Source organism: Lytechinus pictus, chromosome 9 (genome assembly GCF_037042905.1).
Source record: "Lytechinus pictus isolate F3 Inbred chromosome 9, Lp3.0, whole genome shotgun sequence".
Taxonomy (NCBI): Eukaryota; Metazoa; Echinodermata; class Echinoidea; order Temnopleuroida; family Toxopneustidae; genus Lytechinus; species Lytechinus pictus.
In genome coordinates, this window is record NC_087253.1 from 26,795,584 (window position 1) to 26,867,672 (window position 72,089).

Consider the following 72,089-nt stretch of genomic DNA (forward strand, 5'->3'; position numbering starts at 1 on the left):
TATATGAGAAAGACTTGCAAAACGTAGAGTATGCAATATTTACATCATGGCAGTTTAATACCTCTTCCCAGTTGAAGACAGAAAGGTCTTCTTTAAACTGTTCAATATTGAATTTTCTGTAGCATCGATAGGTAATTTTCTTTTGATTTGAACATAACTTGGCCATGTTCTTGAATACTACAAACACTGGAAAATGGTCAGAGATATCAGTATGTATGACCCCTGAATGAGTTTCAACAGTATCAACATTTGAATAAATGTGATCTATTAAAGTTGAAGAGTCCTTGGTTACTCTTGTCGGTGATTTTATTAATTGTTCTAAACCCACACATTGTAGAGAAGAAGTGAAGTCATCAGCTATGTCTTCTATACTTAAAATATTCACATTAAAATCACCTAACAGTACACACTTACGTTTATCTACTTTAATTGTTTGTAGTATATCTAACAGACTATCTTGGAAGTCTTTTACATTTGTATTTGGTTTTCTATATATCACGGCTATGATTATCTTTAGCTCATCAGTAATATTAACTTGTAACCACAGAGATTCTGCATGGGCAATGTCATAACTTAAGCGAGTATATTTCAAATTTGATTTAATATAGGCTCCGACTCCTCCTCCTCTCAAATCATCCTTGCGACCATCTACTTCAAGAGTATACCCTTGTAAATTTAAAACAGAGGTATTAGACGCATTCCAGACTTCTGATAAGCCAATTATATCAAATTTAGTATTCATACTATCTTCATACAACAGTCTAAGGTTATCAATATTTTTCACTAAAGAGCGTATATTTATGTGGGTTAATTTCAAAGATAGGGATGTCTCAAAATTTAGGACTTTGTCAATATTACATGGTAATAACTCGTAAGAAATATTTGTATCATCCATTATTCATATTTATCAGACATATTTATCAGACATATGCAGGCTAGTCAAGTTATTACTCCATATAATGTAGCTTGAAGTTTTGGTAGTTGATAGTGTCCAAGCCAATATCGAAGAGATCGTCCGGAGAAGCGATCGTCTTGTAACTGTCATCCGTGAGCTTACATACAATGTTCCCGTTTTGCGTACTCACTCTCTTCACAAGAGGACTTGCTTTTGCTGTCTTTAGGACAGCAAATCTCATGGGGGTAATATCCTCATATCACATGTACAAGTCATGACCAAGAGAAGTTGTTAAGGGCAAGGTCTTTTGGTTGATTTGTGTTAATTCTAGATGAGTTTTGAAATAAATTTAGCTTAGTTGTCACCTTGGCAACCATGGGCAATTTTTTTTTAATTAGCATAATCATGTAATTAGCATTTATGCAATATGCTACAAATCTTAAACCAGAAAGACTGAAACAAAAAAGAATACCATTATTCTAAGGTTTGTGAGAGAAATTCATAATCAGAACACAAATCGACCCAAAGACCTTACCCTTAACAACTTTTCCAGGTCATGTATGGAGCTGTCTATTGGACTATAACGGTAACGGTAAACCTGGCTGGCAAAGCTTTGGATCAAAGATAACCAGCCAGACAGAAAGGAATGTTATAAAAAAAAAGAGAACGATGCAGTTTCATTTTGCTTCTGATAAATTGAATGAAAAAAATATCTGTCCTTTGATTTCTTTTTAAACGCCCTCACGGTACACCTCCACCGAATTCGTAAATAACTTGACTTTTCCAGGTGTGGAGCTTTTCATATACTGGACTAAAAAAGGAGAAAGAGTATAGGAGTAGACATGAGAGAGGTGGAGAGACAGAGAGGGTTTTGGGGGCGGGGAAAAACATAGAGACGTTAAAATTGTGACAAACGATTTTGGTTATATATTTTGTCCTTATTTTGTATGTCGTCTGTATTATTCATTTTTAAATATTTGAATGACAATAAACACGCATTCTATGCAGGGCTAGGCACTGAATTTGTAACTTATCAATATCAATAATAATCGTGTTTTGCCTGGTAAGCCAATTCGGGGTCGGTCGAGAGTCTGGTTCGGATTTTTTAAAATAAAAGAAGACCCTGGACCCTTACCACTGCATCCAATATGATATTGAATATAAACGCCTTGATGATCATAATAACCTTTGGAAGCGGGGGTGCTGTTAGGTATTTTATACACCATAAGCAGCACCCCTTGGAAATTAGGTTGACAATTTTTCTTTGACCTAAATGAACTTCATTTAGATGGAATAAATTTGTTTTGGGTCATTTTTCCCCTTTTGAACAAATGCCCTTCATTTTGGAGTGAAAACTATTTTGGGGCTTTTTAACAAACCAGCACCCCATATTTCAAAATCGTTTCCAGGGCCATAAAATGGGTTATTGTTCATTGCTATGTCCCTGGGACATTACCACTAGATCTAAGATGAATGAAATATGATATCCAATAAAGATCGCATTTAGCTGATAGACCGAGCGGCAATCCAGGGACGGGTTGCTTAACCTTAGCATGTATTATCATTTGATACAACGCGATAAAAGGGGAAGACCCTGGTTGACATTGAAGCTGTGATGCTCATTATTTTTTATTGATATCTTTATTTTTGTCTTAGTTTGTCTGCATGAATGCTACTTGTCATTTTGGAGGGAGGTAGATATATAGTTCAGTAATGATAATTAAAATGATTCCTTGGCTTGTCAGTCTAGTCAGCCACAATGTCTTTAATTACTCGGCAAAAATGGGTCATGTGGTCCAGTGGTTAGAGCATTGGACTCATAATCGCAAGGTTGTGAGTTCGAATCCCCACTCTGCCATTGTCTCCACTTTGACAAATTGGCCCGAGGGTGATAGCTGCCGTCTATATAAAGTCAGCCACTATGACTGATTAACCAAGACGTAAAATGTTTCCTAGGTAATTGGTTATATACCAGCTTGGCGTTTACCAGCAAAAAATGCTGTCCAGCCGAGTTCCTACGGGAGTTACCATAAACAGAAACAGAAGATTGAAAATAGATAAATGAATAAAAGTCATTGATCCTCCCTCAGAAAGTATATTAAAGGTGTGAACAGATTGATAGGAAGACAAGACTTGGAACTTACCCAGCTTTATTAAGATTTCTATTTCAAATCAGTTATTATCCATGAATTATTTCAAATACTTCTTGGATCACGAGAGGGCCTTCCCCAAAAGTTTAGAGGAAAACAATCATTATAATTTATATTTGGTATTTTTCGTAAAATAACCCATTATTTTTTTCTTGCACTCATAAAATGATTGGTCAAAGCTAGTATCCAGTGTTTTAGTAAATATGTGCCCGACCGATAAAAAAAACGGTCAATACCAACCAAAATTTTGGTAGATTTTAACCAATAAATAATTGGTTGATATTGACAATTTGTGTCAGTCGGAAACATACGGGGCAGCTGCTCGTATAAATATATGACGTCACAAATGAAAAATTAAAATTCTAATAATTTTCTTAATTTGTGATGGATTTTCTTCAAACCTTCAATATATTTCATTTCTGCTATTTAAAAAAAAAAATTGTCAGGGTGACACCCCCCCCCCCTCTTAAAACAGGTCAATGCGCATGCGTCCCCAGTAAAGAAACATACACATAAAGCAGTGAATTTAAATTCCTGATTCGCTCGCTACCAATTTCCACATAAGCTTGGTAAACAGTCAGCTCAACAAAGACAAGTGTGGAAACCTGACATCCACTTTAGACTATAGCTGATATGAGTTATATATTAAAATAATAATTTCTATACAACTATGCGTGTCATGTCAATATCCATTCGGTAATTATTTTGATTCATTATAATGTGAAAATTGAGAATTACTTTTATTGAAGAATCTCTTGTTATATTTTCTGTTATCCATTATCACACTGTAAAAAAATTTGAATCAGTAGTTAACACTTCATGTATGTAAGTAGAATTTATAATTTGTTATTATTTTTCAATTTTTTCAGTAGTTTTAACTTATCTTTTTAATTACTTGATTTATTTGATTTATTTGGGTTCAATATACATTTAAGAAAATTCACGTATTGCTAGCTTGCTTCGATTGAGTAAATCTAACTCAATTAGGCAAAGATGATTATTACTTATCATGTTGAATGCACTTATGTTTTTCAATTAACGCCTTATTTAGATAATGCATAAATATTCATTAGAGCAAGTAAATGTTTTTTTTATAATAACTGTCATATCTATTTGTGTTTTAAATTGTTTTGGATAAGGGTGTGCTATTTTATTCTTTTGTTGAATCAAAGAAAGAGCAACATTAAATAGTCATTTCGCAGAAAATTTCTGATTTCTTTTTAGGTTTTCGGAAAATGCTTATATTATTCTTACTGTTTTATTTGTAAGAATGAAACGATCGCGTCTAAATATCAATGTCAGTACCTAATACAGGTAAGTGACAATGCACAAAGTCTAATATTTGGATAAAAGATGTCTAAGATGAAAATGATGCCACTAAAAGTGGGACGATGGGGGAGCGGACCTTTAAATCACGAAAGTCCACTTCCCCATTTGATTTTTTTCAAATATTTTAGTGATTGTTTTACTTAATTGAATTAAGTTAACTTAATTTTCTTGAGTAAAATGGATGCAAAGAATATGAGTAAATTTTACTTAAAACTGCCAAACTCATAAATACTTGAAAAATTAAGGCAATTTTTTGCCACAATTTTATTGAGTAATTTCAACTATTTTTTTTTTACAGTGCAGTGCTTTTATCACTCACCTAATTGAAGTCTTTTTGAAAAGAAAATATTTGATGATGTATAGAAATAACAACACGAATTAAATATATTCAGCCTAAAAGAGTCCATTCAAGACTTAAGATCAATATGATATCGACGGGGAAGGCTCACTCTTTTCCTTGTATATGTAGCCTGCCATTTTTACCTGTGCCATTTTTACCTCTGCAATTTTTACCTTTGCCATTATTACCTCTGCCATTTTACCTCTGCCCTTTTTACCTGGCACGTTTAGGGTTAGGGGTTATTTTAAGCTATGAAAAAAATAAAGCTTAGCCTTGGGCTTTGCCGAGGGTGGAAGCAGGGTAGATGTGAAAATCAGCGAATGGGGGTGGGAGATGCGAAGAGTTAGAGGGGGGGGGGGGGGCTGATGGTCGGACAGTCCGGTCCCAGTTTGTGGGGGCAATAACAATTTATTTAGCACTTACAGTGCTTGTATAGTGACTGCACTACGAGTGCTGATTTACTAGTTTAAATTTAAACTAGAAAATCAGCACTCGTAGTGCAGCCGCTATACAAGCACTGTAAGTGCTAAATTAGCACTTCATTTTTTACAGTGTACCTTTACACAGAAGAGGAGAATATTATAGGGCCCTGCATTTAATGTTAAAGTAATTACACTCCATAAAAAATATATAAGTATGGTACCAAAATGGGACATGGGGTGAAACGATTGATAATAAAGGACAAGTCCACCCCAACAAAAAGTTGATTTGAATAAAAAGAGAAAAATCCAACGAGCACAACACTGAAAATTTCATCAAAATTGGATGTAAAATAAGAAAGTTATGATATTTTTAAGTTTCGCTTAATTTCACAAAAAAGTTATATGCACATCCTGCATGGTCAGTATGCAAATGAGGGGACTGATGACATCACTCACTCGATCACTATTTCTTTTGTAGTTTATTATATGAAATATAAAATATTCTAACTTTCCCCTCTTTGTCCTGTGAAACAAAGTTTTATTCCTCCCTGAACATGTGGCATTACCATTGTTATAACATTTTATGGTTCAGTTAAGTTGGTCCTTCATGTCATATTGGTAAAAATGGAAATATTGTATAATTCAAACAATAAAAAAACTAAAGAAATAGTGAGTGATGGACATCATCAACTCTCTCATTAGCATGTCACTGAGTTGTGCATATACATGTTTTGTGAAAAATAAGCGAAACTTTAAAATATCATAACTTTCTTATTTTACATCCGATTTTGATCAAATTTTCTGCATTATGCTCGTTTGATTTTTCTTTGTTTATTCAAATCAACATTTTTCTGGGGTGGACTTGACCTTTAATCAACCAACGCTCTTTTACTCACTGGTTATTGGTGAATGGAACAAGAGCTATAGGGATCATAATTACAGGGGTGACGTCACATGGACCAGGGGATGACACCCCCCTGTGATTAGTGAGAAAAGAGGTGAAAACTTCAGAGAGAAAGGGAAGAAAGAAAGAGGGAAAATGCAAGGGAATAAACAAAGATGAAAGTTAAATTAAGATCTTTTGAAAGTTTCACTTATTTCTTAAAATAATGCCAAATCTCCAAAACTTTATTTTAAAGAATATGCTCGCTCTAGATTTCTTGTCAACTCATTTGCCATGATTCATTTTCGATCACTTTTCTTTTTATTTCTGTATATGTCATGTATATATTAATGAGTGTAAATTTGACGGCTCCCTTGAAAAGCAGGCCAATAGTTGGCTTAAATAAGTTTAATACACCTATGATACATAGCCCGAGAATTCAATTGACTAAAATATATGACGTCACAATGAGGTCGTCCTGCTTACCCTTATCAAAAAGAGGGGCGCAAACCATAAAGATATATAAATATATATATATTTGAAAAAGGGGCATTTTTTCCTACCGGGATTTTTCTAGAGGGGCGGAGAGGCTATAATTATAGCGCCAATCCTTTATATGTTTTAACACAAGAGGGCGACAATTCAAAATAATCGATCTACTCGGGATCAACTAGATCAAGTTGGGTTGAAAAGTTTTGTAATTCGGTATACTTCACGGGGAGTCAACATTATTTTACCGAAATTGAAATTAAGCATATAGTTAAGTTGAAAAGTTTTAATTTTCATTCATTTATGTTTTTTTCTACCTTTCTCTGAAATCTATCTTTCTGCCTTTCCCCCTTTTTTGTGTTTCATTTTCTGCTAAAAGGACAAGTCCGCCCCAACAACAAGTTGATTTGAATAAAAAGAGAAAAATCAAAGAAGCATAGCACTGAAGATTTCATAAAAACCAGATGTAAAAGAAAAAACTTATGTCATTTTTAAGTTTTTCTTAATATCGCAAAACAGCTAAATACACATCCTACGTAAATGAGGGGACTGATGACGTCGCCCACTCACTTATTTCTTTCGTAATTTATTATATCAAATTTTTCATCATTGTCCTTAAAATTTGAGCTTACTTTTGTGTTAACATAATTATTATGGCTCAGTCAATTTGGTCTTTATTGTCAAATTTGTAAAAATTGGAATATTGTATAATTCAAACAATTTAGAATGTCATAACTTTCTTATTTTATTTGATGTAATTTTCAGTGTTATGCTTGTTTGACTTTTCTCTATTGATTCAAATCAACATCTTTCTGGAGCGGACTTGACATGTAATGAAATTATAAAAGTTCCGTAAAAAATTATTCTTTCATTTGATTATTTGCAAAAGTTTCTGTATTTTATTCATAAATCAATACAAATTTACATGGTCACATAATAACAAATATATAATGAATACAATGTGACAATCGAATAGATAAATAATACTGACAAAGACTAATGATCTTTGTAGGTTTGCATGGTGGAGTTTATAACGTGGAAAAGGTTTACTGTTCACCATGACATGAAGAAGGGAAAGGAAATACAGGCAGAAAATTGAAATGGAAAGACGAGAAAGGATGAAAAGAGGAAATTAGAGGTATTCTTTTCTTGAAAGTGAGTAAAGTTCTGGAAAGGACTCAAAACCATGTGAGCTGAATATGGTTTGAGTAGCAGGTTGAAGTAAAAAGAGATTACTCGACGTTACGGGCAGGTTGACAAAGACTGATAAATAAATTATACATAAAGCATTAATTCACTTGCTCATTCATTCATTCATTCATTCATTCATGTAGTTGATCAACTTATTCAGCACTCAGTTTCCCAATGTTTGTGTTTTTTTTCGTTGTTTGGGTTTTTAATTACTGTCGTATTATTTTCATTTAATATTTTGTTCCGACGGTTACACGTACAGACTAAATTTCAATTCAAAAGACTTCATTGTTTCAATAAGTCTTAGCTATAAATAATCGTAGAGTGATATGTAGACATGTAAAAAAATAGCTAGCAATTCTTAGACAATGATCTAAAATATTTTGTTTTACTTTATTCTGCTAGTTCAAGATGTTTAAAATACCAGCATGTTTGTTTTATCATTTTATATCTCGATATGTTTTGGACCCTGTATAATAGGCATGCAGAATAGAATGATGATAATTACTATAGTCTGAGTGGGCAATCTGACCATTCATTCGGTATCAATGTTGTATATTTTTTTACTGTAACTTATAAACTGTTATTGTTTGCATTTTGCATGTTTTTATGAATGGAGAATGCAGTACGTAATATGCTTATAGGCCGGCAATTATTCACGAGTGCATAGGAGGAACAATTCAATATTGAATTACTGACACCAAATACAAATGAATTAAAACTATCTAAATGACATATACAGTGCGTCCCAGAAAAAACGAAACCGAGATTTAGCGATGATTTATCTTAACTTAATCATAAATAAAATAGACAAATGACCTACCAATGTAAAGCTTAGAATCTCCTCTTTCATCTGATATTACTTAGATAATTCCTCATTCACGTATGAGTGAGCAAAAATAATTTGAAGAAAGGATACCAAAAACTCATTTGGCGGGGGGTATCTGAATTTCAAAGAGAAAATCACATGACTGAAAAGTTCAATATCTGCTCTTTTATTTGATACCTTAATCACAGAAAATGGTCACGAAGTAAAAAGTTATGATCCCTCGAAACAATGCTTGTAGTTCCATAATTTCATTAAATAAACATGTTTTCACCGGTTTCCCACAGAAGCTATCACACGGTAACAAAAGACTTAATGCATGGATGATCGTCAACAAAACGGAGTGTCGAGTGAGTTTGAACGCTAGCCTGTAAAACCTCTTCATTTTATGAAATTATTTAAATTCAAGCCTTATTTCAAATAACCAGAACTTTGTTATTTCTTGACCATTTTCTGTAATTGAGGTATCAAATTAAAGAGCAGATATTGAACCTTTTAGTCATGTGGTTTTCTTTTGAAAACCCAGATACGGCCCGCCAAATGAGTTTTTGGTATCCTTTCTTCAAATTGTTTTTGCTCACTCATGCGTGAATGAGGAATTATCTAAGTAATACCAGATGAAAGAGGAGATTCTAAGCTTTAAAATGGTAGGTCATTTGTCTATTGTATTTATGATTAAGTTATGATAAATCATCGATAAATCTCGGTTTCGTTTTTTGTGGGACGCACCTATTATTTTGTGTGCATCTCCCTGACTCCCGTTCTTCTGTGACCTAAAAAGTATTACCCCCGTATTACCACTTTCTAGAATATTCAGCCCGCTCTAAGCTGACGTGTACATAACCTGCAAGGGAAGGCATTATCTCCATATGCAGTGCATTTACCTTTGGGAGAGAGAACAATCTGAACAAAAATTGACCCCTCAAAAATATATTTTTTTAAAATATAAAAATGAGTGAGAATGGGTTGGGATGACCTATCAATATTAAGAGTACATTCCTTAAAATCTTATATAGATATATAAGGTAATGTAACGAAATTTCTGTCTGGCTGAACTTATAGCTGTAAGCTGACACGAAATAATACTCTAGTGAAAAGAGGCCTTTCCATTCTACTTGTCAAAACAAGTTCATTCTTACATCTACCCTGTCGAATTTATGCTCACGACATATGCTAACAGCTTAAATATTTTTATTTGAACACAATTTTGAAGGCTTAAAGGCACTAGCCCCTGCATGCCCTAAATAAATTAAACTTTATCATTACATTCAATTGGATAAGGATAAGCTATATAGGCCCTAATCTTCCACGGTGTAGCTACAGCTAACTCTATTTTGCTCTATGAATCATTATGATTAGAAATCTCCGTTGTCTTTATCGTTCTTCTTCTACAGGAAGTGTTATGTAATTGAACTTCTCCCCATATCAGTTTTTCCTTTTTTTAAAACAGGGAATAGCATCCTGATAAAAAGGCTACACCATAATAATCCCACACGTGCACATTTTTCCTGTGGAGAAGCAGCTGGCTAAGTCCACGTGTCATATACCAGCGAGTGAAAGTTGGTAAACTTGCCAAAATTTGTTGACTTGGCAGGTTATATCCAATCAACAGCCTCGTACTGAACAAAATCACTCTCTCGTCGTGCGAAGTGTCGTTTAAAAGGCGATCGGCAATTGGTCGATTTTGGCAAGCCCCTTGGAACCGCGTTTTGATTGGTCAATCAATGATCAGCTGCTTGTGCACCTGTACCCCACCAACACCAGACATTTCTACACCGCCACGTCAGCTTAGGGCCAGAGTCACCCCCCGGATGCCGACACATAAATTTGACAGTGATCTCGGTAGAATTCTTCATTTCAGAGAAATTTAACGTGGAGTTTTCCGTGCAAGAGGTAGAGAAATTTCCAACTCTCAGAAAAGCCCGTACAAAACTTTGGAAACTTTTGTGCAATAGCGTGATTTCTTTTTGTCAAGTTTTGAAAGTGTTCACCCATTCGTATCATCGCATTCACAATGAAGAAATTCTTGTTAGCTTACGTTGTTGCCCTCATCGTGTCAGCTGTTGTGTGTAAACCCAATGAGGGAAGTAGCAGAGTGAGGCAAGAGACCAAACTGAGTGAGAGATCTCATTTTGATGAACATGGCAATCACAATCCTGACTATGATCATGATGCTTTCCTTGGCGAGAAGGAGGCCAAGAAATTCGCAAACCTGACACCAGAACAGAGCAAAGAAAAATTAGGGTAAGGCACCTTTCATTTGTTCAAGTTTCAATTAATTCTATAGACTATAGTATATAATAGTGGTGGGTGAACAGATTTTCTGGTAAAAAAAATGGGTTCAAGAAATTTTCTCTTTATCCCACCGCTGCCACCAGTTAGAAAGAGACAATTAAAGAGGGTCCTTGACCATCACTCATTTTTATTTTTTTATTTACTTATTTATTTATTTATTTATTTATTTATATGTATATATATTTTTGTGGGGGGGGGGGGGGGTAAATGACTTTCTGATGTCATGACGTTGGTCAAAGTGTCAGAGAACCATAATCACACATGTCTAGGCCTAATAGGCTAATTCTAAGCATATTATGATGCATGTTAAATGCATCTGCAGCCAATTAATGACTGAAGTGTGTTTATAAATGTAACTAACCAGTCATTATTATACCCATGAATGAAAAAAAGAATTATGCTTTAGTCTTGAAAATTGAGTCATGTGGCCTGTAAACAGATCATCAGACAGATTGGTCAAGAGCCTCTGAAATGGAATATCAGGGCTTGAATACATTTCCCATGTTAAAAGAAAAATTCAGTCAATGAGATTTACCGAAATTAAATACAGGTTTTGATATGACATGTTTTTACAGGCAGCTATTTGATCGACTAGACACCAATCACAATGGATCAATCAGTGAATCAGAGCTAAGAGCTTGGATTGAAATTCAAACTGTAAGTATGTATAGGGTGCTTACTCTATAAACACAAGGAGCTAATCTGGTATCTAATCACACTCCTTTCAGAGTGAGATGAGGGACCAGTCCTGATAGAGTAAGATTTTAATCTTTAGTTTCAACTTTTCAAGAGTGGGTTTTCACCTTTTTTGGAGCGAAAGTGTGCATCCTTTTTTAACTCTCACTCAATAAGAGGTGAAACTCACTCTTGAAAGACCAAAATCTTACTCCATCTGGACTGGTGGTCCCTCATCTCACTCTTAGAGGAGTGTGATTTAGCTCCTTTGCAATTAGAGGGATTCTGGATATCATAAAGTGGGGCACAATTACTTGTATTGAAATTCAAACTGTAAGTAGCCTATAGAGGGTGCTTAGAAGGGGAGAGATTCTGGATTTCATAAGGGGGGTGCACAATTATGTTCTCTTTTTTGCTCCCCTCCCCCAAAAAAAGGAAAGCCCAAATAAGTTACCAAAATTTGATGCATTTCACCCCTCCACCAAGTTTTTATTTTTATTTTTTATACCAAGATCATTTGGGTGTGGAAACAAACAACAACAACAACATAGAAATCTGGAGTCACAGTGATACAAACAGGTTATTATCATCACGTAATGCTTATGTTAGGTATGCTAATGCTCAGATTCAAGATTTGGTTAGAGAATCAATTACTATGGTTGAATGTAAAATGAAAGTAAAAGACAGGTTCATGATAATCTTGAATCATTTTGAAGGGAATTTGCTGTTACAAAATGATCTATCATTATAGAACTGGATAAGTTTCTGTCAGGATCTGATGGCCTTTGATTAATATTTAACTGAGCTCTAGAAAACATGAAGCAAATGTATACAGTATTATTTGTGAATATTTCTTCAGTCATTCGATGAAAAATATGTTTTCTCCTTGATAGAATTCTGTACTATATGAAGAGCTCGACAGGCTATTCGGTGGACACAATCTCAATGGCGATGACCTTTTGACGTGGGAAGAATACAACGTTACTACTTACAGTGGAATGCCATGTAAGTAACATTCTGTAACAGTCTATCTGCCTGCCTGTCTGTCCACCCGTCTGTTTGTGGTGATTTTGTGTTCAGGGGTTCATGACCCTGGACAATGGCAGTGACGGGGAGGGGGACTGACCACCCCCTCCTCCCCTATGATTTTTAAAGAAGTGATAAAAGTAGGAAAGGAAAAAGAGAGAGGAGAATTAAAGAATAATAGCATAAAAATGAGTGATCTGTGGCATGTTATTCTTAATACCCCTGTAATTCAATTCAGAATATTTTCAAAAGGGAGGAGGGGCAGAAGGGGCAAGGCTACCTGTATGGATTCAACCATGTGCCTCTTGTAACTTCCTTCAGGGGATAATGGGTTTTTATGCCCCCGCAGACGAAGTCCAGAGGGGGCATTAAGCGTTACCCCTGTCCGTCCGTCCCCCCACTTGGTTTCCGCGCAATAACTCGAAAAATATTTAATGGATTTTAAACAATTTGGTGTGTAGGTAGATGACACCAAAATACAGGCTAAGTTTGAATTTGGAGTCCGCAGGTCAAAGGTCACAGCTCATTATATATGTGAGTTGGTTCAAAGGTCTAAATTTGTTCATTATATATGCATATTGGTTTCTGCACGATATTAAGTTCAATCATATTGAATTAATTTCTGATCGTGTTAAGCGGGGGCATCTGTGTCCTTTGGACACGTCAAATTTCTAATTTTAAATTGCATGTAGGCAAGGAAAAAGACACAAGCTTTTAATCTATATCTGTAATTGATTGTGCTGTATTTATAAGAAAAAATTTAATGCACTTTGTATAAACAAATTATAATTGAAATATCAATAAAAATCATAACGCCAATTAGTGAACCAATGAAGATTATTTCACCATTACTATTTTGATTGTGTTTTGTGAAACAGAAAATGAATAGATTTATCTTATCTAAGATGATGATAATGGCAAGTCTTCTTCAGTTTCCCTCATCACTTTTCATTTTAGTGGAGAAACTGATTACGATGAAAAATTTGATTACAACTGAAGCCCCACCAGTCCACAAATGAAGATGTTGATGATGAAAACTTCTTATTTGTGTTTCATTGTGACTTGTAACTTATGAAAAGGTGCTGTATGCATTATTATTAATAATTAGTGACAAGATCGCTTTTCCCTTTAAAAAAATTTTAGTGGAGAAACTGATTACAATGCAAGAAGATAAAACCCTTGACTTCCGGAAGAAAGTACGACAGGACAAAGCTCGTTGGGCTGTAGCTGACCAGAACAAAGACGAGGCTCTAGATAAGGATGAGTACATGGCATTTGAGTGGCCCCGGGAGAAACCGCATATGAAGAATATTGCTATTGATGAGACCGTGGAGGATATGGATAAGAATGGTGATGGTTTTGTGGACATTGATGAGTATATTAGTAAGTACTTCTTTCCTATCAATTTTAGTGAAGTCTTAAACGATCATAAATGTAGTAAAATAGAACTGAAAGATTGGCAGGGAGCTATGAAAGATCTCTGAGTTAGTTAAAATTTGATGAGTAAATGTGACTGAAAATTTAATGATAAGGGTCTAGCAAGGTAATTAATTACCTTGGGTATACTGATGGGAAGGGGGCTGAAAACACCATAACATGTTATAAATTTGTCTATTGAAATGTAATTTCATCGTAAATTTCACCAAATAATCTATGAATGATGCTCAGTGTGATTTAGTCACATGCCAGATATGACAGAATATAAGAAATGTTAGATTATTAGGTCACTTCCTTTGCTTGCTCAAATTTTCAATACTTTATTTCAAAGTTTTTGCTATGTTGATTACAACTTATTTTCCCACTGCCCTGGTGGGCTTCAAATCCAAAAAATAACTTCTTCTTCTTTATTCTTTTTTTTACAACTGACCCCCATTTTCACTCCCCCAATTTTTCTTCACTTTATGGACTATTCAAGCAATGATAACTTGAGCATTTGATACCTTTCTTATGAAGCGCAAAGCAGAGGCAGTTAATCCAGCATGGTCCCTCTTAAAGAGGGTCTGATATAAAACACTTCATTGAATCGCCCAATTATCTGTTTTATTTAATTCCTCATAACAAAATGAATACATATGTACATTTCAATTAATAGAATAAAGTGCTAAATACAGGTTTTGCAATCTCGAAAATGCATAAAATGGATGGAGTTAATACATCATTGCAGCACAGTCAGAGATGATCATGCACAACCATTGTTCATTCTTGACCTTTGACAGATGACCTTTGGGACGGTCAAGGCGAGATTCCTGATTTTGTAGAGGCAGAACGCAAAGGGTTCGGGGAATATAGAGACAAAGATGGCGACAACAGACTAAACCATGAGGAGGTCGGGGACTGGATCATGCCAACTCATTACGACCCCATTCTATCAGAGGCTAAACATCTTATGTACGAGTCAGATGATAATAAGGTGAGTGAGAACCAATACATATATGACCCTATGCTTTCTTATGCATGAGTTAGATGAAAATATGGTAAGAACCATTATGACCCCATTCTGTGGAAGCGTTGTGGTGTAGCGGTTCTGACTCTCGCCTTGTAATCAGAGGGTCGTGTGTTCGAATCCCACCATGGCCTAGCGTCCTTTGGCAAGGCGTTAATCCACACTTTGCCACTCTCCACCCAGGTGTTAAATGGGTACCCGGTAGGATGTGAAAGCCTATAATTATGTAGTATGCCTAGCAATTGAGTCTTGGAACTCTTGTTGGAATGCTCCCCAGGGAGTGGAGAAGGTGCATACATTGTATGCGGGCATGCAAGGATCCGATGACCGGGGTAATAATATGTCTGTAAAGCGCTTAGAGACGTCGTTCCGATGTATTAAGCGCTATATAAATGCGGAATATTATTATTATTATTATTCTGTCTGAGGCTAAACATCTTATGTATGAGTCAGATGATAACAAGGTGAGTGAGAACCAATACATATATGACCCTATGCTTTCTTATGCATGAGTTAGATGAAAATATGGTAAGAACCATTATGACCCCATTCTGTCTGAGGCTAAACATCTAATATGTATGAGTCAGATGATAACAAGGTGAGTGAGAACCAATATATATATGACCCTATGCTTTCTTATGCATGAGTTAGATGAAAATATGGTAAGAACCACTATGACCCCCATTCTATCAGAAGCTAAACATCTTATGTATGAGTCAGGTGATAGTAAGGTAAGAACCAGTTATGACCCTATGCTTATGCATGAGTCAGATGAAAATACGTTGAGAACCCATTATGACCCCCATTCTATCAGATGGTAAATATCTTATGTATGAGTCAGATGAAAGTAAGGCAAAGACCCAGTATGACTTCTTTGTATCAGATGCTTAATCTTATATATGAGTTAGATGAAATAAGGTAATAACCCATTATGACCTCCATTCTATCAGAGGTTAAACATCTTATGTATGAGTCAGATGATAAGGTGATAACCTATTACAACCCATTATGACCCTTTGCTTTCTTGTGTATGATTCAGATAAAAATATGTTACGAACCCATTATGACCACCATTCTATCAGAGGCTAAATTCTAACACATCCTTACAAATTTATTCTAAGTGTATTTTAAATAAGAATAAAAGAAAGTTGTATACTGTATAAGCTGTTATTTTTGCGAATCACAGGGTCCGACATTTTTGCGGGTTTACTTCGCGATCAGAAAATGTAACAAACATTTTCAAAGCATTTTAGAAGCAAAAATAGTGGAAAACATGTGCAAAAATTTGCTCATCAAAACCCTCATGCTGACATGTCTTTTGTACAAAAATATGTCTCTGTAAAAAACAGTTACAAAGTGTGAAAAAGTGGCTTGAATTTCACTTTTTTGTACCTTTAGATATGAAAATTCATCATGTCTTAGTTTGATCTGTACGAATAATCTTTGGAAGTTGTGTGTTGTTTAATAGGTTCATTTAAAAAAAAATTGGTTTCATTGCCAAAATGTTGAATTTTGTGAACAAAATCTTACACCTTCAATACCTTTGGTCATGTGACTTATGAATATTAATGAGTATGCAAATAGCTGCCAATACGTGTGTATAAAGTCAATCAGATCAAATTATATTATGGAAAATACATTGTATTATCATCTATATAGAGTGTTCTAGCGATGCATTAAAAACGTGTATTTTGGTCTGCGTCAATTGCTCGTGCAGTATCAGAGCGTATCCCTAAAAAAGACCGAAATCTTACGAATATCCCATAGGCTCCTGTACAAAATTTGCTTTTGAATATGAGAGCTTATTCAACAGTTTAGGGCGCGGGCGCGAATGCGTGAAATATACAACGCGTACAACAATGAAAGCAATGCGATGCGCAACATAGAGCACAACTACGCTCGATGACGTCATAATTAACTACATGCAAGTCACATGTCAACGACCATAATTGATCCTATGAAGTGATAATGGCATAATGTGATATGACTTGTTAAATCAAATTGCACCCTCTTTTTTTTAGGGGGGAGAGATGATAATAATTATATTGGATGGCTTTATTTCATGAAATACCAGAAATATTCCACTCGTTAGGGCCAATATTCCACTCATCTGCAATTCATGGAATATTTTCCAAAACTCTTGGAATATTTCTGGTATTCCATTCTGAGCCATCCAATATAATATAAATATTGCAGTGAGTGAATAAATATTGATAAACATATGTCAGGAAATACTTTAGGCTCTGATTTCATTACACAGGATGTTTGCAGTAGCAAAGATTTGCTGTTGGGGACATTGGCACCAATTACGAAATGTGTCAATATTTTTTTGTGTTGATAAATTTGCAGCCGATCGGCAGTTCGCGAAATCTGTGAAAATAAAACCCCATTTGTCATATGGTCATTTTGCCTCCGACGAAGATTCTGCTAGGATCGAAAGCTTAGGCCCCTTTTGACTTTCTAATTTACTCCATTGGCTCTCTTTTATTAGATAAGCAGTTTTCAGCAGCTTCTTTTTGCCAAAATAAAACCCCGCGAAAATAACAGCTTATACAGTATATGGCTACGAATCAGCATTTAAAGACAAGTGTGAATGTTAATGTTTACTTGAAAAATACTGATCTGGAAATTCTGGAATCAGGTATGGATTCAGTCGGATTAGACAATAGTTTTGAAAGTCTGACTATTGTGCTTGAACAGTATGGCCCATGAAACGGTTTGTATATGACTTGGCTAAATTCACAACTGTGGATCTCTTTAATGAATATTGACTTTTGAAATTTCTACTAATATATTTTCTTATTTTTTGTCACAGGACAAGGAACTTACAAAGGATGAGATGATCAAAAATTTTAAACTCTTTGTTGGAAGCAGGGTAACAAACTTTGGCGAACTTAGGCATGACGAATTCTGATGCCCTACATCGACCCTTCAAACTATTTAAATAAAGTGAACTATTTTATTACATTTGGATGAAAAGAACTATGCAAGGAATTCTTCACATTTTTGGTGCTACTATTTTTTTCTACTATGCAATATTGTCATTTTAAGTCTCATAGAATGTTTATGGAAGTGTCTCGTATTGAGAATGATTTTCATAAAATCAGTCATGTCAGAAAGAGTATTCTCTTATTTTAACAAAATTGTACCAAATATAAGCAGAAAACTACAAATAATAAACTTCTTAAAAGCATTCTGATCACCCACTCTGTCTATGTATTAGGTGAAAATGTTCTTGCATTGCCGAACTTGTGTTTTCTATGGGGAGAGGTTTGATAATTTACCAAATTATCAATTGGCGATTTTGACAATATTTTGTCTTTGCCTCCTATTGGGAATATGTTGCTTCGTATGAAATCATTGTATCTAATTTCTGAGCTGTAACGGTTGCATTCTGTAATGCAATTATGGTCGATAATACAATCAGTGACTATACTTCAATGCCATTACATTGGCTATTTTGACATTTTGAAATATAAAAGATGACTTTTTAGATTAAAACAAAATTGATTAAAAGTTTAAAGTTAGAGTAGTCCATCTTGTACTGGTAGGATGTTTGTATATTTCATTTTTCCACCTATGTCATGTTTGTTCACAGGATTGTTTGAATAGAATTTATTAGACTCAAAGCCTTGTGTAGATTTGGTGCAACAAAACTCAGTCACCATTTTCGAAGTGTTCAAACAAGTTGACACAAGTCACTTATACAAATTAATGGGTATTTTGTATACATCAATTTTCAAGTCTGTTAAAGATTGTCTAGTAATTAATAGTTGGTGACTTGAAAATGTTATTTTGAAGTCATAATCGATATGATGAGTTCATTTTTCAAAAAATTTGATTGGGCCACTATTTTCTGTATTTAGCTTCTAGAGAAAATATCTTCTCATATAGATCACAAAATGTTGCTGAACCTTCTTGATGAGTTTTGCCACAATTTGTTTTAGCAGACCCTTAGCCCGAACTGGTTTTGCTGTGACCAACTGTCACTCGAGAGTTTTCTTTAATGTGAAATGTTACCATGGTTACTGAGCCTACTATGTGATTTTAGATGTCAATCTGTAGCTTGCTTTGCCTATGTAGAGTTTGATCACAATTTCACCAATCCATTGTTTTAAATTTTATTTTGTTCATTGCCCTATTTTACATATGTTTTTTTCTTTAGTTTTATTAAGTTTTGCAGGGTGTATTGATTGTCATAGTTTTCATTGTTTTGCCATTGTTTGACTTATGAGGTACTATATTAGGTTGAAAATTCAAGATTATTGGAACAATACGCGATGTGTTCATAATTGGGAAAAAAATGCTCAAAAGAAAAAAAATTATTAAAAAAATAATTGAAACGATTTTCATTAAGATGGTAATTTACATTTTATGTCTGAATTACTAACAAGTGGTATAGTCGCCAAGCATGGCCTGTGATAGATAGATAGATAGATGGATACAAAATGAAAGGTTTACTGAAAATACCGAGGTGGATTAAAACTTCACACAAGTCAACTAAATATTATGAACCCATTTAGCATAATCACAGAGTCTTCATTTCCATCTGGGAAATTCCACAAAGTAGATCCATACATCTGACCTCTACTCTCCAGAAATGTTTTGCCTCTGTTCATATGACAAATTATAAAGCTTTCAAAATGCCACAGCTTCAGCAGTTTGTTAAATGAAGAAAAATTTGGTGAAGACATTTGAAAAGATTGATTATGGAATTACCCTTCTGGTTATGATGACTTCATATAACATAATAATTCATTTTTAAAGACCTCTAGAAAGTTACATCATTATTCTGCTTGCCAAGGTTACCATGGTATTGATTTGTGATTTTTGTACTATAAAGTCAAGAACGATACTTGCCATAAGATTTGGTAAATTGGTGTATTGCCAAAACCAACTGATTCCTGCCATTATTTTGAATAAAAAACCGGAAAGTGAATTATTGCAGCGTGTACATCCATGTCTTCCAACCAATGTAATGAATAATCTTGTGCAGTTTGGTGCTTGTGAGAGGGAAGTTAATATCCTCAAGTCTTCCAACCAATTTTATGAATAATCTAGTGCAGTTTGGTGCTTGTGAGAGGGAAGTTAATATCCTAAAAGTCTTCCAACCAATGTTATGAATAATCTTGTGCAGTTTGGTGCTTGTGAGAGGGAAGTTAATATCCTCAAAGTCTTCCAACCAATGTTATGAATAATCTAGTGCAGTTTGGTGCTTGTGAGAGGGAAGTTAATATCCTCAAAGTCTTCCAACCAATGTTATGAATAATCTAGTGCAGTTTGGTGCTTGTGAGAGGGAAGGTAATATCCTAAAAGTCTTCCAACCAATGTTATGAATAATCTAGTGCAGTTTGGTGCTTGTGAGAGGGATGTTAATATCCTAAAAGTCTTCCAACCAATGTTATGAATAATCTAGTGCAGTTTGGTGCTTGTGAGAGGGAAGTTAATATCCTCAAAGTCTTCCAACCAATGTTATGAATAATCTAGTGCAGTTTGGTGCTTGTGAGAGGGAAGTTAATATCCTCAAAGTCTTCCAACCAATGTTATGAATAATCTAGTGCAGTTTGGTGCTTGTGAGAGGGAAGTTAATATCCTCAAAGTCTTCCAACCAATGTTATGAATAATCTAGTGCAGTTTGGTGCTTGTGAGAGGGAAGTTAATATCCTAAAAGTCTTCCAACCAATGTTATGAATAATCTTGTGCAGTTTGGTGCTTGTGAGAGGGAAGTTAATATCCTCAAAGTCTTCCAACCAATGTTATGAATAATCTAGTGCAGTTTGGTGCTTGTGAGAGGGAAGTTAATATCCTCAAAGTCTTCCAACCAATGTTATGAATAATCTAGTGCAGTTTGGTGCTTGTGAGAGGGAAGTTAATATCCTCAAAGTCTTCCAACCAATGTTATGAATAATCTAGTGCAGTTTGGTGCTTGTGAGAGGGAAGTTAATATCCTAAAAGTCTTCCAACCAATGTTATGAATAATCTTGTGCAGTTTGGTGCTTGTGAGAGGGAAGTTAATATCCTCAAAGTCTTCCAACCAATGTTATGAATAATCTAGTGCAGTTTGGTGCTTGTGAGAGGGAAGTTAATATCCTCAAAGTCTTCCAACCAATGTTATGAATAATCTAGTGCAGTTTGGTGCTTGTGAGAGGGAAGTTAATATCCTCAAAGTCTTCCAACCAATGTTATTAATAATCTAGTGCAGTTTGGTGCTTGTGAGAGGGAAGTTAATATCCTCAAAGTCTTCCAACCAATGTTATGAATAATCTAGTGCAGTTTGGTGCTTGTGAGAGGGATGTTAATATCCTCAAAGTCTTCCAACCAATGTTATGAATAATCTAGTGCAGTTTGGTGCTTGTGAGAGGGAAGTTAATATCCTCAAAGTCTTCCAACCAATGTTATGAATAATCTTGTGCAGTTTGGTGCTTGTGAGAGGGAAGTTAATATCCTCAAAGTCTTCCAACCAATGTTATGAATAATCTAGTGCAGTTTGGTGCTTGTGAGAGGGAAGTTAATATCCTCAAAGTCTTCCAACCAATGTTATGAATAATCTAGTGCAGTTTGGTGCTTGTGAGAGGGAAGTTAATATCCTCAAAGTCTTCCAACCAATGTTATGAATAATCTAGTGCAGTTTGGTGCTTGTGAGAGGGAAGTTAATATCCTCAAAGTCTTTCAACCAATGTTATGAATAATCTAGTGCAGTTTGGTGATTGTGAGAGGGAAGTTAATATCCTCAAAGTCTTTCAACCAATGTTATGAATAATCTAGTGCAGTTTGGTGATTGTGAGAGGGAAGTTAATATCCTCAAAGTCTTTCAACCAATGTTATGAATAATCTAGTGCAGTTTGGTGCTTGTGAGAGGGAAGTTAATATCCTATAAGTCTTTCAACCAATGTTATGAATAATCTAGTGCAGTTTGGTGCTTGTGAGAGGGAAGTTAATATCCTCAAAGTCTTCCAACCAATGTTATGAATAATCTAGTGCAGTTTGGTGATTGTGAGAGGGAAGTTAATATCCTCAAAGTCTTTCAACCAATGTTATGAATAATCTAGTGCAGTTTGGTGCTTGTGAGAGGGAAGTTAATATCCTCAAAGTCTTCCAACCAATGTTATAAATAATCTAGTGCAGTTTGGTGCTTGTGAGAGGGAAGTTAATATCCTAAAAGTCTTCCAACCAATGTTATGAATAATCTAGTGCAGTTTGGTGCTTGTGAGAGGGAAGTTAATATCCTCAAAGTCTTTCAACCAATGTTATGAGTAATCTAGTGCAGTTTGGTGCTTGTGAGAGGGAAGTTAATATCCTCAAAGTCTTCAAACCAATGTTATGAATAATCTAGTGCAGTTTGGTGATTGTGAGAGGGAAGTTCATATCCTCAAAGTCTTCCAACCAATGTTATGAATAATCTAGTGCAGTTTGGTGATTGTGAGAGGGAAGTTAATATCCTCACAGTCTAATATAGAAGGAGACTCACTAAAGTAACATTATCACTGCCCCCCATAGTCTACTAATCACTGCGTTTGACGTGGACTATAAAGGCACGGGATGGGGGGGGGGGTAATGTTACTTTTGTGAGTATCTATCTTGAGGACGGTTGTTTCCTTCTCACAAGGGGCCACCCCATAAAGAGGAAGTGGATGAGTGAAAGAGGGAGAAAAAAATTAATAGGCCTACGGATGGATGGGAGTGAGAGAGAGCTGGACACTTAAAAACAAATTAGTTAAAATTACTATAATTAGTCAGCTGCAATTGACACATCTAGTCACATCAACGTTGTAAGGAGTGAAATAAATGGTTAAATGAATGATAAAAGAGGTGCTGAGGAAAGTATTAAAAAAAAGGGGGGGAATGATTAAATAAATTAAAGAGAAGAGAAATGGTCGTAAAGTTAATCAACTAAAATATATGTCAGAAATTCTACCCTCCTAATGATCAGCCACCCCCCCCCCCCATGAAAGTGAGAAAATAAAAAGTGACCCAGTGTAATTTGTCATTCATTCTAAACGAAGTTCAGACTGAAATTGTTTGAATGACACGTTAGAGGGGTTCTAGAGTATACGCTACCAGCATGAATAAAGAAAATGCTGTTTTCTTCATAATAAGTTTACTTTTCAAGTGAAAATTAAAAGTATACCTAGAAAAGGTCGTGAATGACATATCAAAGGAGTTCCAGTATAATTCACCATAATAATCATGAGCACAAATTCAATCGTTTGATAAGTAATAAAAAGACAAATACATCCAATAGGTATTTCTTTTTATACATCTTGCATTTCTTAATTTCTATAGTGCTTAGTCCCCCTCCCGGATCCCATGAACCCTCGATCGCATATGCTTCCACTTAGCATTTGATTTTTTTTATGAATACATAATCAATATAAAATATTCTTGAAAAATAAATGAGAAAGAAAAAAGAAAGACAAAAAATTGACAAAAGGGAGGAAATAAAGAAACAACGAACGAAAGAAAGCAAGCCGCGAAAGAAAAGAAAAAAAAGAACGAAAGAAAGGAAGGGAGCAAGAAAAAAAGAAAGAAAAAAAATAAAGAAGGAAGGAATTAAGGAAAGAAAGAAAGGAAGGAAGAAAGGAACGGAGGAAGAAAGAGAGAAAGCCAGAGAAAAGGAAAAAAGAAAGCCAAAGAAAAGAAAGAAAGGAAGGAAGGAAGAAAGAAAGAAAGATAGAAAGAAAATCATTGTAGAAAAAAAATATATTTTCACTAGCTAGGCTAAAAATGTTTTATCTTATACACATAGCGTTATGGGCTTGCTTCCAGTGCTTCAAATAATTTCATTTCATTTATTTTTAGAATCATAATACGGCTGCCCATAATACTCAGATAAAAACAAAATAAACACTGTTACCAGCAAATAAAGATGCAAGATTAACGGAACATTTTCATGCAGCCGTGCCGTGGACCGTCTTTGTAAACATATTTGGAATATCTATTCATTTCCCTGGCACGCCATGGTTTGGCAGCTGTTCTATTTTGGTATCTCGACTTCGCAGACGCTTCTGAAGTTTTTGCCAACACGGCACTTTAGATCCAATCAAAGCCGCGCTTCATGGACTCGCGCGTTTCCTTTTACCTGAATAAAACAAGGCACTTTATTGGGTGAAAAGGACACACCTCCACTTTGCAGCTCAACGATTGGTTAAACAGCAATTAACCTGTCACAGGGGGAATTACGGTCACTTCCGGTTAGGTCATGGTACACGTCACGACTGTCTGCTGCTCCACGTCAACTCTGGCGAGATCTGCAGAAATATTGACAAATAACTTCTGAAATTCACCGAGCTTGCAGCTGGACTGAAAGCCCGATTCATCACACAACTCGAGAGGATCTCCTGCTGGACAGTGGTAGTTAAAATAACTGCAATAGATTATATTTTATATCTGTTTTCGTAAATTTGTAACCGTCCAAAATGAAAAAGTCGCTGATTGTGTGCATGTACCTGGCGCTGTTGATCGCCGTAACTCTCGCCAAGCCCGCGGAGAACAACCGGGTGAAAGAAGAGGCGAAGCTGAGCGACCAAGAACATTTCGGAGGAAACGAACACAACCCAGATTATGATCATGATGCTTTCCTTGGTCATGAAGATGCAAAGACATTCGATAATCTCAGTCCAGAAGAAAGCAGAAACAGGCTCGGGTAAGAATAGATGAAAATATTAGTAGGCCTAGGCCTATTATTTATTACTTTGAAAAATAAACAGATTTTATACGGATATAAAATAGCATTTTTACTTACTTTTAACTCATTTGCATAATTAAAATTTTAGATGAAGAAAACACTCCTAACTCACTGTAAGTGCAGACTGCAGTTTCATCAACATGATTATGAATTATGTATGTTCTCTAGCTTCATTTTCTAGATTTCTGTGGAGACCAAGTGCGTGGGGTGTATCACAGACAGTACAGTGAATATATTTGTAGTCTGGAATGAAGTTTGGTTATGACTTTATGTTGTTGGTCATGTAGGTGGATACTGTGGATTCGATAACCTTTCATCCTTAAAGTTGATTGATGATGTTAAAAAAAAATCATGATTTTGAAATTAAAAGTGGACCTGATATAAGTTATTCTAATGTAAAAATCTCACCAGAGTCAAAAGGAAAGTATTTTTCCAGTAGATGCAGCTAAACATGATAAAGGCAAAAGAAGTCCAGCCTAACCCTTCCTACCAAACTAAGGCTTGCCTATGCTGCAGCTAGTGTAGTGCGCTTAATCTGAATTCAGCCTAAACTTCCTGAAGAAAAAAAAAATTGTATTTGAAATTACCTTGAAATTACCTTGATGGCCACATCTCACTGTCTTCATGACGAGGGTGTACAGATGAGTGTGGCAGGGTTAAGGAGGCTCTTAGAGCCCATTTAAAAACCCAATTTTGATAATTGTATCTTAAATTGCAGGAGTGTTGGTGCGTCAACTGTGGACTGTGGGAGTTTATTCCATTGATTGACAACCCTTTGGCTAAAGAAGTGTTTCCGTATATCCAGTCTAGATCGTTGCTTGGAAAATTTAAGAGAGTGTCCTCTTGTTCTGGCACACTCTACTCTCTGGAAATAATTGTCTGGGTTTGATTTGTCCATTTGTGTCATGATCCGGTATGTTTGAATGAGGTCTCCCCTTTCTCTCCTCCTTTCTAACGTAGTGAGGTTTAATCTGGCAAGCCTGTCTTCATAGGATAGATCATGGATATCAGGGATCATTTTTGTAGCTCTTGCTTGGACCTTCTCCAGTATTTGTTTGTCCTTTGCTAGGTATGGATTCCAAGTCTGCATTGCATAGTCCAAGTGTGGACGTACCAGCGATTTGTACAGTTTCAGGATCACTTGTCTATTTTTAAATGTAAAGTTGCGTTTGATCATCCCTAGTACCATATTGCCTCTCTTGGCCGCTGCTGCACATTGGGAAGCAACTTTTAGTGATTTATTGACAAGAATCCCGAGATCTTTTTCTTCGACCGTTTCTTTTAGTGCAGAGCCATTCAGTGAATACACTTGGTGAGGGTTGTTGGATCCAAAATGCATAACTGCACACTTGTCTATGTTGAATCTCATCAGCCATTTTGCTGCCCATCTATCGAGGTGATTGATCGACTGTTGCATACCTTGTATGTCTTCGTCAGTTTGTACGGCATGTATAAGCTTGGTATCATCTGCAAATTTGCTGATTTTTGAGTCATTGTTGATTCCAATATCCATATCATTTACATACATCAAAAAACAGAGTGGGCCCAGCACAGAGCCTTGAACAACGGAGCTGGTAACTTCCCTCCAATCAGATTCTGCTCGCTGTGTACTAACTCTTTGTTTACGATCACTGAGCCAACTTTTGATCCATTGTAGTAACTTACCACCGATCCCATGTGCTTCAATTTTCCTGATTAGTCTTTTGTGTGGTACGGTGTCAAACGCTTTTGCTAGATCGAGGTATACGACATCAACTGGCGTACCCTCGTCGACTCTCTTTGTGATGATTTCGAGATACTCCAGCAAATTCGTTGTTGTTGACCTTCCTTTGGTGAAGCCATGTTGAGTGTCATAGATAAGGTTGTGTTTCTCAACGTGCTCAGTAATCTTGTCTCTAACTATGCTTTCCATAACTTTCCCAGCTGTTGAAGTTAGGCTGATTGGTCTATAGTTGTTAGGCTTTGACCTTGATCCTTTTTTAAAGATTGGGATAACATGGGCAAGTTTCCAATCTGGAGGCACTATTCCTTCTTCTAAGGATTTGTTGAATATGTAGGCTAGGGGTGCACATAGTTGGCTTGCCATAGTCGTGAGAACGACTGGAGGTATCTCATCTGGTCCAGCAGCCTTTGTTGGATCAAGCGCTTCCAATTTCTTTCTGACACATTCATCGGTTATCGAGAAGTCTTTGAGAAACATGTCATTTGGTCCTTGAAATATTGTTTGAGGAATGGGTGCTTCATTTTTCTCATCTGCAAACACCGTCACAAAATAGTTGTTGAGGGCGTTAGCTGTATCAACTCCTGGGTTAATTGTTTCGCCAGCTTCATTCTTAAGAGGCCCGACGGAATCCTTTACCTTCTGTTTCGTTCTCACATATGCATAGAAGCTTTTAGTATCTTCCTTTATATTCTCAGCTAGTCTTTTCTCAAAGCTTCTTTTGGCTACTTCTACTTCATGCTTTGCCTCTTTCTGGCACTGCTTATAGTGCTCAAATCTTTGAGTTGTCTTCTGGGATTTATATCGCTTCCATGCTCTGTGTTTGCGACGAATCGATTTCTGTGCTCTCCTCGTGAGCCACAGCGTCTTCTTCTTTTTGCGTTGTTGTTTTGTAGGTACATAGTCATATATTAGCCGATGAAGCACAGCCTTAGTTTCATTCCATGCCTGATCAGCTGATTTGTTGTTTAGTTTGTTATTCCAATCAATTTCTTCTAATTCACATCTGATTGCATCAAAGTTGGCAGATTTGAAGTCTCGTTTAGGTACAGTGTCATTCTGATTTACGTAGTAGTTTGTATCCCATCGTAGCATATTATGGTCACTATTTCCCAAGTGTGCTATGATTTCTACTTCATCGATTGCACAAGGGTTTGATGTAATCACAAGGTCCAGGAGTGATTCTTGTCTCGTCGGTGCGGACACATGTTGAGTCCACAGGTTGTCCATAATAACATCCAAAAAAGCTTCTGACTTGCCTGAGCCTGCTTGCATCATTTCCCAATTAATATCACGATAATTGAAGTCGCCCATGATCAAGATGTCTTTCTGTACTTTATTTAGCAGGCATAAGGCTTTGTTTAAGTTGTCGTTCTCTTCATTTGTATTGTTGGGGCTTCTGTACACAATACCAATTAACAAATCTAGTTCTGTGCCTTGGCTAGTGATATCACACCATAGTGCTTCGTTGTAGATATTTAGCTCAGAATCTGTCCTTTGTTGTACTTGTATTCCTTCCTTGGTGTACAATAGAACACCTCCATGTGGTCTGTTTTGCCTATCTAGTCGAGTGGCTTGATAACCAGGAATTTGTATCTCAGCATCTGATATCTTACTATTTAGCCATGTCTCTACAATGCTTATTATATCTGGCTCTTCTTGGTATACAGTACTCTGTAGTTCGTCTCTTTTGTTGACAATGCTTTGGGCATTTGTGAATATGCATTTCAACTTCTTTCTAGTGACATTTCCTTTAATGTTTGGTTTACTGTTACTTGCTTTATTTTGGGAGTTATGATCCATGTCATTATAAAAGTTCTTGTGCTTTTCTGGTTGGTTGTCTTTGATTGCTTCTTGTTTCCTTGAGAACTTAGATAACTCATAATCTCGTGGATCCTCTCCATGGTGATTTACCTCTGAAGTTCTTGGATCATTTAAAAAGTTTGCTTCATTGTGCTTTAATGGTGCGCTATATACAGTGGTGCTTAGTATTGAAGTGTTTACTTCAGTTCCTTTACTGGAGGGGGGTCTATTTCCATGATTTTCCCCCTCACTATCCTCAGATTCCTCTCTCCCATTTCCCTCCGACGCTTCAGTTCTAGTCTTAATTTGGCTTCTTTGCATCGCTGTTTGTAAGTCAGGTCTGGCTTCAGGTATACATTTTTTGACACCTCATCGTGTTGTAGGAGTTTTGCATTAGAGAGTGCCGTTTTCTTAGCTTTTAAGTTTTTCATCTGTACCTTTACTAGAACTCCCTTTTCTGTGACAATGGTTTCGGCTTTCTCAATATCACTAGAGCTTACTTGGAGTTTGCCTTGAAATAGGTCTTTGGTGGCTTTCAATACGGCTTTCTGCGTACTTGTAGCGGTGACATCAGCCATATTGGTGACTACAATATTCCTCTGTCTTTTATCTTGTTCCATTACTTCCTTTACGGCGCTATAGAGGTTTGGGTCATCTTCACTCACCACTGTTGGCCCGAGTTCGCCAACACTTTTCAGCTTTTCTTTGACTTGATTGAATTCTCTTTCTAACAAGTCTTGCCTTCTTCTTAAATCAATCATCTCGTCAAACATCACTTGAGCATACTTCTTACAGATCGAACAATGCCATGGTATGTCTCGAGTGCCCTGCGTGCCAAATTTGCTGATGATCTCAAAAAGTTCATCTGATAGGCCACTGCATTTTCGATGATAATAAGTTTTACAGACATCACAAACCACCGATAGAGGATGGCCCTGTTCTTTATCAATACCAGAATCATCAGGGTCAGGCAGGATGCACTTATCACACTTTCCACACATTGGTAGATCTAGATTTATACTCTGTTCAACAACATTTCTTTCTGGTGCCTGCAAAATATCTTTAGCTTTACTTGACTTAGGTATTAATCCATGTTGTGAACTAAGTGTAAACTTCAGTGGTGCTTGCTTCTTGTATTCAGGTTTGGAAGCTTCTTTTGATGTACCTGACATGCTTGCTGATATACTAGCAGTAGCAGTTGCCATCTTTTAATGCAGTCAATTAGGCTTACATGCAATGAAAGTTAAGAGGTCAATCAAGCCGGTAATAATTTGAGTAGTAGGCCTACAGTTTTCAAGAAAAGGAGTTCAAAAATCATATAAGAGCATGGTTAATACATTACAACATCTCTTGGGTGTAAGGTGAAGCTTGATGATGGAGAGCTGGGTGTAGATTGGGCTTTGGCTAGCGCTAGGTGACATATATGTATTGTTGCACTTCCAGATCCAAGGTTGAGTCATCCAACACAAAAAGTGGTACATGGGACCACCCTGAAGGCTCTGCTCTCTAGCCAGAGGTAACCCAAGATTTCTGCTCAAAATTTCACTATTTCCAATTGACAAATAGCAGAAATATATCTCAATAAATACATTTCAAGGGCTGAAGATTGTGAATCTTAACACCATAAGCACGGATGGCTTGTATAAAAGAAAGATTTAGTGTGATTTTCCTGCCCCTAAAAATTAGCACTCAACACCTGCCACTACTCACTATCACTTTGACAGTAGCAATGCATTATTTCATTGTTCACAGCTTGTGATCAATACCCAAAATGCAGTGATATACTACCCAATTTGGAGGATCCTCAAAGACAAAATTTTAAATCAACTGCAACAGATATTTAAGATTACGTTTAAGTGAAGGTGGGGTAGAGAAATAAAATTTTGAGCCATCATTGAAAAGAGGAAAAAAATTATTCGCTCGTGGGCCTCACACGAGACTGATGGCTCATTGATCAGTGAAATACACTACAGCATTAACCTATTATTTTTCCTCAATATATGGACCCCCTACACAACTCATTATCAGGCCTATGTGTCATTAATTCAAGTTGCTATGTAGTGTCTTGGAAGATTTTAAAGTAGGATTTATTTGAATAACTTACTTTGTAGTTACATTGACATTCTTCAGTTTGTATTTAGCTGAAATTTCTGCAATTTATAAATGTTCAAAACATTGTTTTCTGCAGGAAAATTGTTGAGAAGATTGATGCAGACAAGGATGGATTTGTCACGGAAGAAGAATTGAAAGATTGGATCGTCTTACAACAGGTAAAGTAAAATGCTGCTTAATGAATAGTGCCATGAATAGAAGAAACAATGAAAAGTATCAAATGAAATAAACATTTGCAAAGTATTAAAGATGAATAATATTTGAAATAAAATAGAGCATTAAAACAAAGAATAGTAAAAGATGAATAAAAGATAACCAGTTGTATCATGTAATCCTTAAATCTTTTTGATTGGATGGTGACCCTGTTACAATGAGAATTTACAAAATGGACCTGGGGGCCGTTTCATAAAGCTGTTCGTAAGTTAAGAGCGACTTTAAGAACGACTGGTGAACCTTTCTTACACGCGTAACCATTGTCAATGAATATACCATTTTCCCCCGCATTTTCCACAAGAAAGGATCACCAGTCATTCTTAAAGTCGCTCTTAACTTACGAACAGCTTTATGAAACACCCACCAGGGCCCCTTCTTACAAAGAATTATGATTGATCCAATCAATCATAACTCTATGGAAATCCATCAGTGTCACAATTTTTTCTTTAGGAAATTTGCACAATGTCCTTTGAAAACAAAAAGAAGCATACTGAATTGTCAAGAAAACAGATAATGTATGAATATACCTCATAGCTAGAAAATATTTTGAACAAACATGCATAATAGATGTTGACATTGCTGGCCATCCATAATTGCGATTGATCGGATCAGTCGCAACTCTTTATAAGACGGGCCCCGGATTAATATAAATTTTAATGAGGGGAAACTATTCATTAACAATAATGTGTTTTTGATACTTTTAATTACAAGAATTTCCCCATATAGCAACACATAGACTGGATATTATAAAGTATATATTTTTGAGATATGATCTTATGGAAGTAAATAATTATTTTTATGCAAATTATTTAATTCAACTTGCATGAGGTATGAATTCACATTGCATGAATTTTGTGATTTCCACGATAACATAAGGGCATTTAAACTTTTTGCTTGACTTACAATACATTTAGTTTATGCTGCTTAATTTTTTTTTTAAAGAATGCCCCCTTTTTAACATCCATTCTCCCTGAAAATGATTTAATCTTTGATCTTTATAGGATGCAAGATCCTGTATGCATATAAACACTGGGCCTACTGCCATACAGCATGGTTCTAAATAGTAGATTTATCTAAAGAAGGAACACTTTAATTATATACAATGTACTCTTTGGTGATGTGGCTAATATATTCATTACCTGCAAGCTGGGAGGGTTGTGAACAAAGGAAATGATGTGCTCAGCTGAAAATATAAAAGGAAAACAATAGCACTGCAGCACAGGAAGTTTGTCTGGGAGTAATAAAATGAGATTAAGTTTGTTAGTCTTGCAACCAGGTGGCTTTTGAAATTAATCCTTTGTAATTGAATACTTCTTTGACAGACTGAATTAATAAAACAATTCACAAGTCAGCAACAACAACAAAAATTCATGTGAAAGCAGTGCATGATATTAAAAAAAGTATGCATCTGAGTATATGACACTATCAAGTATAAAATCAAATCGTCAATTTGAAGATAATTCAAGTTTCAACAAGAATAAATCCCATAACAGTACTCAACCCTCATTTGCTAGATTCTATTTAATTATTTGAAAGACTTTAAAGATTACAAGATGATTTCTTCAGCTTGATATTTTCTTTGCTTCATTTTATTACAAAGTAGCCTACATATTTATAATATATTTTGCATGGTTTTACTAACAACTCAATAAAGCCATTTGTAAAGTGTCTGTTCTGTATTTTCTTGCCATTTATCAATATCAGAAAAACAAAAATGGAAGAATCATTTGTTTAGATCCATCCAGGGGTGGATCCAGGATTTTCCAAAAGGAAATTTTTCTGAGGAAAAAATTTCCAAAAAAAAAAAAGGTTTTCACTTACAACAAAGGGGGGGGGGGGGGGCACACTTCTGTTTTAACGGCATTTTTACATAACAAATTTGGATTTTGCTTCTTAAAGGGGGGGGGGGGCACGGGTCGGCTGTGCCCCCCTAGATCCGCCAGTGGATCCATCGTTATTAATTTGAATACTCTTTCATACATGATGGTAAAGTTCTGTCTTATATGTTAGATAAAACTGTATTATGAATGTTTTCCCTCTAAAAAGTTATCAATATAGACAATTATACTTCAGTCAGCAGAATACAATGCCATTTAAAATCTTTTAAATCATAGAAATTTAAAACAGTGCCCAATGATTTTGTTTCTTTCTAGAAAGAAATATGGGAAATGAAAATGTAAAGAATTGAGGCTTATGTACTGTTTTGAAGAGGCTTTGTTAATACTAATTTCAATATTTGCTTGAGAAGAAAATTTAGTTTGAAAAAAATTTAAAATGTTCTGGCAGGAATAAAATGACCAGGATAATTTTGTTTTATTGATTATAATAGACATTGATTTTTGGCTCTCTTTTGGTCCTTGGACATTAATAAAAAACATTACTTACTCCGTTTTGTTTTGTCCCTTTCTTTTTTGTTTGCAAACAGAGCCGATATATTTACGAGGACGTAGACAGACAATGGAAGGGTCACAATGTAGATGGAGATCCCAAAATAACATGGCAAGAATATAATCAGACCACATACAGCGGTTTATCCGGTGAGACACACACCACAAATAGCTCTTATTAACACTAACATTCAGTTTGCTTGGTGCTTGTTACTAACATCTAATACTAGGTGTGGGTCTGAAGAAGTTATCATGAGAAATTTCTTATTTCTGTGATACTTAAATGTTGAAATGCAACCATTTTGATATTCTCCTGTGCAACTGCTGTGATTTGAATGGAATTGGAAACTTCAGACCGAATATTTTTCTTTACATTGATGACAAATTACTCGTAGAATTACAGGTACTCAAAAATTTGTCCTAAAATATAGCCATGTACAATAAACATTCACATTTTTTGTAGATTCTTCAAACAATTTTCAAGTTAATGACAATTCGTCACAAAATTCATGAATGCACAAAAAACATATTAATAATGGTTGCATTTTGTCATTACTTAAAACAAGTCTTTGAACAAGACTAGTTATGGAAAATGTGTCCAATTTGCAGAGGCAAGCCATCGACAGGGATGTTACAGAGCGCTGGGTTTCTGTCGACTCGAATAAGGACAAAAAGGTGGAGTGGAGTGAATTCATGCGAGGGACTTATGGAGCAGATGAACAACAATTAGGTTAGAGTTTCATGGATGGATGTCACGTGGGAGTGACTTTTTTTAATCATTTACCTACTGCTGCTTGACACCAAATAAGGAATACGTAAAACTGATGGATAGTTAAATTAATTGAAAGATTGGTAGAGGAAAGTCTGAGGAAAGGTTTGTTTGGATGGATGGATCATGGATGGATGGATGGATGGATGAATGGATGGGTGGGTGGATGGATGGATGGATGGATGGATGGATGGATGAATGGATGGATGAATTTAATGATGGATGGATGGATAGATAGATGAAAGGATGACTGGATGGATGGATGGATGGATGATTTGGATGGATGGGTGGAGGAGCCATGGTGTAGTGGTTCTGACTCTTGCCTTGTAAACAGAGGGTCGTGTGTTCGAATCCCACTGCGGTCTGGCGTCCTTTGGCAAGACGTTAATCCACACTTTGCCACTCTCGACCCAGGTGCTAAATGGGTACCCGGTAAGATGTAAAAGTCATTGTAGCTTGTCCAGTACTGTGTGCGCCTCACTGGCGACTGACTGGAATACTCCCCAGGGAGTGGAGGATGTGCACACATTGTGTGTAGTAATGATTGAATCCAATGACCGGGGTAATAATATATCTGTAAATTGCTTAGACACGTCGTTCCGGTGTATTAAGCGCTATATAAAAGCGGATTATTATTATTATTATGGATAGATGGGCAATGGTGGATAGATGGATGGATGGAAAGATAGATGGAAGGATGAAATAATGGATTTTTGCATTATTTGATGAAAATATTATTTCTCTAAACTCTTTTCTTCACAGTGAATATTCTGACGGACTCCCAAGATCAAATACTCTATGCCCTTATCGGACAAAACAAGACTGTTTATTTTAGTTGCCTTCTGTTTTTATCATTTAGAGGGAGCTAATCATTAAATACTCTAAATTGGCAACGCGATAAAGACAATATAATCACTGTTTTGCTACAATCTTACTTTTATCATTCATTTTGAATTGTGTTGTAAATTATATCTATATTATCTTTCCAGGGTATGAAATCTACAAATGATGCTAAATTGAAGAGCTAAAGTTTATTTTCAGATCTTCTATAATTTCTGTTTGAAAATGCAAATTGGAAACTTTTATATCTTTTGTAACTTCATAACTTTTTTATAATCTTGCTTTAATTATTATTTTGACTTGTGTTATATCCATGTTTACATTTATGAAAAATAATTAAAAATTGTTTATTGCTGCCAGTTGGAGGAGCTACAGTAGATTGATTCTGAGCTTAGGAAAACTATTTATTAATAATCTTCTATACTTTGGCCATACAGAGGAAGAGCTTTCAAGAATGCAAGAGAATGAACACATGGACTTCAGCACTATGATCCGACGTGACAAGAAGAGATGGAAGGTCGCTGATATCGACGGTGACGGTGATCTGACCTACGAAGAGTTTGTCGGATTTCTACATCCCGAGGAGAAGGGTCATATGAGGGAGATCGTCGTCGAGGAAACCATGGAGGATATTGATCAGAATGGAGATGGTTTTGTTGACATTGATGAATACATTGGTAAGATTGATGTGCTGTTCACTTTAATCACCTAAGAACGATCAATTGGGGAAGTTTACCCTGACAAAAAGTTTATTGTAAAAACTAGCAGAAAAAAGAAATAAATATTGCCCAAGGTTTGAGAAAAATCCATCAAAGTATAAAAAAAAGTTATTATAATTTAAATTATTTGATTTGTGACGTCATATGCGAGTAGCTTTCCTACATATCGTATGGTAAAAAATCAGTGAAATGTCATTTTCTCAGAAAATTGAAAATAATTACAGTACCTTCAATATTATCAACAAACAAATCATTTCAAACCCGTTCCTAAAAAGTAAACAAAAATAAATCATAATGAACCATCAAAAAATAGAAACTTATATGCATTTTAGATTACATAAAATATGGGGCAACTGCTTGTTTATGATGTCACAAATACAAAACTTGAAATTCTAATAACATTCTTTAATCTTAAATGGATTTTCCTGAAACCTTCACCAATATTTTGAATTATTTTTTTTCTGCTATTTTTGCAACAAACTTTTCTTCAGGGTTAACATCCCCTTCAATTATATAAAGGCCTATTTGTTAGGTTCCTTGACATCACATGAAATTTATTCTTGCCATGTGTTTTACTTTATTTACCTATGAAATGATTTGATTTCCCTGCAAAAATTTGGTTTTATAATCCTATAAATGCCTATGTCATGATTTGTTTCATCATGGTTTAATATTTTTGATGGAATGTAATGTTTTGCAAATGGAGGGGAAAATTATGCATTGCTCATTCAACTTAAAGTTAGGCATAGTTGGTAATTTTTAAATTCAAACATTGCAAACAGATATCAAGTTGGACTTGCAGCTCAGATTTTCATAAGTCAAGTCAATGAACCTATATGCCTTTAAACATAAAGAATCATTTCATGGTTGATCTTGACAGGTGACATGTGGCCTAAGAGTGAGCGCGAGAAGGGCGGTGCAGAGCCTGATTGGGTCTCACACGTTTATTAATCATTTCATGGTTGATCTTGACAGGTGACATGTGGCCTAAGAGTGAGCGCGAGAAGGGCGGTGCAGATCCTGATTGGGTCTCACACGTTTATTAATCATTTCATGGTTGATCTTGACAGGTGACATGTGGCCTAAGAGTGAGCGCGAGAAGGGCGGTGCAGATCCTGATTGGGTCTCACACGTTTATTAATCATTTCATGGTTGATCTTGACAGGTGACATGTGGCCTAAGAGTGAGCGCGAGAAGGGCGGTGCAGAGCCTGATTGGGTCTCACACGTTTATTAATCATTTCATGGTTGATCTTGACAGGTGACATGTGGCCCAAGAGTGAGCGCGAGAAGGGCGGTGCAGATTCTGATTGGGTCTCACACGTTTATTAATCATTTCATGGTTGGTCTTGACAGGTGACATGTGGCCTAAGAGTGAGCGCGAGAAGGGCGGTGCAGAGCCTGATTGGGTGCAGACTGAGCGTGAGCAGTTCTTTGCTTTCCGCGACAAGGATGGCGATCATAAGATGGACAAAGAAGAGATAGGTCAGTGGATCCTCCCGCAAGACTATGACCACGCCCAAGCCGAAGCTCAACATTTAGTAATGGAATCAGATGCTGATCACGTAAGTAATTTCAAGAGGAATTAATGTTGTAAACACTGATTTCATGAGAAAGTCTTTAAAACCATTTGATGCTAAATGTTGGTCCAATCCAATCTAATTCAAAGGTCATTTGATATAGCGCCTATTCCTTTTGGTTGCAAAGCACTGCACACACACTACTCTATGTTTGGGCCACTAAAACAGTAATTAAAGGGATGGTCCAGGCTGGAGATATTTATCTCAATAAATATAGTAAAATTCACAAAGCAAAATTTTGAAAATTTGATCAAAATCAGATAACAAATAAAGAAGTTATTGTATTTTAAAGATTTGCATTATTCCGGTGAAACAGTGCAAGGCATGTCTTCATGAATATTCATTAGGTGGGCTCATGATGTCATATCCGCACTTGTTCTTTTGTATTTTATTATATGACATTAGGTTTATTAAAAAAATTTCTACCAAGAACTAAAACAATTGGATTGACAACTGATTAAGTGCATTAGTTATTTATTGCCGCAACTTATTTCATCATAATGGAGACACATCGTTTACACATGTATGAAAAAATGAAACAATTATGATTTCATGTAATAACATAAAAAAAAGAAAAGTGGGGATATGACATCATCAGCTCACCCAATGAATATTCATGACAACGTGCATATAACTGTTTTCACAAAATATTGATAAACTTTAAAATTCAATAACTTTGGTATTTGTTATTATAATACATAATAATACATGAGATTTGTATAGCACACTTTCCATCTTGATTAGATGCTCAAGGCGCTTCAGAGCAGAACAACAAAAACTATTTACATATAATACATGTCTGAACAATAAGTCAATGTTATCCGATTTTGATGAAATTTTCAGCATTTTGCTCTGTGAATTTTACTATATTTTTTTAACAGCTCAGAATGGTCAGCTGAGTCCATGCAGTTTATTGTCCTCCTCAGCAAAATAGATATTTGATGGCTTATATACTGTATATATACTGTATATAGCCTTCAGTGTTAAATACCTTGGGAGGCTTATAATAGGCATCAGTATTAAAGGGGGAGTGAACTGTGTGTGGTCTCTCATTGATTGTGTGTTATAAATACATAGTCTTAAAATATACGTTTTCAGATATCTACTAATACTACAGAGAATAAATTGACTTATAATTGTATTTGTATAGAGAAACTAAAATGTTTTGAGAGGAAATGTAATTGTTTTGCTACTTGGTAACATAATTATTGCGGTATAAATGTATTGAGTAGTTAATTAGCATGTTATCACTCAAGTGGGTCTATATTACTAGACTACTCTAGCATTATGGGTCAGGAAACTGGCCAGGTATGAGTAGTTGAGGACTCGAGATGGCGCTATTGGTTTGTATCTGCTTTAAGCAACCAATTAGCTCAAAATTTTTCAGGTGCTTTTCCGTGTGACCTAAAGGTTTACAACTATGATTACAGCGAGAGCTGCATGAGAAACAAAATATTGGATTTATGAAATCAAACCAATCCTTCAAGCCAATATTTCTTTTCTCCATTATATTTAGGACAAGAGGCTGACAAAAGCTGAAATCCTTGATAAATACGACCTCTTCGTGGGAAGCCAGGCGACAGACTTCGGCGAAGCTCTGACCAGACATGACGAGTTTTAATTTTTGCTCCATCTTGCCTTCCTCTAAGACTAGTCTATGCATGTCAAAAAAACAATGAAAGAAACCAGAGGTATTAACTCCTCAAAATTTACATGTATGCCCTTCTGCCAGGAATATCAAAGTGAATAGAGATGACTACAGTGCTATGGTTGGTTATTGGTGAAAGGTAGCAAGTGACATTTGAAAGTTATGCTCTTTAAATGATTGCTTGGAGAAAGCTTCTCTATGGATGCCCATCTCTTCATATTATGGAGTTATGCCCTTTTTGTGACAGCCATGGAATGCATTGCAAGATGCTGTAATAATCCACATGTTGCAGACATAAGGAAGCAAGTAGAATATGCTCAGTTTTCACATTTTCAGGCTGGAGATATACAACTACGAAGAGACTTGTGCACCATCTGATTTAGAGCATTCATCCATTCTACTTCAGAAAAATGTGTGTTGTCAATTAGTTCTACTTAAATGCAGCAAATATGAAAAAATCAAAGAATGACACCACAAGGGCTCTGTAACATAAGGCTTAGTTATCAAGGTTTATTCTTCTGATTAAACATTCACAATAATCAATGTCTCTGGATTAAACAAAAATGAAGTGGATCGAGGTGTTTCCCAAGAAGTTTATGGTTAAGATTTGAAGGTTGTCAAATTTGGCTGTCTGCATTGAATAACTTGTGATGAAAAGGATGTGTTAGCTGCAATCAGATTTGATTTGCTTTGTTTGTTAATGAAAGATATATCTTAGTAGAAAGCTGTACAAGAGTTCAATATCCTTTTGCCTTGAAAAAACTTGAAAACAAATTAGGAAGAGAAGTTATCTCTGGAATCTTTCAAGTAGTTAATAGATAATCATGTAGATAATACAGATTTGTATTTTTTAGGAAATATTAATTATAGAAATGTATATTTTGTGTCACAATTTATTCTACCATCAAATTCGTGCTTGTGATGATTAGTAATAGAGGTGTAGATTGTTGCCATTTTTCAGAAAAAAATCATTTTGAATATTAAAACAGGTAACATCTTGCACATCTTTGTGATCAACCTGAGGAAATACTATTTTACATTTTGATTCCCATAGCAATAGAAAACTCAAGTTGTATGATGATTTTGATCATTTAAAAATTACATAGATCTCTACTCATTTTTGATCGGCAGAAATCACCATCACTGCATCATGTATTACGATTCAAAACACATTTTTTGTAACCTATTTATTTTTATCTTTTATAGTCATGAACTTGCATGATTTGTTTTATTTTTTTTTGTAACTGTTGATGCAAATTACCCGTGTGCATATTTGTTTTGCTCTCTGTACAAACTGAGACTTATATTTTATGTTCCTTTTTGTGATAACATTTTCTTTTATACATGTTTGTTTTTGCACTCTTTCATGAAACTGTGTTTTGTTATTTCGATGTATTTAGATTTATTTATGGTATGTTTTATTTTTCATAACTCATTTCTTCCTTAACACTTCAATTTTTTTTCTCTCTTTTTTGGACGACTTAGTGAACTAGAGCATTTGACAATCAGGAGTGCATCATATATAGTTTGCATTGAAACTTATTCATTGTGCTTAGAAAAATGTATTTGTTTTTTAAATTTATTTTACTAACTTTGTTCACAATTTCAATCTCATGTTACCTCTGAAGTTTGCATCTTTAGCACTGCCCTTCCTCTTTTCCAGAGATATGTTAATGGAATTTAATTTACAAGTACTTGACAACAATATGTCCGTCCAACATTTTTATTTTGTCTTTTGTGTAACTGCCCCAGCAAATTCCAAACAATATGAATCGAGACCTGATCACCTAAAAAGCAAGAATATTTCATGCAGTCCCATCTATTTGATTTGAAGTTATAGTCATGAATGACAAGCGTAAGTTTAGACACAAAAATACTGTTTACTTTGTTATTTTATTCCACAGATGAATAATACTGATTACAATAGATGGTTTGGAATTACATATTTGTAACATGAATTTTGGACATGGGAATATTGTGGTGGAAGCAAATGACCTGGTCAAAAAAGAAAAATAATGAACAATATCAGCTGCTCGCCAGTCCCTGCTGGCAAAAGGAAAAAGTTATGAAAATGATAGCTTTTTGTTTTTATTTTTGATTGGACATTTTCTATGCAAAAAACTTGCCAAAATATTCTTCATATTTTTTTGTACATAGGCACTGCTATTGGAACCATTTTCAGACCAAGGCCCTCTGACATAAAAGATAAGAGCAATTGTATGATTGATTGTATAATGGAAAATCATGTATTAAAATTAAGATTGATTGTAAATTTCATATTTCTTTACATAACAGGGCCCTGCGAAATTGTTAGTCTAACAGCAATCTCAAAACGTATCTCATAAAATTGGTTTTAGGTGCTGTTTCACATGTTAAACTTCCGATAAATGACATATTGTTCAATTTTATTTTGCTTTATGTTCAATGAAAGGAAAGAGTTAAATATAATTTCAGGTCTGGAAATGGTCTCTGTCACAAACAAAATATTTTATTTCTTTTGAAATGTTACCGACTATTAGAATCTTATTGTTGACTTGATTGTCAATGATATCAAAATTACAATATGCAAGATGGTATAATTGTGTTTTTATTTTGTTAAAATATCAGTGATTTATGACGTGTGAGCTAATCGTGTAGAAAATCATGTAATTGATATTATGATGTAGAGTTTACTGCATGTTGGTTACTTTTTTTTACTAATAAATGTATAGGGAACAGCATTCTTTCATGTTTAAGAAGTATGAGAACCATAAAAACTATACTCTATTCGGATGTACTGGTATGCTTACCACTAGAAATTATTGGTGAGGTCCATGCTGAAAAAATGAACTCTGTTTTACACCTCAAAGTCAGACCAGCTGCAATTTATGCATATATTTCCATACTTATGGGAATGATCGAAAGATTTTTCTTTTCCTTTTATATTTAAAGAATGAAGACTAATTTCATTAATCTTATCCATTACTTTAGTGATGAGTAACTTTACGGGTGCTATACATTATTGGACATACATGTATGTAGAAGGGGATAGAGAGTGAGGAGGGGGGGGGGGGGGGAGTATATTGATATTTGATTAGGGAGTTTTACTTAGCTATAATCTCTGTGCTATTATCAACTCAAGCATGTATCATAAATATCGAGAATAAACTAATCATGTTTGAAGTGAAACATTTCATAAGATTCTTATGAAATATGTTGTAATGGACTTGTGTTATTTGACTGTTTGTTTCTGAGCCAGAGGCCCGTATTCTGAAGTCGGGTTTAATTTAAACTCAGGTTTAAAGTTGTGGTTTAAGTATGGAAAGCAAATTGTGACATAAATCACTAACAGTATAATATTTCAACTCATTTGACTCTCAAATCATTCTCAATTATCTAGGAATTCGGATAATTGTCTTCACAATCAAAGAACCAGGAAAGAGCAGAGTAAACATAAAAAGGAGTGATCTCGGCTATGTAATTACCCCTATAATTCTATTGATGCAATACAAATGTTGACACTTTTGGCTTCTCATAATTTTAGCACAGAGTTAGACCATTGTCTAAGTTAAACCTGAATTTAGAATACGGGCCAGAGTGTATACTTAGAGAGCATTTCAGGAAGAGTCTTCTCAGTGATTTTCACCAACTAATCTGCTCTCAGCCAATCAGATGCAAGGATTTCAGTAGCTTTTAACAGTTGTCTGTGAAAGTATTGACATACATCTGCATGATGCCCTCCTTGGAGGCGTGTGGCAGAAAGAGTTGCAATTGAACACAAAAGAAAGAATCAAATGCAAATTGATTGTCGCCCAATCAAATGCATGTATTATTAAATTGTGCTTTATTTTGTTGAGTTCAATTGCAACTATTTGTGCGAAAAACATTTAAGCACCAAAGTACTACATGTAAATAAACTTCGAATTTCTAGTTGCAGACACAGATGCACTTAATTGCAACTCCCCAAATCAATAAGCCAGTTCGGGTTTCCTTTCTACGAATGATCAAAAGAAGGTCATTCGTACTAAAAGTGACATGGTGGTTAAATATCTGAGATAAATATCGACTTTGATGTCTTGATTATTCATATATTTTTTTAAATTTTGTTTTGTATTAGATCCACACAAAAACAACAATGCGTCCACTAGCGACTGGTATTTCAAAGTTGGCCAAGTACATTGTTATAGCAACTTGTTAATGCATTCAAACTAAACATGCAACAAATACTTTTATGGTGTTCATTGGTGTGCTATTCTAGTCATCTGGGGCCCGTTTCATAAAGGACTTGCAACTGTTGTAACTTTGCCATTATGGCAACTACCTTGGCAACAGGGCTCAGCAGCCAATCAAAATCAAGGTTACCATGGTAGTTGCCATAATGGCAAAGTTATAACAGTTTAACTCTTTATGAAATGGGCCCCAGGTCTATACAATTCTGCATCCAGCTATGTAAGGCATGCTTACATAATATCTTGCTTTGAAATCTGCCTATCATAATGTAAAAAATGGAATTGGTCTACCCATGGACCTATTTCGTAATAGGTCCATGGTCTACCATTGCAACTTGATTCCAACCAATCAGAAGAGTACATTCTAGACTTACAAGTGATAATTTTAAAGGTCAAGTCCACCCAGAAAAATGTTGATCTGAATAAATATAGAAAAATCAAACTAGCATAACGCTGAAAATTTCATCAAAATCGGATGTTAAAAAAGAAAGTTATGAAATTTTAAAGTTTTGCTTATTCAGTGACATGCAAATGAGACAGACGATGATGTCCCTCACTATTTCTTTTGTTTTTTATTGTTTGAATTATATAATATTTCATTTTTTTTAGATTTGACAATAAGGACCAACTTGACTGAACCATATAGCATGGGTGGAAATCTGTCCCCAAAGGTAGGGGGACCAGGGCCTACTACCCAAAATGTTAGGTAATTTTAACCCCCCCCCAAAAAAAAAAAAGTTTTCACTAAAATGTATTTTCATTTAGTCCAAAATACATGTATTATTTTGATTGTGAAGTGATGTATTTTTCTCCGTCATAAAAGACCAAAAATAGTAGGGGAGACATTTGATATTGTGTCCCCCCTACTATTTTGGGTAGGGGGGACACGTCCCCCCTGGGATTTCCGCCCTTGCCATATAGTATTAATGCTAATCCCGCATGTTCACAGAAGAATTGTTTGCCGTTTCACTTGGCAATGAGGACAAAATTAGAATATTTCATATAATAAAATACAAAAGAAATAGTGAGTGGATGACGTCATCAGTCTCCTCATTTGCATACCGACCAGAATGTGCATATAACTTTTTTGTGAAATTAAGCAAATATTTAAAATGTCATAACTTTCTTATTTTACATGCGATTTTGATGAAATTTTCAGTGTTATGCTTGTTCAACTTTTGGTTGGGGTGGACTTTTCCTTCAAGTTGAATTCAAATGCAAACCTTCCTGCAATGGGCCCGATGATAACCATGTCAAAGGTCAACCTCAACAAAAAAATAAATTTGAAAAAAAGGGGAAAAATCAAACAAGTGAAACACTGGAAATCTTTATCGAAATCAGATGTAAAATCAGAAATTTATGACATTTTAGAAGATTCACTTTGAAAAAATAAATAAAAATATGCACATCACGTCATAAAATTGAATACCGTAGCTAATATTGAACACTCGTTTATTCCATTTTTGATTAAATGAAATATATCCATTCGTTTTTCCATTATTTTTAAATAAGTTTGTCAAGTTTTCTATTATTTATAAATAATTATTATTTATAAATAATAGAAAACTTGACAAACTTATTTAAAAATAATGGAAAAACGAATTGCAATTATTAATAAATAATGAAGTATGTAGTGTCATTATTTATAAATAATGAAAAACAAAAATTTTTATTTATAAATAATGAAAAACAAATAATCATTATTTATAAATAATGAAAAACAAATAATCATTATTTATAAATAATGAAAAACAAATAATCAGTATTTATAAATAATGAAAAACAAATGGTCGTTATTTATAAATAATGAAAAACAAATAATCATTATTTATATATAATGAAAAACAAATAATCATTTTTTATAAATAATGAAAAACAAATAATCATTATTTATAAATAATGAAAAACAAATAATCATTATTTATAAATAATGGAAAACAAATAATCATTATTTATAAATAATGGAATGTCGAACTATTATTATTTACAAATAATGAAGTATTACTTGGAATTATATATAAATAGTTAGAAATGTTATTTTATATAATAGTAATTATTTACAAATAAAATGTAAATTATATATAAATAATAGTTATTATTTAATAAATAATGATTATATAACAAATAATTGTTCTATATAATATTGGTACAATCGGCGCCTCATAAAAACCTAGTTTTCAGAATAATGATGAAGTTACTTGAAGTATAAAAGAAATAGTGACATCATCACCTCTCATTTGTATACTTATTAGGACATGCATGTACATAAAACGTTTTGTGCAAATAGGCGAAGTTTGATACGTTCCGCTCCTATCCTTGCCTGATTTGTCTCAATTCGTCCAAATCAATTGTCGATGGGGTGAACTTTTTAAATCCTCATTACATGACCTGTATTGTATATGTCACCATTAAGGTCATTTCCATTGAGATATAACTCTGGTCATCCCTACATTGTCAATTTCTCAGTGATCACTGAATAAGGGAAATAACCTTTTGACAATATCCTGGTAACTAAAAGCTTCTGTGTGCTAATCACTTCCTGAACAAATAGTGCATCAACTTCTAGTCCCCTGAATTCATATAATTATTTAGTTACCATTACTTGGCCTGTTGGCCAACATGTACTAGCAGGTGGTCCGATTCTGACATCAGCTGACACCATCGGTTTACTTTCATTTGGTCCAATGCCAATTCCTCCAATTGCCAACTCGTCTACTCATTTGGTCTACCATCAGTTCGTCCACTATCCACACGGTCTAATTGCCATTTAGTCCACTCACCATTTTGTCTGATAACCAGTTGGTCCAATAGCCATTTAGTCCATATACCATTTGGTCTAATTAGATTAAGTGTTAATTGGGCAAAATGAATGATGATAAAACGAATATTAGACCAACTGGTTATGAGATGAAATGGTCATAGACGAACTAGTGATTAGACGAAGTGATGATAGGACCAAATGGTTGTTGGACGAAATGTTGATAGACGGAATGGCATTAGACAGTGGCGGACAGTGACCCGGAGGAGACAAAGCATTGGAGGGGCACAGCATTGTTCACAAAGAATACAGTGCCCCTCCAATCATTTGTCTCCTTCAGGTCACGGTCTGCCACTGGCATTAGACTAAATGAAGGTAGACCATGTGGTGAGTGGATGAGTTGGCAGAAGACGAATTGGCAATTTACCACACCATCATGGCCAGATAGATATATCAAAAAGACATTTGAAAAATCAAATAATAGAAAAATGAGTCACTGAATAAATGAATCATATTTGAAGAAATAAAAAAGAAAGAAAGAATGAATGGAAAAGAGAAAGAATGAATAGGAGGGGGAGGGAAGGGGAGAGAGGGGGGAGGAGAGCCACAATACATGAAGGTAATTGATTCATAAACTACAGGCAATAGAATTTTCTTAAAAGAAATGAAAAAGAATTATAATCTAGAATAATTTTAAGTCAAAAATATTTTTAGGCAAGTATCTGGTTTTAAGTAGGTAGCAGAGTTGGTGAATGAATGGGGAAAGCAAGGCTCCACAGTAACTTTTTTACTTGGTGGCCCAATTGGTCCACCAAAATCATTAATTTCATATTTTTGATGGCTGAAAAGCAAATTTGGTGGTCCTAAAACAATAGAAAATATTACAATTTATCAAAACTTTGGTAGCCCGACCGGGCCACCAAGTGTTGGTTTTTACAGAATTTTGGTGGCCCAACTCTCAATTGAGGTTGCCCCGGGCCAACAGGCCACTGCTAATGTCGAGCCCTGGGGAAAGGGTCACTGCCATTCGGCGACATGTGAAAAGTGGTATCCCTCTGCAAACAATGCAATGCAGGCAAGACAAAAATGGGTAAATAAACAACAGTACAAAAATAAAATAAAAGCATAATACAAACAAGTAACTTTTTGTATTTTTAATACATAATCTTTTTAAGTTGACAAGTATGACAACATATACAAACATATTAATTTGCACATTTTCTTTTACAATGCTCCATGCCTCCATGGATATAAATTTTGTCCCATTTCACATGCCTATATAACTGGGCGTTGTGGCGTGCGCCTGTAATCCAAGCTATGTGGGGAAGTTACAAATTGATGCAGAGGTTCGAGGTTCGAGCCCCGGGCACGTCTTTCGGATGGTGTCGTTAAAGGTCGGTCCCAGCGTAATCATATCTGATTGATCCACGTCTGACAAAACTCAAATACACACACACATATAATAACTAAGAGGTTTAGAATATCAGTCATAAGTGAAAACAATATAGACCAATAATTTATGATTAAAAATGTGCTATGTTTTTAAAAAAATACAAGAAAAAGGCAAAAGTAGATAAATAAACATGATTTATAATTCTCTTTGAGAAATGTTTTTCTCAATAAAGTTCTGAAAACAACCACTCTACAAATTGGCAACATCATTATTAATTCAAATTACAAACTTATGTTAGTTGGTTAAAGAAATATCCCTAAGGTAAAGATTCCTTTCAGTAATGTTTTTACACAGTTGGTACGTTTTTAAAGTAATCGTTGGAAATATCAAGTCAGCCTTGCATAAGTTGGAAAAAAATTATCACATGAAAGGCATTATTGCACCCTAAATAATTGTATTATAAATTAATGATAATAACTCATTCATCGATGTTATAACAAGAATCAACCATAAAATGAAAGCTGCAATTTTAAGAAACAATCACATTTCAACTGCATATTTCTTCACGACAAAAAAAAGTACACAAATATAAGATAATTGCACTTTTCAGCACAATACAGATAAAGATCATTATGGATAAACCATCCATCTGAAAGACAAAAAAACAACCCCTCTTCAATGTAACTTCTGCAAAATCTGATGTTTAGCCTCACAAAAATTGATGTGAATGGAAGACAAATAAGGTAATGTATGTAAACACTATTGTCAATCTTGGCAAACTTATCAAAACAGTGTAACATGAAATCATATATATGATCAATATACATTACAATCAATTAATTGTATCTCTTTAATGGCCATGAATGATGAACCCACACCAACGTAAGTCAAAGAATTATCAGGGAACATAATAAGGTACATATGTTTAACTCAAACTTTTTAGACTGAAAAAGTTGTTTTTAAATGCACCCTTTCTCGTTATTGTAAAATACCGAGCTATTAAATAACAAAATACACACACAAAAAAGAGATTTTGAGATTGACTTTTTGTCAAGGAGATCAATGTTTCTGGGTTTGTATACACTGGAGAAGAATAATCCATGAAAAAATATGCGGCTTTATCTTTTAGCTCGCTTGAGTCAATAAGCGTAAGTACTTCTTGTATTAACTATTTTCTATATTCATGACATAAGGCTTTCTAGAGTCTTATCTTGCTTGAGCCTATAAAAAATCAAGCATTATAAGTACTTATTGTATTTCTTCTATATGTTCCAAATAGCATTAATTTTTGCCCTGAAAAGTTGAGCATGAATGCATATCATTATCATCATACCAACCATCGTCTGAAGGCACGAGTCTGTAAAGCACAGTAGAACCTTGAAGCAACAGTGGGTCTCTGAATCCCTGAGGGAATTCTGTTCAATGCTGAACCAGCAGCATTTCCAGCTTCTTTATTAGCCCCTTCAGAAGAGTTTTCAACAGCAGACACGTCATCGATTAGTACTCGGACTTTGTCAATGTGCGATTTGTTTCCAGCCCCATAGACCATTTTGCTCCAGCTGACAACGGCAGTGCTGTCCAGGTTCTTGCGGTTTTCGTCGTCAACGCTTTCATCAACCTTGTCAAAGAGTTCAAAGAGCTCCTCATCGTGAACGACGTCAGTGTCGTCATTGTCAGGATCATCAAGATCAGTTAACACAGAGGAATCATCAGTCTCCTCCTCCTCCTCATTTTCATAATAATCATCTTCATCATCTCCAGGGATGTACTCTTTGATGCCGAAGTATCTCTCCTCAAGGTCAGCATTCCCCTCTGGCTTCTTTTCAAGGTCGTCCTTGCATCCATTCACTCCTGTCCTTTCATCTTTATCTCCATCCTTCACTTCTTCTATCAATCCAGTCCTCTCTCCATCCTTCTGTCTTTCATCCTTCCCCACCTTCTCGTCTTCCTCCTCCTTATCCTTCTCCTCCACCTTATCCTTCTCCTCCACATCCGCAGCAGGATGCAGTCTTGCATATCGAGGGTTCACCGGAAACAGATAGTCCCCTACCCTTCCACCAGCTATAGCCGTCTGAACATCCTCTTCGAATTCTTCCATGGAAGAACAGTTCACTGCGCCACATAGAGGGTCCTCAAGGTTAGGGTTGTACATCAAGAAGAGCAGACCTTGGACGAGATCCTGCATGCTGCAGTTCGTGTTCCACATATCAACGTCAAAGAGATTGATGCATATTTCCCCGTCAGGATCCTGGATAGTGTCGATATTGGGATGGTAGATGGCAGTCTTACAGAACAGTCTTGGGAGATCGTCGCAGGATTCCATGAAAATCTGGAAAAGGGAATGAATAAAAAGATGTTCTTATTGGCAAAGGCAAAACAATAAAATTTACAAGCTATACTAGCCAGTATTAGATTGAGATTATGAAGCTGTGAAGTGCATTCTTATGAACATGTTATCACTATCATTGAAATAACAATTATGCCAATTTGTATTTGGCCTTTTTTTTGGGTTGATATTTCTTTGATAGAATTAGAGAATTCATAAGGTTCATAAGGTAGTATTTATTGTCCAGATAAATAAATAAGTGGAAATTTGCATTTTTACATGGTATTAAACATACATAACATAGCATAGAAAATGAACATATTTACAGAAAATCAAACAATCACATATAGTCAAGTATGATATACACGTGCAAATGCTACCCACTGGGTAGCATTTGAAAAAAAATAATGTTATTGACATTAAAATTAAGATTGAAATGGAAATCTGAACTGAAAGTTAGATATCGGATATTGAATTGAAATTACATTAGAATTGTAATAAATCAGTACTATAAATCTTCACAGCATTGTCCACTTGTAATTGTTATTGTTATCAGTATTTACAAATTATTTTTATTTTCAATATTGTTGTTTTAAAGAATTAACATCAACTACCCGACAAGGTAAATTTACATTATTAGGCATATCATTATTCTTATACAATCCCTTCCTCATTCAGCATTCGGATTGAGCTTGGCACGAATGAGTTTAATCATTAAAATCAACTGGAAATGATGGAGAGTTTTTTTCTTCCGTTGAGTACAGTTTTGTACTGTTTGAGTAGTTTTCATTATCGTTTGTAACCCTTAAATAAGTTATGATGGTTATAATACTAATAGTGACTGAATGGTTTATATTTTGTTATATTGAACTCACCTCAAACACAAACTCCCCTTCCTTGTAGCATCCATCGTTTGGAGAGATAGTGACTTCAAAATTTCCCAGATTTTTATCATCCCACTTTGTGACAACAGCCTGGCCATTTGAAAAGCTCTTAATGTTCTTCATCAAAGCCGTAAAATCTTTAGCGATAGTCCTTTCTGGAGATGCCATTTTTAATTTTAGATTTGCTCTAAACTCGGCTAACTCCTTGGAGAATATTGACCTCAATAAAAGGCTCAAGATAGTCAAGAATTATGAGTTTAGGAAATGTTTAACGTCGACGTTAGATCTTGACAACATGGATAAGGCAAGTGGATGAAGAAATATCCCGTCACTGCATGTTGCTACAAAAAAAGCAAAGCAAAGGCTATCTCATATCAAAAATCATATTACTGCTGCATTGTCATGATTGCGTGCAGAAAACAGTTGCTAAATCATTATCGAATGTCGTTCATGTTGAGCGGAGTTAGATGGCGGAAACAAGACGTCAAAATTGAGGATTCTCGTACATCTAAATGATTTTCAGTTAGTGAAACAAGCGACTATATACATGCTCCTGTACAGAATTGCCACTGCCATCAAAATAGAGAAAAACCCCGTCCCTGGAATGTCAAATCGAGTATTGGCTATTATTGCACCATCTCGTCTCTTGCAGCTTGCGATGCAACATGTACATGCATGCATTGAGATCATGCTGTATTAGAAGTATACACAGTACAGCGAGGAATGGTCAACGTGTTTACTTCCGTATTTATTTCCAATCGATTGCATCATATAATTATTTATAGCCCGTGACGTTTCTCTGTAGTCTTTAAAATCATACCATATTTTATGTCAACAACGTTTGTATGAGTATAAAAAAGGGATAAAAATCGTTGTGATTAAAAAGCAATCATCTTGTCTATGACTTTTCCCAATTTAACTATTTTTTATTATCTAGGCTCAAGATTCTAAAGGAATTTCTAACTATAATGGAATAATAAAATCCATCATCATAATTATCCCCGTAATTATCTAGCTTTCAAGTACATTTTATAAAAATCATTAAAATAATGATATCATTCAAATACTGAAATATTTCGTTTGATTACCATTTTTCTATTTTGGGAAATAAAAGAATACTAGTAATGACTATTTGCTCTGCAAGCCAGCCACAAATTTATGCAGTGGTTAAAAAATAAAACCGGTCTGAATATTTACACTACAAAATGAATATTCATGAGACATCCAATGTAGCAGCCCTTTACTGGCGATTTGCAAAAATTATTTTTACCCCTTTTTGTCAAATAATTTCACCCAAACACTAATCATTTCCCAAACACTAAATATACTTAATACATCTTAGTATTTATGTATATATCCAATATAGTTTAGCGTTTGAAATGAATGTCTAAGTGAGATTTATGCTCATTAAAATATGGATTTGCGGAAATAGTAACTATTCTTCATTAGTAGTATTTAATATTTATAAATTATATAATTCACATAAGTATTAAGATCATACTTTTAGGGATCATTTCTATAGTATGTATCGTTTTCTTACGACACACTAGTGTCCCCACACCTAACCACGATGAGGAGTCGAAGCGTTTCCCTCTGAGCGCGAAGCGGACTTCGAGTGATATCATCTTGATATCTCGCTCGTTGTCATTGGTGACCGTTCCTCTACTTCCTTTGAGAGGAAGAGGAGGAGGGAAACGCATTCTGAGTGGTTAGATTTTTTTATGACTATGTAAGGAAATTAACAGACATGGGAAGTATTGGAGTAGACATATCGACAACCGATAGACTTTCCAGAGCGTTTTATTTGAATCTGGCTGACTCAATGCAGACCGGTATATACATTTTTTGTGACATGCAGAGATTATCTAGGTTTTACCAGCTTTGTCTCTACAGACAATCTCTTTCCATTATATTTGATAAGTTTTTGTTCTGACTGATACTGTGCATGTATGTATTGTTTTCTGGTTAACTGCGCAAAGAAATAAGTGAGCTTGAAGTGGACGTGTAGAATCAGGGTACTAATGGATAATTTGTTTTTCATTCCTGATTTTCGTAGAGCAAAAACGGAAGTCAACCTCATGGATTGGTCTTTGGAAACACAAAAACGAAATCCCAACGAGAAAAACCCCGTTGTGATTTCATTTTTGGAGATCAAAAACAGAAGAACGAAATCAGAAATACTTTTGGTCCTCTCTGATACCTCATTCTATACCTGTGTTTGTTATATATTAAAAACAAAATCAGAACACGCTTTCTACCCCCTGATTCTGTTTGGAAAAACGCAGACAGCGAAAACGAAATCGGGTAGTTCGCTTTCCACTTCCTGCTCTCTGATTTCGTCTTTCGCACAACCAACAGCCATATCGAAATACGTTATACACACGGGCACGCAGTACAGTGCATGCATGATACGACCATGAAGCTATTACGTAATAGCTTCATGTTACGACCACGTGCAACAAAAATTCACGTTAACATTGCTTTTAATTTCCAGCGTTTTCGGACCTTCATAGACAGTGGCGTAGCTAGGATTTTCCTCCCCGGGGGGGGGGGGGGGGGGAGCAATGGGGGGTCCTTGCTTTTTCAGGGGGGGGGGCACCGGCCATTTTTGGCGGTGTGTGTGTAATAAAGTAATTTTTCAAGGGGCGCCCCAGGGATATCCCGACGGCCTAGCCAGGGTAACCACGTACCCTAACTTGTAGAGCTCGACACGGGCAACCAGATAAACACTGACTTGACCCGGCGGCGCATGCACATTAAGGGGTCTCAAATTAACAAAATTAAAGGGAATAAAGGGATATTTATCGCATTTTTAAAATTAAAATAAAGTAAATTTTCAAGGGGCCCCCAGGGATATCCCGACAGCCTAGCCAGGGTAACCACGTATCCTAACTTGTAGAACTTGACTCGGGCGATCAGATAAAAACTGATTTGACCCGGCGCATGCACATTTAGGGGGCTAAAATTAACAAAATTAAAGGGAATAAAGGGCTATTTATCGCATTTTTTAAATTAAAATAAAGTAAATTTTCAAGGGGCCCCCAGGGATATCCCGACGGCCTAGCCAGGGCAACCACGTACCCTAACTTGTAGAACTCGACTCGAGCAACCAGATAAACACTGATTTGACCCGGCGCATGCACATTTAGGGGGCTCAAATTAACAAAATTAAAGGGAATAAAGGGATATTTATCGCATTTTTTAAATTAAAATAAAGTATTTTTTCAAGGGGCCCCCAGGGATATCCCGACGGCCTAGCCAGGGTAACCACGTATCCTGACTTGTAGAACTTGACTCGGGCGATCAGATAAAAACTGACTTGACCCGGCGCATGCACATTTAGGGGGCTAAAATTAACAAAATTAAAGGGAATAATTAGGGCTATTTATCGCATTTTTAAAATTAAAATAAAGTATTTTTTCAAGGGGCCCCCAGGGATATTCCAACGGTCTAGCCAGGGTAACCATGTATCCTAACTTGTAGAACTTGACTCGGGCAACCAGATACACATTAGCTTGACCCGTTGCATGCAGTGGCGTAACAGGGGTCGGTGGCTGGGGGGGGGGGGCAAGAACCAAGAATTTCCCGGTCACATCATAAAGCAGGCAATGGAGTCATAAGGCAAACAATTTTGAGGGGGCGATATTATGGAGTATCGGACAAAAATATATATATATGCGAGCGAGCGGAGCGTTCGAGCAAAAAATTTGACATTTTAATGGCAAAAATGAGTGGGGTCCGGGGTAGAGCCCCGGAACCTCTTGATATTAAAGCCATTTTAAACCTTACAGATGGCCACTAATTTTAATCAAATTGCGTGTATATTTATATAGCTTTCACACTACACATGAATTCAGTGCTGCAGTTGTGTACCGTAATCATCTAAATATTTTGAGGGGGTCTACCATAGCAAATGTGGGAAAATTTGTAAAAAGTCGGCAACGAGCGAAACGAGCCAGAAGAAAAATGGCATTTTGAAATAAAATTGAATTGTGTGATAGACTTTTACATCACAGCAAATATCATGTCTTATATTTTTTATTTCATTCATCTCATTTCGCTGCCTCCTTCATATTCTTTTATTTCCCCTTGGCTGTGGAACCAATCCCCCCCGTACGCCAGTGCTTCAACACAAAGGTTAATGCAGGAAGGGTCCATATAGGGGCCCGTTATAGAGCCCTTTAAAAGTTACAAGTTAAGAGCCTCCACTGCACGGGGTCTTGACTCTTGGACAGAGCCCCCGGTAGCTTTGGATATTTAGCAAGTTTATAATAGACTTTCATACGAAATTATGCTATATACCATCCATCCTTTTTTCCCGCTCGTTATCTTCAATCCTCAGCAGCCCGGTAGTAATATCTTGTCCCTTTTTTTATTTTCCAATTTAGATTTTGCCTCATTCCATTCTACCTTCACTCGCTTTTGTTTGCCTTTTTGTCATCTTTAATTTATTTCCCTGTCTTTTAAAATGATTTTGAAATTAAATTCTAATTATGTGATAGTCGCTTTGGAAATTTAGTCGATCAATCAATCAATCAATCAATCAATGCAGTTGTGTACCGTAATCATCCAAATATTTTGAGGGGGCGCACCATAGCAAATGTGGGAAAATTTGTTTTTAAAAAAAGTCGCCAGCGAGCGAAGCGAGCCAGAAGAAAAATGGCATTTTGAAATAAAATTATAATTATGTGATAGATTTTTACATCATAGCAAATGTCATGTCTTATATATTTTTTAAAATATTTTATTCATCTCATTACGCTGCCTCCTTCATTTTCTTTTATTTCCCCTTGGCTGTGGAACCCCCCCCCCCCGCGTACGCCAGTGCTTCAACGGAAGGATCCATATAGGGGGCCGTTATAGGGCCCTTTAAAGGTTACAGGTTAAGAGCCTCCACTGCACGGGGTCTTGACTCTTGGACAGAGCTCCCGGTAGCTTTGGAGATTTAGCAAGTTCATAATAGACTTTCATACGAAATTATGCTATATACCATCCATCCTTTTTTCCCGCTCGTTATCTTCAATCCTCAGCAGCCCGGTAGTAATATCTTGTCCCTTTTTTTATTTTCCAATTTAGATTTTGCCTCATTCCATTCTACCTTCACTCGCTTTTGTTTGCCTTTTTGTCATCTTTAATTTATTTCCCTGTCTTTTAAAATGATTTTGAAATTAAATTCTAATTATGTGATAGTCGCTTTGGAAATTTAGTCGATCAATCAATCAATCAATCAATCAATGCAGTTGTGTACCGTAATCATCCAAATATTTTGAGGGGGCGCACCATAGCAAATGTGGGAAAATTTGTTTTTAAAAAAAGTCGCCAGCGAGCGAAGCGAGCCAGAAGAAAAATGGCATTTTGAAATAAAATTATAATTATGTGATAGATTTTTACATCATAGCAAATGTCATGTCTTATATATTTTTTAAAATATTTTATTCATCTCATTACGCTGCCTCCTTCATTTTCTTTTATTTCCCCTTGGCTGTGGAACCCCCCCCCCCCCCCCGCGTACGCCAGTGCTTCAACGGAAGGATCCATATAGGGGGCCGTTATAGGGCCCTTTAAAGGTTACAGGTTAAGAGCCTCCACTGCACGGGGTCTTGACTCTTGGACAGAGCTCCCGGTAGCTTTGGAGATTTAGCAAGTTCATAATAGACTTTCATACGAAATTATGCTTTATACCATCCATCTTTTTTTCCCTCTCGTTATCTTCAATCCTCAGCAGCCCATCTTGTCCCTTTTTTTTAATTTTTCAATTTAGATTTTGCCTCATTCCATTCTACCTTAATTTCCCGCTTTTGTTTGCCTTTTTGTCATCTTTAATTCATTTCCCTGTCTTTCTAATCATGCTAATGTATGTGTATATCTGGGAAAATTGTTCTTCCTCACATGTTCTTCTTTCCTTCCTTTTTCCAAATTCTTTCCGTTTTCCCTTTTTTTTCTTAGTTTTATTTTCCCTTACCCTTTTCTATTCCCCTCCCTTTTCCCCCTTTCATCTTTTTTCCTTTCCTTTTCCTTTCCCTTTCTTTCTTTCTCCCCTTATTTTTTTCCTTTTCCCGTTTTTTCTCTTAACATTTTCACGGTGAACTCCGCCAGGGGGAAGGGGGGCAGCTTGCCCCCCCGCCTGTTACGCCACTGGTTGCATGCACCTTTTGGGGGCTAAAATTAACAAAAGTAAAGGAATACGGGCTTTTTCAAGCATGGGGAACCACGGTCCTGACTTTTCCCCCCATCCCTTAGTGCTGCCGATGGGTAGAGTAAAAAACAACAAGGAAAGAGAGAAGACAAAATAGAAGAGAGAGAAGCGAAAGGGAGAGATAGGAAAGAAAAGGAGGGGGAAAGGGAGAGAAAGAGAAGGGAGAACGGAGGGGTCATATCATTGTATGAACAGGATATTTTATGATTATGCCCCGAGCATTAGTGCGAAGCTCAATGCGAGATAAGAACAAAACAGAGGGGGCACACCATGGCGCACGCAGCAAAAATTTGCTTAATAATAAGTCTCCAGCGAGCGAAGCGAGCAAGAATAAAAATCACCTTCAATTTTGAGATTGATTTTGACATGGTATGCAGAAAATGACATATCTTTCCTTTTCCTTTTCTTTCTTTCCTTTTATCATTTTTTTTTCTCGGTTGTAGAACTTTTTTTTTTTTTTTTTTTTTTTTTTTGGGGGGGGGGGGGGGGGCAGTGCTATGCGGTTCGGGTCCGGGGCAATGACGGTACTAGGGTTTTTAACCTAGGAGGAGGCAAACAAACATTTTGGGGCCGGGGGGATGGCACACATTTAAAAAAAAATCGAGCGAGAAGCGCGAGCTAATTTTATTGCAAATGCAGTCCCTACTGATTTAAAAAGGGAACTGTTAAGAATCAGCTGTTTGCATTAATTGGGTCATGAAGATGATATCTCACCAAATGAATAATGCGAGCGCGAAGCGTGAGCTGAAAATTTTTGATATCCGGGATGATACCTGGCCGTTCTAAGCTTTTTTTTTTAATTATAAAATGAATGGCTATCTAATTCGCTGAAAATAAATCCTCTATGGAAATTATGAATACGCAGGATATGTATCTCGCTAAAACAAATAATGAAAACTCTAATAACATTTGATTTTTAAGCCCCATGTGAACAGATAATCATTAATAACTGCGAGCGCGTATCGCGAGCTACATTTTGAATTTTATATAATGGCCTGAAAGATTTATGTTAGTGACCAAAATTGTTGGGATCTAAATGCTAACGGTGAATGGATGAGAATATTTTTAAAATTTAAAGAACAAAAAACATTTTTGGAGTATTATGACAACGTTTACTATACATTTTGTTTCTTCAAATTTCGGGGGGGGGGGGGCAACTCACTGGGGCCTCCCCATTCGGTGGCGCCACTGGTCTGGGGCGGAGCCCCCAGAACCTCGTGATATTTTTAAACATTGCAGATGGCCATTTTTTTTTTTATTAAATCGCGGGTACATACATCACATATTATATTAAGTTGCTAATTAATTGAATTGAAGGCTACACGTGCAAAAGAAAATGTATCATGAGAATTATTCGAAGATTAGAGGAGCTTTATACTCATATTTTATATTTTGACAATACGTTTTCTATCGATATACGCCCCCATCTTTTCTCCAAGAGATGACGATCTACAACAGAAGGCTGAAGATATTCATTCGACCCAACCCATTCTCATTTTTTTAATTTGTAAGTTGATTACAAAAAAGAATATGTATAATGATTAGACTGATTCTGGAAACAGAGAATGGGCAACCATTGAACATATTTTGTGCAAATAAAAGAAAAATACAGGTGTCACTCAGCTTTCGGAACTATTTTATTGGCGGAGGATTTAGGACTGAGTATAATATATGAATAAGATCTGCTCATGAGATGCTTAATTTAACCAGTTGCCCCCTAAATGTGCATGCGCCGGGTCAAGCTAGTGTTTATCTGGTTGCCCGAGTCGAGTTCTCCAAGTTAGGGTACGTGGTTACCCTGGCTAGGCCGTCGGGATATCCCTGGGGGCCCCCTGAAAAAATACTTTTAATTTAAAAAATGCGATAAATATCCCTTTATTCCCTTTACTTTTGTTAATTTGAGCCCCCTAAATGTGCATGCACCGGATCAAGCTAGTGTTTACCTGGTTGCCCGAGTCGAGTTCTACAAGTTAGGATACGTGGTTACCCTGGCTAGGCCGCGTCGGGATATCCCTGGTGGCCCCTTGAAAAATTACTTTATTTTAATTTAAAAAATGCGATAAATAGCCCTTTATTCCCTTTAATTTTGTTAAATTTAGCCCTCTAATGTGCATGCGCCGGGTCAAGTCAGTGTTTATCTGGTTGCCCGAGTCGAGTTCTACAAGTTAGGGTACGTGGTTACCCTGGCTAGGCCGTCGGGATATCCCTGGGGGCCCCTTGAAAAATACTTTATTTTAATTTTAAAAATACGATAAATAGCCCTTTATTCCCTTTAATTTTGTTAATTTGAGCCCCCTAAATGTACATGCGCCGGGTCAAGTCAGTGTGTATCTGGTTGCCCGAGTCGAGTTCTACAAGTTAGGGTACGTGGTTACCCTGGCTAGGCCGTCGGGATATCACTGGGGGCCCCTTGAAAAATACTTTATTTTAATTTTTAAAATGCGATAAATAGCCCTTTATTCCCTTTAATTTTGTTAATTTGAGCCCCCTAAATGTACATGCGCCGGGTCAAGTCAGTGTTTATCTGGTTGCCCGAGTCGAGTTCTACAACCCAGGACCAAAATCCAATTGAAACCAGTTGGATTTCCAACTGGTTTCAATTGGTTTCAATTGGTTTCAATTGGTTTTAACTGGTTTCAATTGGTCTTAACTGGAATTTAATAATTTCCAGTTGAAACCAATGAAACCAGTTGGGCAACTGGAAATCCTAACTAGAACCAGTTGGGTAACTGGAAATGACTTCCAATTGGAAATGATTTCTAACTGGAACCAGTTGAGTAACTGGAAATCCCAACTGGAACCAGTTGGGCAACTGGGAATCCTAACTGGAACCAGTTGGGTAACTGGAAATGACTTCCAATTGGAAATGATTTTTAACTGGAACCAGTTGAGTAACTGGAAATCCCAACTGGAACCAGTTGGGCAACTGGAAATCCTAACTGGAACCAGTTGGGTAACTGGAAATGACTTCCAATTGGAAATGATTTCTAACTGGAACCAGTTGAGTAACTGGAAATCCTAACTGGAACCAGTTGGGCAACTGGAAATCCTAACTGGAACCAGTTAATTGGGTAACTGGAAATGACTTCCAATTGGAAATGATTTCTAACTGGAACCAGTTGAGTAACTGGAAATCCCAACTGGAACCAGTTGGGCAACTGGAAATCCTAACTGGAACCAGTTGGGTAACTGGAAATGACTTCCACTTGGAAATGATTTCTAACTGGAACCAGTTGAGTAACTGGAAATCCCAACTGGAACCAGTTGGGCAACTGGAAATCCTAACTGGAACCAGTTGGGTAACTGGAAATGATTTCCAATTGGTTTCCAATTGGAAATTTTCCAGTTACCCAACTGGATCCAATTGAAACCAGTTAATTTGCATATTATCTGCCAGTGTGCACAGATTAACGTTTTATGAGATTCATCATCATTAACAATGTATCTATTTTTCTCTTTTCAATTACAAGTACCACACTTTTTAAAGATAAGTATTTAGAATACTTTGCAGTGAAAACCATGTTCATAAATGTTATAGATTATAATTAAAACAGATTAAAGGATAATTAGTACACCACTAACTGTTACCAAATTACATCAAATGAAAATACATATATTTGAAGATCTTCCATATAAATATATGTACATATAAAAGTCTGTATTTTATCAATGCCCTTTACATTGGTATTAATAGACATATAACACTGCTTCTGTGTAGGCATGAGCAATAGTTAGTGCAAATGCTAATTAATTTGTAACTAATTAAGTTCATTCCAACTGGAAGTTCCAATTGGATCCAGTTACACCAATTGGTTTCAACTGGTTCCAGTTGAAACCAGTTGCCTCCAATTGGTTTCAACTGGAACCAATTGAAACCAGTTGCCTCCAATTGGATTCAACTGGTTTTAATAGGGAAATTGGAACAACTGGAACCAATAGACACAAATTGCCAACTGGTTCCAGTTGCTCAATTGGTTTTAACTGGAACCAATTGGCAACTGGTTTTCAATTGGAACCAATTGGTTTTAACTGGAACCAATTGGCAACTGGTTTTCAATTGGAACCAGTTGTTCCAATTTCCCTATTGAAACCAGTCGGCCAACTGGTTTCAATTGGTTTTACCCTAATTGGTTTTAACTGGATTTTGGTCCTGGGAAGTTAGGGTACGTGGTTACCCAGGCTAGGCCGTCGGGATATCCCTGGGTGCCCCTTGAAAAATACTTTATTTTAATTTTAAAAATGCGATAAATAGCCCTTTATTCCCTTTAATTTTGTTAATTTGAGCCCCCTAAATGTGCATGCGCCGGGTCAAGTCAGTGTTTATCTGGTTGCCCGAGTCGAGTTCTACAAGTTAGGGTACGTGGTTACCCTGGCTAGGCCGTCGGGATATCCCTGCAAGCTAGGGGGCCCCTTGAAAAATTACTTTATTACACACACCGCAAAAAATAGCCGGTGCCCCCCCCCTGAAAAAGCAAGGACCCCCAGTCCCCCCCGGGAAAAAAATCCTAGCTACGCCACTGTCTGCGAAGGTCCGAAAACGCTGGAAAAAGCCATGTTAAAGTGAATTTTTGTTGCACGTGGTCTTATCATGCATGCACTGCACTGCGTGCACGTGTGTTGGCTGTTGGCTGTGCGAAAGACGAAATCAGAGAGCAGGAAGTGGAAAGCGAACTACCCGATTTCGTTTTCGCTGTCTGCGTTTTTCCAAACAGAATCAGGGGGTAGAAAGCGTGTTCTGATTTTGTTTTTAATATATAACAAACACAGGTATAGAATGAGGTATCAGAGAGGACCAAAAGTATTTCTGATTTCATTCTTCTGTTTTTGATCTCCAAAAATGAAATCACAACGGGGTTTTTCTCGTTGTGATTTCGTTTTTGTGTTTTCAAAGACCAATCCATGAGGTTGACTTCCGTTTTTGCTCTACGAAAATCAGGAATGAAAAACGAATTATCCATTAGTACCCTGATTCGTGTAGGCCTAGATATGTGTATGAATTCATTTTATAAAATGCAGACACCTATATTGCCAAGATAAAGAATGCACTAGTTTGCATAATTGTAGCATAATTAATAAATTAATATCATGAATTAATAAATATATATATATTTTTCATTTTTAGTGGAGGTGCATATGGAACTCTTACCTATAATTTATATTCATTCATTTTTTCATTCATTCATCCTTTTGATATAGTTTCAAGTTTCAATATTTATTGATCAAAGTCCACACATATTGGATCATTTTCAATTTTACAAACACTAATATATGGACAAATACAGTGAAAGTTGCAAATCCAATATAAATATAAATACGAAATACGAAGAGAAAGATATATAGATAGAAATATAGTGGGCCCCTATAGCAGATAAAAGTTAAGAAACATTAAAAATATTCATTATATAAGGTCACATTCTTGAAAATTTATGGTTAACAATTTTCATGTGAACCCTAAAACATATTCAATACATATATTCAAATCAATAATTGACCTCTTATAGCATGGGTAAAATTATATGTTTTCTTTTTTTTTTCTTCTTTAGTTTCTTTACACGATTTTTAAATAGGCCTACCGGCCCCTACTATAGGCTCGAAATAAAACAGCCTCGAGAGTCTGCAGTGCAGGACCCCATCCCTAAATGAAATAAAAGTTGCAAAGGGCAAATATTTTTTAATTTTAACTTTAAGACTTGGAAATAAACAGAAATATCGTAGTTAAATCGTTTATGGTATATATAAGATCAAAATAACAAAAATTTGATGATGAATATGACGTCATGCAGGAACAACAACATATAGATCTGGTATAATTTCATAATTTATGAAATGGTGATACCGTAGGAAGCTTGAAAAGAAAAGTAACAATAATAAGAACAATATATGATCATTCGTTTACCCCCCCCCCCCCCCCCCCCCCTGCGCTAGCGCGCGCTGCGCTGCATCATATACCGTATATCGATCGGGTATGTGATATTGATTGTGAGTGATCTGCAGCTGAGTGATAGCGGACGTGAAATGTAGGTCATTTTTATTTTTTACCCATTCACTCTTATTATTTTACATGTAATTTTATTGATTTGAATTGATGATATACAATAGTATCATGTCGATAATTTTACTCTTCCATATCAGTGCCATAAATCATGTGTTTGTGCAATTGTGTAGTTTAAGTTTAAAGAAGACTCATCATCAGTGACGTGAATTGCAAGGTGTGGGACCGAAGCGAAGTGAGTTTGTGTTGGACTTCCAGCTTCCAGGCAAATGGCGACGCGGCCGCGCTGGAGCTGGCGCCTAGGCTCTAGCCTAGGACTAGGTGAAGCTTGTGAAGTTGCACTCACACGTATTGCGAGGTTAGTATTAGTATACTAACCACGAACCGCGTTTGGCAGTGGATTTTTAACTAGTGGGTCGCGCGTGCTGGGATCTCACTTCTTGGGTCCACAACACACGACTTCTATGGCTTGAATTTTCTGTGCGCAGCGGCATGTAATGAACCCTTGGGTGGTGAAGTTGTGTACCCGATGAAGTCTAACGTTACATGTTAGATGGGAAAACGCCTAATTGAGTTATTACTATATTAGTGAAGTCTGAAGATTAAGAATAAGAGGCCATTCCGTGCTTTTGGGAACTGGTAGCCAAATTGAACTTGTGTACCTCCTTTCACCACGATATGTAAAGAATCTTCGCTTCGGCGATTTTGAAAAGAATTGATGCGAGAGGCTTTGTTTACGATGCGAAGTTCCTCACACAACTGGTTACCTCTTTCCTCATGCGATGTTTAACGGGCTCAGTTTGCCATGGGTGGACAAGTTTTCAGATGACATCGCCGATTCCGCGGAATTATAATTTTTGTAATTATCCATCTACCCCGCATTTCCCTGCTCTTCAAGACCACTCTGCCACTTTTACAGTGTTGACAAAAACTTAAATTACAAAATCGATTCACTAAATCAGGGCTCGACACTAGCGCCGGTCCGACGGTCCCAGACCGGTAAAAATCGCTGTCGGGCCAGTAGATTTTCAGAAATAGGAAGATTTACTGGTCCGACATGACCAGTAAAAAATATCATTGTCGGGACAGTAATTTTTCCAAAAATAGCAAGATTTAAGGGTCCGACATGACCAGTAATAAAAACCATTGTTGGGCCAATAACTTTTCTAGAAATGGTCAAATTCACTGCAAACCATTTCCCCCCGTTAAATTCTGTCATTCACACACAGAATACACACAGAATGAATCGCACGCAAGTGTACATGTACATGTACATGTAGCCAGCCACACAACCCACGTGGTAAATTCTCTACTGGCTGCGCGAACGAAGCTTGGCTAAACTCTGGCAGAAATCTCTCACAGAACTGTCAAAATTCACGATTCATACTCATGAAAGGCTCTTATAATGTCCATATTTCCTAAAATTTGGAGTAACTCTGTCATTTGTAAGCAGTAAAAGGAGAAATTTTCACTTCTGTTTTGGTTCAAACAGATCGGGTTTCGGGTGATATCGTCTGAATACATAATAGCCCCACATATGCATTTATGTGTGTGTGTTGATACACTTGGTTTCTTTCTTTCTTTCGTAGCTATTTTAATTGAGCCAAAAGAAACTGATAAATTATTTGATAGTTTTAGCTTTCTTCTTCTGTTTTCTTCCTATCTTTCTTTCCTTATTTCTTTTCTTTCTTTGTTTCTTCCCTCTCTTCTTTCAATTTTTTGTTACTGTCTTTCTTTTTTTTCTTTAATTCGTTCTTTCATTCTTTCTATCCTTTAAAAAAAATATTTTTCTCTATTTTTTTTTTCTCTCTCTCTTTCTTTCTTTCTTTCTTTTTTTTGGGTGATATTTTCCTTTCTTTAATTCTTGAGTCCATCTATCCTATATTCAGCTCTTCTTCCTTCCTTCCCTTTTTTAGTTCTTTCTTTTTTTCCCTTCCTTCACATCTATCCTTTATTTACCTTTTTTTTTTCTTCCTTCCTTCCTTCTTTCCTTTCTTTTATTCTTTCTTTCCTTTCTTTCTTCATTTCTGTCTTGCTTTCTTTTTGTCCTTCATTCCTTCATTTTATTTGGGGGGGGGGGGGTAACAAAACTCTAGAAAAATTAAATTGCGCCTTTGTTAATGTTTTCTTTATTTTTTGGGACCAGTAGATTTTAGGTTCGGACCAGTAAAAATTTGGAAAAACTGGGTATCTACTGGTCCGACATGAATAGGTTGGACCAGTAGAAAAAATGGGTTAGTGTGGAGCCCTGACTAAATAAATCACAAACAAGATATAGCTGGGGATGAATCACTCGGGGAATCACTTTATTATTAGTAAACTGTATTATCTACTCGTGAAAATGGGGACCAGCATAGCTGGTTCCCATTTTCACGAGTAGATAAAGACAGTTTACTAGTGAAATTTATTTCGTCAGAATCATCACTGACGAAATAAATCTCACTAGTAATCTATCTTTATCTACTCGCTAAAATGGGAACCAGCGTGTTCAACTCTATTGTGAATTTTCCACGCTGGTTCCCATTTTGGCGAGTAGATTAAACTAGTTTACTCTACTCGCTGAAATGGGAACCAGTGTGTACAACTCTATGGGGAGTTTTCCATAGAGTTGTACGCACTGGTTCCCATTTTGGCGAGTAGATTAAACTAGTTTACTCTACTCGCTGAAATGGGAACCAGTGTGTACATCACTAATCATCACTAACGAAATAAATATCACTAGTAATCTGTCTTTATCTACTCGCTGAAATGGGAACCAGCGTGTACAACTCTATTGAGAATTTTCCACGCTGGTTCCCATTTCAGCGAGGAGATTAAACTAGTTTACTCTACTCGCTGAAATGGGAACCAGTGTGTACAACTCTATGGGGAGTTTTCCACGCTGGTTCCCATTTTAGTGAGTAGAGAAAAGACGGCGACGAAATCAATCTTTCTGATCTAAGCTCTTTGAAGGATTATTTTATCTAGAATCAGCGCGCCAGCTGCGGTGAAGTAGTGAACAAGCTCGAAAAGGTAGGTAGGTCATGTCTTGTCGTGAAAAAGTGTCCTTTGGAAATTAGGAACTGGTTCCCAATTTCACAATAATGCCGATTAAGATGATAAGTTTCCGCACTGCTGGGCTGGCGCCAGGGCGAAGCTCGAGTCGAGAGCCTTAAACTGGGGTAGGCCTACTAAATACAGCTGCGTATACTGGGCAGGCACGTAGCCAGGGGCAGTCATGGGGCAGGCAGGGGCAGTCGCCCCCCATGAAAGAAAAAAATAGAAAGGGGAAAGAAAAAGAAAAAGAAAAAGCGAAGGGAGAAAAAGGAAGAAGGGTATAATTTTGTTGTTTTTTTCTTTCTTTTTTTGTGTCAAAAGAATAAAAAACTAAACGAGACGTACTTCATTCTCTTCATACCAAATTTTGCTTCCACGCACGCTCCGCACGGGAAAAAAATATCAAAATAACCTTTCCCCTTTGTTTCCCTCACCTTTTTTCTACTCCGTTTTTCCTTCCCCGGCAATAGAATAGAAATTCTTGCCAGAAAGTATAATGTATACATGGGTGTAAAGAGTATGAAGTATTTTTTTTAAATTGCATGGACACAAAACTTTGTCTCTTCTGTAAACATTACCGTCACTCTCTGATCGAGTCCCCTAATGCTATTTCTTCCGCTTTTCAGCAAGCATTTTTTGTCAAAGTATCTGCATAAAGGGGGAGGCATTAAATTTGTGCCGTGCTCTATGCAAAAGTGATGAAACCTTTTTCTATATCGCTGCACATCCATCTCCTCTCTTGTTTTGCGCCATGTTCTTCCAAAATAAATCACAGAGGTTTCCGTGCTTTGCGTGCATGGGAAAGGAAAAGTCCCTCTTCTTGCTTGCATCATCTCTTTCCTTTTTGAGCTCTTTGTTCTTCGTAATCGATTCATATATTCTAAGAAAAATAACAAATTGGAGAAGGTTAAGGTTTCAGAGAAATTTGTAAAATTCAGAGCTTCAACGCCATTTGCGGGAAGGAATTATTCCTCCCTGCATATACCCGTCTTCTACCTTGTTTTTGCGAGTTGAAGAAATTTAATGTGGCTCGAGCTTTAAGTTTAACAATCAAATCTGATGTGACAAAAGTAGGCGTTTTATACCTTCTGTTCTCAATTTTTATAAAAGGTTTTAGCTTGAATTATTTCAAATTCGTCAATCTTTTCCCATTTATGGGCGCTCATAATTTTTTTTTCGAAAAGAAGTTTTTTTATCACAGCAAATCAATTGAATTCGAGTTGATATGGGTGTTAGAGACGCAAGAGACGACTTCTTTTAATTTGAATTTGATGAGATATCAAAAACTTCACGCGGGAGGGGGGGAACCTTCCTCCCCCCTAGGGAGCGCGCTCTAAAAGTGTTGGCACGCTTAGCGTGCAATTACCGCCCCCTCCAAAATTAAATCCTGGCTACGTGGTTGGTACTGGGGAGCATTTCATGAAATTTAAGGACTTGTTGGACGTTTTATCTGACAAGTCATGTCTTATCTGATAGTTGCCATAGGACCGTGCCTCTTAGCCAATCAAAATCAAGGAAAGATATCAGATCTGACAACTTGTTGACCAAAAATTTTGATAAAACGCTCCTCAGATAGATAAAAATCAGAGAAAAAAAAACACTGAAAATTTGATCAAAATCGGACAAATAATAACAAAAGTTATAACATTTTAAAGATGTACATGTAAATTAATCTGGTGAAATAGTTCTATGCATGTCTTCATGAATATTCAATGAGCAATATGATGTCACATCCCCACCTTTCTTTTGTATTTTAATTACAAAAAATTTTGTTAATTCAATTTTTGTCCTCTAAGAACTAAACAAATTGGATTTACAACTGATTTAATTCATAGTCTAGGTCTAAGTGTTCAATGCAGCAACTTATTTTACGATATAAGGGAGACGTTCATTCACACAAGTATGAAAAAATGAAATAAATTATGATTTCATGTAATAACATAAGAAAAAAGAAAGTGGGGATGTAGTACAAGTATTAGCCCACCTAATGAATATTGATGACGTGCATATAACTGCAGGTGCGACAAACCCGCTTGCCCGGGGCAAGTGAAAAATAGACGTGCGGGCAAGCATTTTTCAAAGTCAATTGCCCGATCGGGCAAGTGGTTGTTTTGAAAATGAAAAAGATAAATTGACAGTCAAGTTTAATAATTTTTTGATAAATTGCAATTATCGGCCAATTATCTCTCATACAATGTCATACCAGTAAAAAAACAGTGGAAACATGTCAAATCAGCGCCAATTTACCGACAATTTATCGCCAGCGGTCCCGTTCGATGGGGGCTGCCATCTTACTTTCTAACTACACTGTGCGCATGTGCTACTAATCGATGAAGGAGCTAGCTGGGGAAACCCCTCTCTCGCCCTCTGAGCACATGCTCTACATGTACGGACGTACACGAGCGATCGCGAACCAGTCGACTCCAGCTAGATCGCGCTGAATGCATGCAAGCTTCGGACTGACTCGGCCAGGACCAGGATGACCAGACGTCCCGTATTTTATTCATTTCTAAAACATTTTAGTTATTTTTTTATTTTAAAAATATATAGAAAAACACCAAATATCATTAGGATTTTTGTTATATGATTGGATTGTTTTTATTTGCTTGAACTTTGAACTTTTTCCTCTTTCTTTCTTTCTACCCTTCTATCCTTCCTTCTTGCCCTTTTTTGTTACATATCTATTTTTATTTCCTGATCCTTTCTCTCTCTGTTCATTTTCTTTCTTTCCTTCTTTCTCTACCTGCCTTCTTTATTACATTTCCTTTTTTTATTTCCTTCATTCCCTCTCCCTTCCACTCGTTTTTATTTTCGTTCTTTCTCTCCTGTCATTATTTTCTTCTTTTTTTCTTCATTCTGGCCTCCCTTTATTCTTTCCTCCCTCTCTTTCCTCCTTTCTTTCTTTCATTATTTATTTCATTTTGTCCTTATTCTTTTCCCTTATACTTTCTTTCCCTTTCTTCCTTCCTTCTTCTTTCTTTGTTTCTTTCTTCCAAGAATGAAGGAAACATTTCCTTTCCTTCATTCTTTCTTTCCTCCTCCTTTTTTCTTACTTACTTTTTGTCTTTCTCTTCTTTATTTTGACTTTCACACATTTATATTCATCCTCCCTTCTTTTCTTTTCTTTTTTTCTTTCTATATTCAATTCAAAGAATGACGGAAACCTTTTTATCTATTTTTATTCTCTCTCATCCTTCTTTTATTAGAACTTTCTTATATTTTTTAGTATTTCCTTCATTTTCCCCTTCATTTTTTCTTTCTTTCTTCTCAATTGAACATCTCTTTTCTTTCTCTCCTTCATTCTTTCGTTCACCCTCCCTTCCAATTCTGTATATTTTTTTCACAAGTCTAACACTGTGTAGCCTTCTTTCTTGATCTTTTTTTTTGTTGATTGTCCTGTATTTCATTTTGTGAAATCTGGTCACCCTGGCCAGGACTCGGCTTCAACTTCAAACCAAATAAACAATGAGTCGTCAGACTAAAATAGGCGACTTTTGTCGTCTTGATCGGCGACCAGAACAACTTGAACAAGAGTCAAGAAAAAGAAATGCCAAAGGCAGTGCCAGTAAATCAAATTCAGCCAGGACAGAAAAGAATAATTAAGAGCAAAATAATTTTTGAAAAAAAATCGGGCAAGCATTTTTTCTATCGGGCAAGCAAATTTTTTTATCGCTTGCCCGACAGGGCAAGTGATGATTTTTTTTTTGTAGAGGCCTGTAACTGTTTTCATAAAATATTGCTAAACTTTATTCAATTTAAGTTTGTTATTTGTAATTAGATTTTGATAAGATTTTCAGCATTTTGCTCAGTGAATTCTACTTTATGGCCCGTATTCTGAAGTCAGGTTTAACTTACATTGTAGACCATGGTCTAACTCTATGCTAAAATTATGGGAAGCCAAACGTTTCAAAATTTTGTTTACAGTGAATGCTTCTCATGTTTACTGTGGTCTATACTAATTCTTTAATGGTGAAGACAACTGTCATACTTATAGGGACAGTGATTTTCCGTTTCTAAAAATTGCCTTTTCCGTTTCACAAAATCTCAAATTCCGTTTCAGCATGTCTGAAAACAGAAATTCCGTTTCCCCATAGACTTTGTGTACATGAAAAGGTGACAGTTCCGTTTACATAGAAAACCAATACGCAATGAGTAGCGCGATGTCAAAATGCTAGCGCTGGTCAAAATTTGCATCTACCAATGTACTAACATCGCTTTAAAATCCATTTTAATTGAAGAGATTCGAGCTCAAAAACTATTTAGAGAAACATAATCAACATTAATACATTCTCACCTTTCATATTATTATCATTATTTTATGGTTACATGGGATTTTATTGCTGATTTGGGGACTTTTCGGACATCGATTTGAGCAGTCGACGACTTCCGCCTATCCGCCATTTTGGATTTGTTGAATCACCGTGATCATTGTATTATGACCGAACACAGAGGGCAGCCACACTTGGCCGTATTCTGCCTTATATGCGGACGTCAGTGTAAACTAATTTACGATCGAGTGATGGAGGGGCTCGAGTGTAGTTACGATGTGTTGATTGTAATTCATAATTCAATTTATTAATAATTCATAAAATGCAAAGCAGATATATACAATAAAATGTGTATGGGAATCACAACAAAAGCCTATGGCTTGCTAAACAGTGATCCATTTTCATACAAAATATACATTATGACATGGTAAATCAAGAACTTAAAGAACAATCAAATTTACAACAGGTCAATTACAACCAGACTACAAACAACAGACAAACACACACACACAAAAAAAAAATGTTTGTATAGGTTTTGTAGCATCAATATGCAGATAAAACAACTTTTCTATATTTAGATTTAAAGGCATATTGTGAATGTATATTTTTTATTTCAGATGTAAGAGCATTCCATAACTTAGTACATTTAAAGATGATGGAGTTACGCTGAGTGAGATTTATACCACAATGTGGCAAGATAGCATTATTCTTATTACGTGTATTAAATGAGTGCTTGAATTTACTATTAGAAAATAAATCATCTGAAATAGGAGGTAATGAGCCGTTAAAATGAGAAAACATAAAGATTGCCAATTTCAGGTTAATCAAATCAGAGAGCTTTAATGTATTTAAGTTTTTGAAAAGAGAAGTAGTGTGAGCAAGGTAGTGCGAGTTTGTGCAAAGCCGAATTGCTTTCTTTTGCAAAACAAATAACCGATTAATGTTTTTTTAATTAGTGCCTGACCAAACTATTCCACAATAATTTAAATACGGCAAGATGAAGGCATTGTATAACCTGAATAGGTTTTTTAAAGGTATAGAATGGCGAATTTTGCGCATAATACCTATGTCATGATTGTTGTTGCAAAGTGAGATCGTGTTTTTGTCAGTTGATATTCGTATTTTGTTGAGGATTTGGGATTTATTTCTGTTGCTATTATGTGCATTTTGAGAAAATACAAGTTTTCCGTGATTTTCCGTTTGAAAAGCCACTTTCCGTTTCAAAAGGCCGATTCCGTGAATTCCGTCCGTTTTCCGCGATCGCGGAATATCACTGTCCCTATACTTATCCTTCCCAGGCAGTTAATAATGTTTTGGGAGTCAAATAAACTGATACATTGAACCTCTACTGTTAGAGATTTATGTAACAACTGGCTTTCCATAGTTGAACCTTAAAAGACTAACTTTTGAACCCCTTGCCCTAAAATGATGAGGAAGAACTCCTTGTATGGGTTTAGGTGTGTGTAGAATCCATTTCTATTATTATTTTTGCAACATAAGGTCATCTTCAGGTCAAATCCAATATGGCCGCCAGATGTCAATTTGAAAAATTGAATTTGAACCCCTTGCCCCAGAATGATGAGCAATACCTTTGTTTAGGGGTTTTGGTGTGTGTAGAATCTCTTTCTGCTTATCTATTTTGCAATATAAGGTCATCTTCAGGTCAAATCCAAGATGGCCGCCAGATGACACCAACTTGAATATTAACTTTTGAATCCTTTGCCCCAGAATCATGAATAATAACTTTAATCGTGAGTCATAATAATAATAATAATAATAATACAGGTATATTTACCCAGGGAAGCCGCTTCAGTTCCGAAAACTGTTCTCCCAGCGGGCCCTGCTATTATTATCATTTGGTATGTTGATTAAATTTTTGATGTAAATTTGCAATAAAGGATAATCTTCAGATCAAATCCATGATGGCCGCCAAATGCCATCTTGAAAAGTTACTTACCGAGGCTTATAGTGTAAGAGCTTATGTAAGGGGATTTCAGTGAGAATACTCATTTCTTTTTATTAATTCTCAATTTTTAGTTCAAGGGAAAGCCAGATCTGAGATGTTGTCAAACGTTCGAAATTAACTGCTCATCTTAGAATGAATCCTTGTTAGGTTTGGGCTATGATCAATTTCGCATGTACTTTTATTTCTTTTAATGTCCATCCATACTTTTGTACTGAAGAGGCTTTAAAGTCTTTTTTTAATTTAAAAGTATTTTCTCCATATTTTTCCTAAATCAAAGTGTCCAATGATAGGTACATGAAGGCATCAGTTCGTCTAGGGTCGCTGGGGTTTACATTTTCGAGAGTGGCTGTAGAGCTCCGCTCTATAGAGTGGCAGTCTCTAAAGCAAATTTGTACAGATGAAGGAGGATGGCGCTGAGACAGGTTCAAATAGTGATGCTGCCCTAGCCTTCCTCCTTGGTCTTTGGCCTGCAAATGTAGCATTATGATTATTTTCTGACGTTTTCACCCCTGTACTTAGTAGCTCTCCATATATGACGACTATCATCTACATCTTCAAAAGTGTTAGTGTTTATGCCGGCCAAGTTTTATGTCACGTTTGCAGGTGTGTTTATAACGGAGGTG

General features: G+C 36.0%; 3 protein-coding genes and 1 non-coding gene across 5 annotated transcripts; 3 read left to right on the forward strand and 1 right to left on the reverse strand.

Annotated features, from left to right (window-relative positions):
- The first annotated feature begins 9,960 nt into the window (after nucleotides 1-9,960).
- On the forward strand, nucleotides 9,961-19,903 carry LOC129268066 (calumenin-A-like). Its single transcript, XM_064104995.1, has 6 exons — nucleotides 9,961-10,769; nucleotides 11,396-11,477; nucleotides 12,389-12,500; nucleotides 13,665-13,904; nucleotides 14,738-14,931; nucleotides 17,780-19,903. The coding sequence occupies exons 1-6, from the start codon at nucleotides 10,540-10,542 to the stop codon at nucleotides 17,876-17,878; spliced, it is 957 nt and encodes a 318-aa protein (XP_063961065.1). The 5' UTR covers nucleotides 9,961-10,539; the 3' UTR covers nucleotides 17,879-19,903.
- Nucleotides 19,904-24,147: 4,244 nt separating this feature from the next.
- Nucleotides 24,148-41,617, forward strand: LOC129268067 (calumenin-like). Of its 2 annotated transcripts, none has more exons than XM_064104996.1 (6): nucleotides 24,148-24,607; nucleotides 30,361-30,442; nucleotides 33,494-33,614; nucleotides 34,931-35,170; nucleotides 36,568-36,776; nucleotides 38,308-41,617. In XM_064104996.1, the coding sequence occupies exons 1-6, from the start codon at nucleotides 24,381-24,383 to the stop codon at nucleotides 38,410-38,412; spliced, it is 984 nt and encodes a 327-aa protein (XP_063961066.1). In that variant the 5' UTR covers nucleotides 24,148-24,380; the 3' UTR covers nucleotides 38,413-41,617. The 2 variants fall into 2 exon arrangements, with proteins under 2 accessions (XP_063961066.1, XP_063961067.1); XM_064104997.1 differs by lacking the exon at nucleotides 33,494-33,614 and adding an exon at nucleotides 32,923-33,034 and having other exon boundaries at nucleotides 24,149-24,607.
- Nucleotides 41,618-46,544: 4,927 nt separating this feature from the next.
- On the reverse strand, nucleotides 46,545-50,757 carry LOC129268505 (uncharacterized). The gene is made up of 2 exons (XM_054906054.2): nucleotides 50,000-50,757; nucleotides 46,545-49,127 (listed from the first exon to the last, which is right to left on the reverse strand). The coding sequence occupies exons 1-2, from the start codon at nucleotides 50,174-50,176 to the stop codon at nucleotides 48,126-48,128; spliced, it is 1,179 nt and encodes a 392-aa protein (XP_054762029.2). The 5' UTR covers nucleotides 50,177-50,757; the 3' UTR covers nucleotides 46,545-48,125.
- Nucleotides 50,758-51,499: 742 nt separating this feature from the next.
- LOC129268923 (small nucleolar RNA U3) lies at nucleotides 51,500-51,718 on the forward strand. Its single transcript, XR_008585351.2, has one exon. It is a non-coding gene; the product is annotated as a small nucleolar RNA U3 (small nucleolar RNA).
- The last annotated feature ends 20,371 nt before the right edge of the window (nucleotides 51,719-72,089 follow it).

Excerpts from the sequence above, each read along its gene's own strand:
- LOC129268505 (XM_054906054.2), bottom strand. The coding sequence starts at position 50,176 with ATGGCATCTCCAGAAAGGACTATCGCTAAAGATTTTACGGCTTTGATG. Across the intron at positions 49,128-49,999 it reads AAGGGGAGTTTGTGTTTGAG|ATTTTCATGGAATCCTGCGA; the intron begins GTGAGTTCAATA and ends TCCCTTTTCCAG.
- LOC129268067 (XM_064104996.1), top strand. The coding sequence starts at position 24,381 with ATGAAAAAGTCGCTGATTGTGTGCATGTACCTGGCGCTGTTGATCGCC. Across the intron at positions 30,443-33,493 it reads ATTGGATCGTCTTACAACAG|AGGCAAGCCATCGACAGGGA; the intron begins GTAAAGTAAAAT and ends TCCAATTTGCAG. Across the intron at positions 36,777-38,307 it reads TGGAATCAGATGCTGATCAC|GACAAGAGGCTGACAAAAGC; the intron begins GTAAGTAATTTC and ends CATTATATTTAG.
- LOC129268066 (XM_064104995.1), top strand. The coding sequence starts at position 10,540 with ATGAAGAAATTCTTGTTAGCTTACGTTGTTGCCCTCATCGTGTCAGCT. Across the intron at positions 10,770-11,395 it reads CAGAGCAAAGAAAAATTAGG|GCAGCTATTTGATCGACTAG; the intron begins GTAAGGCACCTT and ends ATGTTTTTACAG. Across the intron at positions 11,478-12,388 it reads CTTGGATTGAAATTCAAACT|AATTCTGTACTATATGAAGA; the intron begins GTAAGTATGTAT and ends TCTCCTTGATAG.